The 63,307-nt window shown below is 39.8% G+C and overlaps 1 protein-coding gene across 3 annotated transcripts; it reads right to left on the reverse strand.

Annotated features, from left to right (window-relative positions):
* Window positions 1–44,432: 44,432 nt before the first annotated feature.
* On the reverse strand, window positions 44,433–60,505 carry LOC107870129 (protein phosphatase 1 regulatory inhibitor subunit PPP1R7 homolog; the record flags this gene model as incomplete). Of its 3 annotated transcripts, none has more annotated exon segments than XM_047412402.1 (5): window positions 44,433–44,799; window positions 59,480–59,594; window positions 59,693–59,835; window positions 59,920–60,066; window positions 60,275–60,505. In XM_047412402.1, coding segments are annotated over 5 exon segments (717 nt in total), but the record flags the coding sequence as incomplete, so codon positions are not given.
* Window positions 60,506–63,307: the final 2,802 nt, after the last annotated feature.

Here is a 63,307-nt window from a genome sequence, read left to right on the forward strand (position 1 = left end):
ATTTGGATTGACAAACGGGGAAAATGACGTGATTGGGGCATTTTCGAGCTAAATAGGTCTTCTATAGCCCACGGCTTTGTGGGTGGGCTCGGGTCCGAACATGCTATAGGCTAAATTTTCATGGGGCATGCAAGGGAGTATGGGGATCGTCCCAATGTGGTCTATTCAAATTTTCATGGCCATTTGGGTGGACAAACAAGTGAAACGGCCCGAACGGGGGATTTTTGGGCCAAATAGGTGTGCTATAACCTATAGTTTTGAGTGTGGGCCCAGGGTCTAAGCATGTTGTGGGGCAAAAATTGATCGGAGCATGCCAGGGAGGTTGGGGATTATCCCAGTGTGGTCCGTTTAATTTTTGTAGCCAGTTGGGTGGATAAATGGGCAAAACGGCACTAACAGGGCATTTTCGGGACAAATCAGTGTGCTATAGCCTACGGTTTTAGGGGTGGGCCTGAGGTCCGGGCGTTCTATGGGCTAAAAATTGACCAGGGCATGCCAGGGAGGTTTAGGATCATCCCAGTATGGTCCTTTTAATTTTATGTTGCCATTTGGGTGGACAAATGGGCAAAACGGGGCGAACGGGGCATTTTCAGGCCAAATCAATGTGTTTTAGCCCACGGTTTTGGGGGTGGACCAGGGGTCTGACCGTGCTGTGGCAAAAGAATTGATCGAGCATGCCAGAGAGGTTGGGGATCATCGCAGTATGGTCCATTTAGTTTTTTGCTGCCATTTGTGTGAACCAACGAGCGAAACGACGTGAATGGGCAATTTTTGGGCCAAATCAATGTGCTATAGCCCACAGTTTTAGGGGTGGACCTGGGGTTTAGGCGTGTTGTGGGTCAAAAATTAACTGAAGCATGCCAGGGAGGTTAGGGATCCTCCCAGTATTGTTCGTTTAATTTTCTGTGGCCATTGAGCGGACAAATGGGCAAAATAGTACGAACGCGGTATTTTTATGCCAAATTGGTGTGCTATAGCCCACGGTTTTAGGGGTGGGCCGAAGGTCCGGGCATGTTATGGGCCCAAAATCAATCAAGGCATGCTAGGGTGGTTGGGATTAGTCCTAGTGTGGTCCGTTTAATATTTTGTGGACATTTCGGTTGACAAACGGGAAAAATGACACGAATGGGACATTTTTATGCCGAATCAAAATGCTATTGCCCACGTTTTTATGGGTGGGCCTGAGGTCTGGGCACGCTGTGGGCCTAAATTAATCAAGGCATGCCAGGGAGATTGGGGAATATCCCAGTGTGGTCTGTTTAATTTTTCGTGGCCATTTAGGTAGACAAACAGGTGAAACGACGCAAACGGGGCATTTTTGGACCAAATTGGTGTGCTATAGCCCATGGTTTTAGGGGTGGGCCCAGGGTCCAAGTGTCCTATGGGCCAAAAATTGACCAGGGCTCGCAAAGAGGTTGGGTATCATCCCAGTGTGGTCTGTTTAATTTTTTGTGTCCATTTGGATGGACAAACGGGAGAAACGGCATGAACGGAGCATTTTTGGGCCAAATCGGTGTGCTATTATCAACGATTTTGGGGAAGGCCTGGGTTCAGGGCGTGATGTGGGCCAAAAATCGATCGGGACTTGCCAAGGAACTTTGGGAACATCCCAGTGTGGCCCTTTTAATCTTTTGTGGCTATTTAAGTTGACAAACAGGCGAAACAGCGCGTACGGGGTATTTTTGGGTCAAATTAGTGTGCTATAGATGATGATTTTGGGGGCGGGCCCTAGCTCTGGGCATGCTATGAGCTAAAAATTGACCGAGGTATGCCAGGTAGGTTGGGGATAATCCAGTGTGGTTATTTTAATTTTTCGTGGCCATTTGGGTTGATAAACGGGCAAAATGGCACGATTGAGGCATTTTCAGGCCAAATCGGTGTGCTATCACCCACGGTTTCATGGGTGGGATCGGGGTTCAAAAATTGACCAGGGCGTCCTAGGGAAGTTAGGGATCATCTCAGTGTGGTTTGTTTAATATTTCATGGCCATTTGGGTTGACAAACGGACAAAACTATGCAAACGGGGCATTTTTGTGCCAAATTGGTGAGCAATAAGCCCACGATTTTAGGGGTGGGCCCGAGGTCTGGGCGTGCTGTGAGCCAAAATTCAATTAGGGCATGAAAGGGAGGTTGAGGATCATCCCAGTGTGGTACATTTAATTTTTTATGACCATTTGGGTGGAGAAACGGGCGAAATAGGGCATTTTCAGCAAAATCGATGTGCTATAGCCCATAATTTTTAGGGTGGGCCCGGGGTCTAAGCGTGATGTGGGTCAAAAATTGACCGGAGCAGGCTAGGAAGGTTGGGGATCATCCCAGTATGGTCCGTTTAAATTTTTGTGGCTATTTGGGTGGACAAATAGGCAAAACGGCGTAAACGGGGCATTTTCGGGATAAATCGATATGTTATAGCCCACAGTTTTGGGGTTGGGCCCGAGTTTTGGGCGTGTAGTGGACCGAAAATCAACTGGGGAGTGGCAGGGAGGTTGGGTATCGTCCCAGTGTGGTCCTTTTAAATTTTTATGGCCATTTAGGTGCAGAAATAAGCGCAACGGTGCGAACGGGGCATTTTCGGGCCAAATCAATGTGCTATAGCCCATGGTTTCGAGGGTGGGGTCAGGCGTGCTGTGGGTGAAAAATCAACCGGGGCATTCCAAGGAGATTGGAGATTATTCCAGTATGGTCCGTTTAATTTTTCGTGGCTATTTGGGTAGATAAACGGGCAAAACGATGCAAACAGGGAGTTTATAGGCCAAATCAGTGTGCTATAACCCACGATTTTGGGGGTGGGCTTGGGGTTCGGGTGTGATGTGGGTGAAAAATTCACCGAGGTGTGACAGGGACATTGGGGATCATCCCTGTGTGTTCCGTTTTTCGTGGAAATTTAACTGGACAAATGAGCAAAACATCGTGAATAAGGCATTTTTGGGCCAAATTAGTGCCAGTGTGGTTTATTTAATATTTTTTATATATTTAGGTGGAAAATGGGTGAAACGGTGCGAACGAGACATTTTTGAGTTAAATCAGTGTGCAAAAGCCCACAGTTATGTGGGAGGGCCAGGATTAAGGCGTGTTGTTGGTCGAAAATTGATCGAGGTATGCCAAGGAGGTTGAGGATCGTCCCAGTGCGATATGTTTAATTTTTTGCGACCATTTGGGTGGACAAATGGGCGAAATGGTTCGAACGAGGCATTATTAGGCTAAATCGGTGAGCTATAGCCCATAGTTTCGGGGGTGGACCTAGGGTCCAGGCGTGCTGTGGGCCAAAAATCGACCAAGGCATGCCAGGGAAATTGGAGATTGTCCTAGTGTGGTCCATTTAATTTTTCATGGATATTTGGGTGGACAAATGGGAAAAACGCCACAAATAGGGCATTTTTGGGCCAAATCGGTGTGCTATAGCCCATAGTTTCGAGGGTGGACCTAGGGTCCGGGCGTGCTGTGGGCCAAAAATCGATCAAGGCATGCCAGGGAAATTAGGGATTGTCCTAGTGTGGTCTGTTTAATTTTTCATGGCTATTTGGTTGGACAAATGGGTAAAACGCCACAAATAGGGCATTTTTGGGCCAAATCGGTGTGCTATAGCCCACGATTTTGGGGTTGGGCCCGGTGTCCGAGCATGCTGTGGCCCAAAAATTGATCGGAGCGTGCCAGAGAGGTTGGAGATTGTCCCAGTGTTATCTATTTAAATTTTCATGGCTATTTGGTTGGTCAACCAGGCAAAAAGGCGTGAAAGGCGCTTTTGTGAGCCAAATCAGTGTGCTATTACCAACGAATTTGAGGGTGGGCTCAGGGTCCGAGTATGCTATAGTCTAAAAATCAATCGGGGCATGAAATGGAGTATGGGGATCATCCCAGTGTGGTCTATTCAATTTTTTATGGCCATTTGGGTGGATAAACGAGCAAAACGGCGAAAACGGGGGATTTTTGGGCCAAATCGGTGTGCTATAACCCATAGTTTTTGGGGTGGGCCAAGGGTCTAAGCATGCTATGGGGCAAAAATTGATCGGAGCATGCCAGGGAGGTTGGGGATTATCCCTATGTGGTCCGTTTTAATTTTTTGGCCATTTGGGTGGATAAATGGGCGAAATGGCATGAACGGCGAATTTTCAGGATAAATTGGTGTGCTATAGCCTACGGTTTTGGGGGTGGGCCTGAGGTCCGGGAATGCTGTGGGATAAAAATTGACCGGGGCATGAAAAGGTGGTTTGGGATCATCCCAGTATGGTCCTTTTAATTTTATGTTGCCATTTGGGTGGACAAATGGCCAAAACGAGGCGAATGGGGCATTTTCAGGCCAAATCGATGTGCTTTAGCCCACGGTTTTGGGGGTGGGCCAGGTGTCTGACCGTGCTATGGGCAAAGAACTAATCGGGCATGCTAAGGAGGTTGGGGATTGTCCCAGTATTGTCCATTTAGTTTTATACTGCCATTTGTGTGGACCAACGGGCGAAACGGCGTGAATGGGCAATTTTTCGGCCAAATCAGTGTGCTATAGCCCACAGTTTTGGGGGTGGGCCTGGGGTTCGGGGGTATTGTGGGTTGAAAATTGATTGAAGCATGCCAGGGAGGTTGGGGATCCTCCCAGTATTGTTCGTTTAATTTTTTGTGGCCATTGGGCGGAAAAATGGGCAAAACAATGAGAACGTGGTATTTTTATGCCAAATTGGTGTGCTATAGACTACGATTTTAGGGGTGGGCCGAAGGTCCGGGCGTGCTATGGGCCCAAAATAAATTGGGGTATACCAGGGTGGTTGGGATTAATCCCAGTGTGGTCCGTTTAATATTTCGTGGACATTTGGGTTGACAAACAGGCAAAATGACACGAATGAGACATTTTTGTGCCGAATCAAAATGCTATAGCCCACGTTTTTAGGGGTGGGCCTGAGGTCTGGGCATGCTGTGGGCCAAAAATTAATCGAGGCATGCCAGGGAGATTGAGGAATGTCCCATTGTGGTTCGTTTAATTTTTCATGGCCATTTAGGTAGACAAACAGGCGAAACAGCACGAACGGGCCACTTTTAGACCAAATTGGTGTTCTATAGCCCATGGTTTTGGGGGTGGGCCCAGGGTCCGAGCGTACTACAGGCCAAAAATTGACCAGGGCTTGCCAGGAGGTTAGGGATCATCCCAGTGTGGTCTGTTTCATTTTTTGTGTCCATTTGGGCGGACAAACGGGCGAAACGGCGTGAACGGAGCATTTTTGGGCTAAATCGGTGTGTTATTGTCGGCGATTTTGGGGAAGGCCCGTGTTCTGGGCGTGATGTGGGTCAAAAATTGACTGGGACTTTCCAAGGAACTTTAGGAACGTCCCAGTGTGTCCCTTTTAATCTTTCGTAGCCATTTGGCTGGACAAACGGGCGAAACAGCGCGTACGGGGCATTTTTGGTTCAAATAAGTGTGCAATAGACGATGATTTTGGGGGTGGGCCCTAGGTCTGGGCATACTATGAGCTAAAAATTGACCAGGTTATGCCAGGGAGATTGGGGATGGTCCAGTGTGGTTAGTTTAATTTTTCGTGGCCATTTGGATTGATAAACGGACGAAATGGTGCGATTGAGGCTTTTTTGGGCCAAATCGATGTGGTATAGCCCATGGTTTCGAGGGTGGGGTCAGGCGTGCTATGGGTGAAAAATCAACCGGGGCATTCCAGGGAAGTTGGAGATCATCCCAGTATGGTCCGTTTAATTTTTCGTTGCTATTTAGTTGGACAAAACGGGCAAAATGATGCGAATAGGGAGTTTATAGGCCAAATCGGTGTTCTATAACCCACTGTTTTAGGGGTGGGCCCAGGGTCCGAGCAATATGAGGGATGAAAATAGATTGGGGCATGCAGGGAGGTTGGAAATCATCCAAGTGGGGTCCATTTAAATTTTTGTGGCCATTTGGGTGGGCAAACGGCTGAAACGGCGCGAACGGGGTTTTTTCGGGCCAAATCGGTGAGCTGTAGCCATGATTTTTGGGGTGGGACCGGGTCCAGGTATGGTGTGGGCGAAAAATCAATCGGGGATTTCCAGGGAGGTTGGGGATCATCCCACTGTGGTTCGTTTAAATTTTCTTGGCCATTTGGGTAGAAAAAAGGGTGTAACATCCCGAACGGGGTATTTTTTAGCTTAATGGATGTGTTATAGCCTACAATTTCAGGGGTGGGACCGGGGTTTGGTCATGCTGTAGGCCAAAAATTGATCGAGGCATGCAAGGGAGGTTGGGATCGTCCCAATATGGTCCGTATAAATTTTGTGGCCATTTGGGTGGACAAACGTGCAAAATTGGGTGTGCGGGCGTTCTGTGGGCTAAAAATTGTATGCTATAGCCTATGGTTTCTGGGGTAGGCTAGGGATCCAGGCGTACTGTGGGCTGAAAATTGATAGAACCATGCCAGGGAGGTTTAGGATCATCCCAGTAGGGTCTGTTATATCCTTGTGGCCTTTTGGGTGGACAAACGGGTGAAATGGCGCGAACGAGGCTTTTTTAGGCCAAATGGGTCAGCTATAGCCACGGTTTTAGGGGTAGTCCCAGGGTCTAGGAGTGTGGTTGGCCAAAAATTGATCGTGGCATGCCAGGGAGGTTGGGGATTATCGTAGTATGGTCTGTTTACATTTTTGTGGCCATTTAGTAGGAAAAAAGGAGAAACTGCACGAACGAGACATTTTCAAGCCAAATCGGTGTACTATAGCCCACGATTTTGAGGGTGGACCATGGTTCTGGGCGTGGTGTCGGTCGAGAATCATTTGAGGCATGCCAAAGAGGTTGGGTATCATCCCAGTATGGTCCATTTAAATTTTCGTTGCCATTTGGGTGGACAAATTGGCGAAACGCCGTGAATGGGACATTTTTTGGCCAAATTGGTGTGCTACAGCACACGGCTTTGGGGATGGGCCTAGGGTTCGGGTGTACTTTGGGATAAAAATTGACAAGGGCATGCCAATGAGATTGGGGATCATCCCAGTATAGTTCGTTTTATTTTCGTGGCCATTTGGGTGGACAAAAGGGCAAAACGGTACGAATGAGACATTTTGGGCCAAATCGGTATGCAATAGCCCACAGTTTCGGGGGTGGGCCAGGGGTTCGGACGTCCTATGGGCCAAAAATCAATCGAGGCATGACAGGGAGGTTGGGAATCCTCCCAGTAGGATCCATTTAAATGTTTGTGGCTATTTGGGTGGATAAACGGGTAAAACGATGCGAACGGTTTGGGCCAAATAGGTGTGCTATAGCCCACATTTTTTAGGGTGATCCCAGGATATGGGTTTTTATTGGCTGAAAATTGTCCAGGGCATGGAAAGAAGTTTAGGGATCATCCGCGTTTGGTCCGTTTAAATTTTTGTGGCCATTTAGGTGTACAAACGGGCAAAACGGTGCGAACAGGATATTTTTAGGCCAAATCGGTATGCTATAGCCCACAGTTTCGGGGGTGGGCTTGGGGTCCGAGCGTGCTGTGGGCCAAAAATCGATTGGGGTGTGCTAAGGAGGTGGGGATCATCCCAGTGTGGTTTATTTAAATGTTTTTGGAGATTTGGGTGGACAAACGGGCAAAACAACGTGAACTGGGCACTTTCAGCCCAAACCGATAAACTATAGCCCATGGTTTTGGGGGTACGCCTAGGGTTCGGGCATGCTATGGGATGAAAATAAACTGGGCGTCCCAAGGAGGTTGCGAATCATCCCAGTTTAGTTTGTTTAAATATTTGTAGCCATTTAGGTGGACAAACGTGCGAAATATTGCAAACGAGGCATTTTTGGGCCAAATCGGTGTGCTATAGCCTATGGTTTCTAGGGTGGACCTAGGGTCCGGGCGTGCTGTAGGTCGAAAATCGATCAGGGCATGCCAGAGAGGTTGGGTATTTAACCAGTGTGGTCTACTAAAATTTTTGTGGCCATTTAGGTGGACAAACAGGCAAAACAGCGCGAACGGAGAATTTTTGGGCAATATCAGTATGCTATAGCCCACGATTTCTAGGGTGGGCTCAGAATCCGAACGTGCTGTAGGTGAAGAATTGATCGGACCGTACCAGGGAGGTTTAAGATCATCCAAGTAGGTTTCATCAAAATTTTTGTGGCCATTTGGGTGGACAAATGAGTGAAACAGTGCGAACGGAGCATTTTCGGGCTAAATCGGTGAGCTATAGCCACGGTTTTGGGGGTGGGCCCAGGGTCCGGGCGTGTTGTGGATCAAAAATTGATCGAGGCACCATGGAGGCTGGAGATCATCCTAGTATGGTCCATTTAAATATTTGTGGCCATTTGGGTGGGCAAACGAACGAAACAGTGCAAACGGGGCATTTTTTAGCCAAATAGGTGTGCTATAGCCCACGGTTATGAGGGTGGGCTCGGGGTCCGAGCGTGATGTTGGCCAAGAATCATCTGAGCTGTTCCAGGGAGGTTTGGGATTATCCCAGTGTAGTCTTTTTAAATTTTCATGGCCATTTAGGAGGACAAACGGGCAAAACAACCCGAACGGGGCATTTTTGGGCCAAATTAGTGTGCTATAACCCATGGTTTTCGGGGTGGGCCTGGGATCCGGGTGTGCTGTGGGACAAAATTTAATCGAGATGTGCCATGGAGGTTGGGGATCTTCCCAGTGTGGTCCGTTTAAATTTTATGGCCATTTGGGCCGACAAATGGGAGAAACGGTGCAAACGGGGAGTTTTTGGGTCAAATTTGTGTGTTATAGCCCATGGTTTCAGGGGTGTGCCCTGGGAATGGCATGTTATAGGCTGAAAATCGATTGAGGCATGACAGGACGGTTGGGGATCATTCCAGTGTGGTCCGTTTAAATTTTTGTGGCCATTTGGGTTGAAAAACAGCTGAAAGAGTGCGAACGGCGTATTTTCGGGCCAAATTGACATTATATATAGCCCACGGTTTTAGGGGTGGGCGGCCCAGGGTTCGGGCATGCTATGGATCAAAAATCGATTGTGGCATGCTAGGAATATTAGGGATCATTCCAGTATAGTCCATTTAAATTTTCGTGGCCATTTGGGGTAGACAAATGGGAAAAATAGCGCGAACGGGGCATTTTCGATTCAAATTGGTGTTCTATAGCCCACAGTTTCAAGGGTGGCCCTGGTGTTCGAGTGTGCTGTGGGCTAAAAATCAACCGGGGCGTGCCAGGGAGATTGGCATCATCCTAGTGTGGTCCGTTTAAATTTTCGTGGTTATTTGGATGGACAGACGGGAGAAACAGCACGGATGAAACATTTTCAAGCCAAAATGGTGTGCTATAGCCCACGATTACAGGGGTGGGCTCAGGGTCCGATCATTCTGGTGGCCAAGAATCATCAAGAGCATGCCAGGGAGGTTGGGGATCATCCCAGTGTGGTCTGTTTGAATTTTTGTGGCCATTTGGGAGGACAAACGGGCAAAACGGCCCGAAAAGCGAATTTTTGGGTCAAATTAGTGTTCTATTACCCACGGTTTTGGGAGTTGGCCTGGGTTTCAGGTATGTTGTAGGCCAAAAATTGATCGGGGTATGCCAGAGAGGTTGGAGATCATCCCAGTATGGTCTGTTTAAATTTTTGTGGCCATTTGAGTCGACAAACGGGCAAAATGGTGCCAAGAGGGAGTTTTAAGGTCAAATCGGTGTGCTATAGCCCACGATTTTAGGGGTGTACCCGAGGAATGACGTACTATAGGGCAAAAATCGATAGAGGCATGCCAGAAGGTTGGTGATTATTCCTGTATGGTCCATTTAAATTTTCATGGCCATTTGGGATGACAAACGGCCAAAACAACGCGAACGGCACATCTTTGGGACAAATTGGTGTGCTATAGCCCACGGTTTCTGGGGTGGGCCTGGGGTTCACCGTGTTGTTTGCCAAAAATTGATCGGGGTGTGCCAGGAATATTGGGGATCATCCCAGTGTGGTTCGTTTAAATTTTTATGGCCATTTGGGGTTGGCAAATGGGAAAAACAGCGCAAATGGGGAATTTTCAATTCAAATCAGTGTGTTATAGCCCACGGTTTCATGGGTGGACCCGATGTTCGGGCGTGTTGTAGGCCAAAAATCAATCGGGATGTTCCAGGGAGGTTGGGATCATTTCAGTGTGGTCCGTTTAAATTTTTGTGGCCATTTGGGTGGACAAACGGGGGAAATGGAGCCAACAGGGCTTTTTCGAGCTAAATCAGTGTGCTATAGCCCACAGTTTTAGGAGTGTCACCGGGTTCGAGCATTATATGGGTTAAAAATTGACAGGGGCATGCCAGGAAGGTTGGGGATCATCCAAGTGAGGTCGATTTGAATTTTTGTGGCTATTTAGGTAGACAAACAAGCAAAATGCTCTAAATGGGATATTTTTGAGCCAAATCGGTGTGCTATAGCCTACGTTTTTGGGGGTGGACTTTGGGTCCGGGCATGGTATGGGCCTAAAATTAATTGGGGCATGCTAAAAGATTGGGGATCATTCCAGTGTGGTTTTTTCAAATTTTCGTAGCTATTTGGATGGACAAATGGGCAAAACAGCGTGAATTGAGCATTTTTGGGCCAAATCGGTAAACTATAGCCCACAGTTTTGGGGGTAGGCCAAGGGTCCGGGAGTGATGTGGGCCAAAAATCAACCAGGGCATGCCAGGGAGGTTTGGGATCATCCCAGTATGGTTTGTTTAAATTTTGTGGCTATTTGGGTGGACAAACGTGCAAAATATTGCGAACAGGGCATTTTCATGCCAAATTGATGTCCTATAGCCTACGGTTCTGGGGGTAGGCCCAGGGTCCACGCGTGCTGTGGGTTAAAAATCTACCGAGGTATGCCAGGGAGGTTGGGAATCATTCCTGTGTGGTCCGATTAAATTTTTATGGCATTTGGGTGGACAAACGAGCGAAATGGCACGAACAGGGCATTTTTAGGAAATATTGGTGTGCTATAACACACCGTTTCTAGGGTGGGCCCGAGATCCAGGTGTGTTATAGGTCAAAAATTGACCGAAGCATGCCTGGGAGGTTTGGAATCATCCCAGTAGGGTCTGTTTAAATTTTCCTGGCCATTTGGGTGGACAAAGGGGCAAAACAGTGCGAACAGGGCATTTTAGAGCCGAATAAGTGTGCTATAGCCCACGATTACGAGGGTGGGCTTAGGTTTCGAGCATTCTGTCGGCCAAGAATTGTTTGAGGCATGCCAAAGAAGTTGGGGATCATCCCAGTGTGGTCTGTTTGAATTTTCGTGACCATTTGGGAGGACAAGCCAAGAATTGTTTGAGGCATGCCAAACGGGGCATTTTTAGGCCAAATTAGTGTGCTATAGCCCACGGTTTTAGGGGTGGGCCTGGGGTTCGGGTGTGCTGTGGAATAAAAGTTGATCGAGGCATGCCAGGGAAGTTGGTGATCGTCCCAGTATGGTCCGTTGAAATTCTTATGGCTATTTAGGTTGACAAATGGGAGAAACGGTGCGAACGGGGAGTTTTTGGGCTAAATTGGTGTGTTATAACCCATGGTTTTAGGGTATGCCTTGGGAACGGCTTGTTATAGGCCAAACATTGATCGGGGCATTCCAGGGAGGTTGGGGATCATTCCATTGTGGTCCGTTTAAATTTTTGTGGTCATTTGGGTAGACAAACAGCCGAAAGAGCGCAAACAGCGCACTTTTGGGCCAAATTGACATTCTATAGCCCAAGGTTTTAGGGGTAGGCCAGGGTTTCGAGTGTGCTGTGGGTCAAAAATCAATCGGAGCGTACCAGGAATATTGGGGATCATCCCTGTGTGGTCCGTCTAAATTTTTGTGGCCATTTGGGGTTGATAAACGGGCAAAATGGCACGAACAGGGCATTTTCGACTCAAATCGATGTTCTGTAGCCCACAATTTCATGCGTGGCCTCGGTGTTTGGCGTGCTATGGGCTAAAAATCAATCGGGGTATGCCAGAGAGTTTGGGATCATCCCAGTGTGGTTCGTTTAAATTTTTGTGGCTATTTGGGTGGACAAGCCGGCGAAACAATGTGAACGGAGCATTTTCGAGCTAAATCGGTCTGATATAGCCCACAGTTATGGGGGTGGGCCTGGGTTCCGAGCATGCTGGTGGCCAAGAATCATCCAGGGTGTGCCAGGGAGGTTGGGGATCATCCCAGTATGGTCCATTTAAATTTTTGTTGCCATTTGGGTCGACAAATGGTTAAAATAGTGCAAACGGTGAGTTTTAAGGTCAAATCAATATGCTATAGCACACAGTTTAAGGGGTGTGCCCAGGGAACGACGTGTTATTTGTTGAAAATTGATCAGAGCATGATAGGGAGGTTGGTGATCATTCCAATGTGGTTCTTTTACATTTTTGTGGCCATTTAGGTGGACAAACGGCTGAAACAGCACGAACGGCGCATTTTTATGCCAAATTGGTGTGCTTTAGCCCACGGTTTCAGGGGTGAGCCTGAGGTTCGGGTGTGCTGTGGGCCAAAAATTGATTGGGGCATGCCAGGAATATTGGAGTTCATCCCAGAATGGTCCATTTAAATTTTCATGGCCATTTGGGGTTGACAAACGGGAAAAATAGGGCAAACTGGGCATTTTCAATTCAAATCGGTGTGCTATAGCCCATGGTTTTATGGGTGGGCCCGGTGTTCAGGTGTGCTATAGGCCAAAAATCAATTGGGGCATGCCAGAGAGGTTGGGATCATTCTAGTGTGGTCCGTTTAAATTTTTGTGGCCATTTGGGTGGACAAACGGGTGAAACGGCTCGAACGGGGCTTTTTCGGGCCAAATCAGTGAGCTATAGCCCACAGTTTTGGGGGTGTCACCGGGGTTAGGGCATTCTGTGGGCTAAAAATTGATAGGGGCATGCTCGGAAGGTTGGGAATCATCCCAGTGAGGTCCGTTTCAATTTTCGTGGCCATTTATGTGGACAAATGGGCAAAATGGTGCAAATGGGATATTTTCGAGCCAAATCGGTGTGCTATAGCACACGGTTTTGGGGGTGGGCTTGGGATCCGAGCGTGCTTTGGGCCAAAAATCGAATGGGGCATGCTAAGAGGTTGGGGATCATTCCAGTATAGTCTGTTTAAATTTTTGTCGCCATTTGGGTGGACAAATGGGCAAAACGGCGTGAACTGTGCATTTTTGGGTTAAATCGGTAAACTATAGCCCACAATTTTAGGGGTAGGCCCGGGGTCCAGGAGTGTTGTAGGCCAAAAATCAATCGGGGCATGCCAGGGAGTTCGGATCATTCCAGTGTGGTTCGTTTAAATTTTTGTCGCCATTTGGCTGGACAAACAGGCAAAATATTATGAATGGGGCATTTTCAGGCCTAATTGATGTGCTATAGCCCACGGTTCCAGGGGTAGGCCCAGGGTCCACGCGTGCTGTTGGCTAAAAATCTACTAGGCATGCCAGGGAGGTTGGGAATCATCCCAGTGTGGTCCATTTAAATATTTATGGCATTTGGGTGGACAAAGGGGCGAAATGGCGCGAACGGGGAATTTTTGGGCAATATCGGTGTTCTATAGCACACGATTTCTGGGGTGGGCTCGAGATCTATGCGTGTTGTGGGCTAAAAATCGACTGGATCATGCCAGGGAGGTTTGGGATCATCCCAGTAGAGTCCGTTTAAATTTCGTGGCCATTTGGGTAGACAAACACGCGAAACAGTGCAAATGGGGCATTTTTAGGCTAATTTGGTGAGCTATAGCCATGGTTTTGGGGGTGGGCCCGGGGTCCGGGCCTGGGGTCCGAGCGTGGTGCGTGTCAAAAATTGATCGAGGCATGCCATGGAGGTTGAGGATCGTCCTAGTATGGTTCATTTAAATTTTTTTGGCCATTTGGGTGGATAAACGGGTGAAACAGTGTGAACGAGGCATTTTCGAGCCAAATTCGTATGCTATACCCCATGATTACAGGGGTGGGCTAGGGTTCGGGCGTGCTATTGGCCAAGAATCATCTGGCGCATGCTAAGGAGGTTGGGGATCGTCTTAGTGTGGTCTTTTTAAATTTTCGTGGCCTTTTGGGTAGACAAATGGCGTAATAGCCCGAACGAGGCATTTTCGGGAAAAATTGGTGTGCTATAGCCCACGTTTTTGGGGGTAGGCCCGGCATCTGGGCATGCTGTGAGCTAAAAATCGATCGAGGCATGACAAGGAGATTGGATATCATCCCAATATGGTCCTTTTAAATTTTTGTGGCCAATTGGGTGGACAAACGTGCTAAACGGCTCGAACGGAGAGTTTTTGGGACAAATCGGTGTGCTATAATCCACAGCTTCGGGGGTGTGTCTGGGGACCGACATGCTATGGGTCAAAAATTGATCGGAACATGCTAGGGAGATTGGGGATCTTTCAAGTGTGGTTCGTTTAAATTTTCGTGGACATTTGGATGGGCAAACGAATGAAATGGTGTGAACGTGGCATTTTCGAGCTAAATCAGTGTGCTATAGCCCACAGTTTTAGGGGTGGGCCCAGGGTTGGGCGTGCTGTTGGCCAAAAATCGATCGGGGTGTGCCAGTAAGATTGGGGGTTATCCCAGTATGGTACATTTAAATTTTTGTGGCCATTTGCAAAATGGTGTGAACGGGGTATTTTTGGTCCAAATCGGTGTGTTATAGCCCACGGTTTAGTGGTGGCTCGGGTTTCGGGCGTGCTGTGGGCGAAAAATTTTTTGGGGCATGCCATGGAGGTTGGGGATCATCCTAGTATGGTCCGTTTAATTTTTTGTGGCAATTTGGGTGGACCAATAGGCAAAATGGCGCGATGGGGCATTTTTAGGCTAAATCGGTGTGTTATTACCCACGATTACGGGGGTGGGCCTGGGGTCCAAGCGTGTTGTGGGTATAAAATTGAATGGGTATGCTAGGGAGGTTAAGGATCATCCTAGTGTAGTTTGTTTAAACTTTTATGGCCATTTGGTTGAATAAACGGGCAAATGGCGCAAATGGGGAATTTTTGGGCCAAATCGGTATGCTATAGGCCACGATTTTGAGGGTGAGCCTATGGTTTGGACATGTTGTGGGCCAAAAATAGACCGGAGCATGCCAGGAAGGTTGAGATTGTCCCAGTGTGACCCGTTTAAATTTTTGTGGCAATTTGGATGGACAAACGGGTGAAACAGCGCGAACGGGGCATTTTTGGGCCAAACCGGTGTACCATAGCCCATGGTTTTGGGGGTGGGCTCGAGTTCCGTGCGTACTGTAAGCTAAAAATTGATCGGGGTGTGTCGAGGAGGTTGGGGATCATCCCAGTGTTATCCGTTTAAATTTTTTTGGCTATTTGAGCGGACAAATGGGCGAAACGGCGTGAATGGGGCATTTTCGAGCTAAATCGGTGTGTTATAACCCACGGTTTTGGGGGTGGGCCCGCGGTCCAGGCGTGCTAAATGCCAAAAATCTATCGAGGCATGTAAGGGAAGTTGGAGATCTTTGCAGTTTAGTTCTGTTAAGTTTTCATGGCCATTTGGGTAGACAAAAGGGCGAAATGACGTGAATGGGGCATTTTCAGGTCAAATCGGTGTGCTATAGCCCATGGTTTTGGGGGCGGCCTCCCGGTTCGGCAGTACCATAGGTCAAAAATTAATCGAGGCATGTCAGGGAGTTGAGGATCGTTCCAGTATGGTCCGTTTAAATTTTGGTGACTATTTGGGTGGACAAATGAGCGAAACAGCACGTATGGGACATTTTTCGAGCCAAATTGATGTGCTATAACCCATGATTTCAAGGGTAGGCCCGGGGTCCAGGCATGCTATGGCTATCGATTGAGGCATTCCTGGGAGGTTGGGTATCATCTCAATATGGTCTGTTTAAATTTTCGTGTCCATTTGGGTGGACAAACGGATGAAACGGTGTGAACGGGGTATTTTCAGGCTATATCGATGTGCTATAGCCCACGGTCTCGGGGATGGGCCTGGGCTCTGGGCGTGCTATGGGCCAAAAATTGATCGAGGCATGCCAGGGAAGTTGAGGATCATCCCAATATGGTCTGTTTAAATTTTATTGGCCATTTGGATGGACAATTAGGAGAAACGGTGCGAACGAGGAGTTTTCGGGCCAAATCGGTAAACTATATCCTATGGTTTTGGGGTGGGCCCAGGGTTTGAGCGTTCCATGAGTTGAAAATTGATTGGGTCATGCCAGGGAGGTTGGGGATCATCCCAATGTGGTCCGTTTAAATTTACGTGGCCATTTGGGTGGACAAACGAGTAAAACGGCACGAAGGGGGCATTTTTAGGCTAAATTGATGTGCTATAGCCCACGATGTCGCAGGTGGGGCCGGGATCTGGGTTTTTCGTATGCTGAAATCAACTGGGGTATGCCAGGGAGGTTTGAGATCATCCCAGTATGGTCAGTTTAAATTTTCATGGCCATTTGGGTGGGCAAACGGGCGAAATAATGCGAACGAGGCATTTTCGAGCCAAATTAGTGTGCTATAGCCCATGGTTTTAGGGGTGGAATCGGGATCTAGGCATGTTATAGGCCAAAAATTGATCGGGGTATGTCAGGGAGGTCGGGGATCATCCCGGTGTGGTCTGTTTAAATTTTTATGGCTATTTGGGTGGATAAACGGGCGAAATGGTGCGAACGAAGCATTTTCACAATCACTGGAGGAGCGTTTATGAGATTATGCTGTGAAGCAATATTTGAGGTTCTAAACCAGATCTCTCTCACTAATCGAAGGTGGAAAACCTGGGAGGCCGAGAGAGGTACTGACACTTATGCCATTAGGGCTTTAGAGCGGTTAATAATTATGTGGTTCAAGAAATTGAACAGTTAAGGACTTATATTGGTGCAGCCTCTAGAGCATATTAGTCTGACTTGGAAGATTAGTATAATTGTGAATTGGCAGGTTTCTAAGCCAATGGGCAAGGAAATCAAGGTCAAAACTATTATGGAGATAGATACAGAGATTGCAGTAGGGAGTATGATAGTGACTGGAGACAAAAAGATAACTACAAAGAGAAGTGAGATAGGTATGTTTTGCCGAGTAGCCATGATGCAGAATCGAAAATGGAGGCATTGTTGTCCTAACTAGTGAAGGGTCAATTAATTAGAAACATGCCATAAGGCGATTATGGCAAATATATCAGGTCTAGCCCAGAAGGTTGATTCTCATACGACTACAATCAAGCAGTTATAGACATTGTTTGGGTAGATGTCTGCTACTTTAAATCAGAGAAAGATGGGTACTCTTCTTAGTAACACGGTTTAGAATTCAAAGAATGATTGTCGTTGTCTCATTATTACCACTCAGAGTGGTAATTCTATTATTGATCCCACATTACCTGTTGTAGAAGTGCCGAAGAATAATAGTACTATGGATAATGAGACACTTGCCGTAGAGTCTGACAAGGCAAAAGGTGTTGATGTTAGTGTTGGTAAGTATAAAGGTAAGGGCAAGGTCGATAAGCCCATAGTGAATCAAATTCCCTGACCGCCCACACCTTTTCCTCAAATACTGAAATAGAAGAAGGAGGAAGGTAAGTTCAAGAGATTCATTGAGATGCTAAAAGATCTAAGTTTGAACTTCTCTCTCCTTGAGGCCTTAGGGCAGATGCCTAGATATGCCAAGTTAATGAAAGAATTGGTGACAAAGAAAAGAGTATCTAGTTTTGAGAGGTTGGTGGATGATGTGTAAGCCGATGATAACATATTTGAAGCTTTTAACTCTAAATAATTGTGAGGTCTTGAGAAACTTTAGTTGTTTTTGATTAGTTTATGTTGATTTGGCAGTAAATGTAGAGATAAAGGGGAACCAACAATAAGAGAAGCAAAAAGTTTGAAATCTGAAGCTAATAAAGGACAAACTATGACTGACGACATTCATGATAAGTCGTCACCCCAGTTATAAGGCGTCATAAGCACCGTCATCCTGAACTAGAGAATGGGATTTGAAGAGAAATTGTGACAACATATTGTGATAAGGCATCAGAGTTGTGATAAGGCGTCAGGATCATTGTCAGCCTTAGAAAAAAATTATCAAAATGAAAGACGAGCTGACGACATCCATGACACGTTGTCAAACTCCTGATAGGCCGTCATCATCATCGTCAGCCTTAGACAGCAAAAGCCAAGCTTGAAGAGGAGCTGACGATATCCGTGATGAGCCGTCAGACTCCTGATAAGCTGTCATGGATATCGTCGTCTATTCTGAGAAAAAGCTGCAACTTTTATTTTGTTTTCTTATTTAGGGTTAACTATTTAAAGCCTTGTTTTAGGGTTTCCATAGAATTCATTCTTCTAAAAACATACGATACTTTGATATTTTCTCTCTCTAAGACCAATATTTTGGGAGTTTTGTCTTGTGAATCAGTTCAAGTTATACTTCTTGATTTTCTTCATCATTGTAAGTTAATTTTCTTAATTATTAATTCAGTTTGTGTACTTGTTTATTGCATCGTGAGTGTCTAAACCCCATTAACCTGAATTATGGGATCTAGGGTTAGGTCATGATGAGGTGCTAAATACTCAAGATTCAATAGGTGTTAGGATTTCTTGATAATTCTGAAATTTTAGTTAACGTCTATTGGTTGCAAATAGTAGACACACCTACTTTGATTTTCTTGAGAAAGAAATCAAATACAGTAGGAAGTGAATTATCAACAGGGACTCGAAAATACTTCGTTTAATAATCAGCGTTGTAACAAGGTTGATTAACCTGAGGTAAAATCTGGGCAATGAATAGAAATTTCCTAAGTTTAAGGATTGGGAAATTAGACGCTTAAATAGGTCAACAGACATTTGAGCATATCATCGATAAAGATAGCTTGTTATCCTAACCACCGTGAGAATCTTGAGTCAACTTTAGCATCTGTCATGTACTGTAGCCCTGGTGAACATAATTCTGGTTAGTTCTTAAAATCTTGGTTACAAACATCGAAATCAAAGTGACAAACAATTATTTGTGAAACTTAAATCCCCATTTCAGGAAACGTTAAACTATCAGTGAATTAAATCGCAAACGACTTGAGTTCACACCTTATTCCCTATGGGATTCGACCCCAACCTAGTTGGGTTTTATATTGACAACGATCGCTTATACCCATTCAAAAGTATAATTTGAGCATTATCAGTGGATTACACTATTACAATGCATTCACTTCTAAGTCTGTGGCCCAGAAAAAGAGTGATCTCGGTGCGTTCATAATCCCATGTACTATAGGTACATCTATATTTGCTAAAGCATTATGTGACTTAGGATCCAAAATCAATTTGATGTCGTTGGCTGTATTTAATAAATTGTGCTTAGGCCCTACAGAGCTTACTACTATGTGGTGTTTGATGGCAGAGCACACAGTAAAGTAATTCATGAGCATATCATTTGATATGTTAGTGAAAGTTGACAATTTCGTTTTTCCAACGGACTTTGTCATTTTGGATTATGAGGTTGACTTTGAGATACCCATCATTTTTGTAAGACCGTTCATAGCCACAGAAATAGCAATAGTTCATATGGAAAAGAGAGTGCGCAAGTTCAGTGTTAATAATGAAGAAGTCACTTTCAACATTCGAAGAAATATGAAGTAGCTAACCGACATGAGGTGGTGTCGGTCATTCATTTAATTGATGATCCTATAGGTTACTTCTTTGGTGACTTGATGAATTCTGAGTAGTGAAGATACACACATCATGCCGCAGTGTTAAATTAAGCGTTGCATGGGAGGCAACCCATGGGCTTGTTGGTGAAGTATGAGTAACCAAGTTAGCCATGTCATGTCGCAATATTAAATCAAGTGTTGGGTCGGAGACAACCCACTATTTTAGTGTTCATGATAGTTTTTCATTTTTTATAGGAACATTAGCATGAGGAATGGTTTTGAACATGATAATACAGTTTCTCATTTAGAATATTTGTGGTAACGGGACTTTGTGACCAACTCATGAAGGTCATAAGTCCCACATGGGACAAGAGAGTTGAGCATTAAATGTTAAAAGGAAATTTTGAGAAATTTTGGGGACTTTCTAGACTTGAACATTTCAACACACTTATAAGGTTGTAAATACCACTTATAACTTCATAATAAGTGAAATTTGTGTTAATAAAACAAGTCCAGAGAGCAGGAAAAAGGGCCAAAAAAGTAGCCCACCTACGATGGCCACTTATGGCCCGTAGGTGGTGCCATAAGTGGCATCTTTTTTAGGCCAGTTTTGTTTAAAATTCTGGGCCCACCTTGACCCTACCTATCCTAAACTGACCCCCCAAGCCTATTTAATCCCATTTTGTCAATTTTAACCCCTAAAACTCAAAATTTCCTTCCTTCCTCATAAAATTCAAAATACCCCACCTCCGTACACTTGAGTAAAAGCTAGTAAGTTACTTATTCTCAGTACCAACTTATCCAAAATCACTAACTATGCATTCAAGATTGGGTTTCACTTCACTTTTTCATATTTCACTTCTAGTTCTTCAAAGAAAAGGTAACATTCTTGGCTCTTAATAGTTGTATCTTGCATTAAACTTGAATTAAGTGAGTTGGTATGTTTATCTTCAAGAAAAATATGTAGATTTCAACAAACTTATTAATAGGAGCCTCGAATTACCCTAAATATCTTAATAAGGGGCATTGTTGTTGAATTAAACCTTAAGATCATGCCCTAAACGAAAGTTGAAAATTGAAAAGGTAGAGGAACCCTAAAAGTTTGCATACTAGTTTGCATTGAAAAAGTTATTCTAGTAGTATGTGTGCATATTGGACTTTTTAGGACTGACCATAAGATATGGGAATGTAAAAATTGAAGGAAAATTCAAAGTTTTCAAATTTTGAGTTTTCTTCAAGTTTTCGGTCCCTCACTATCTTTATGACACTAACACTTGGTTTTTTAAGTACACATGGCACCTAAAGCTTCAATGAAGATGGTTGCACCTCTGAGGTAAAGGGATAACTCCTATGAGAGCAGCATCTTGATAGAAGAATAACCAGTTACTCAAACCAGATATGCCCCAACCAGAGTGACTCGGCTAGTGACTAGGGGCCAGAAGTATATAGTAACATCTACTATCATTAGAGACACACTAGGCATACCATTTGTAGATCATTCATAGTAAGGTAGATGTCCTACTTCTACTCGGCTTAGAGCTCAGCCACGAACTTGAAGCCTAGTACCCTAACCAAAGGTAAAGAAAGCTAGGAGGTCACCTCTATATTCTCCCTAGTCTAAGGAGAGAGATGATGAGGATGATAATGGTGATGATAATAAGGAGGGGGTAGAGTCTGAGTCATAGAAATTACACAGGATCCCCAGTCTGAAGAGGGGTCACAGGATGACGATGAGTCTGAGGTAGTAGTTCAGGAGCAATAATTAGCCATACCTTAGTCTGAGGAAGGTACAGACCAAACTTTACATCAGGTACCACCACCAAATAAGAGCCACTAGCTTAGATATATTAGGCTTTCAATCCTACATACATCTTAATCAAGCCTATTAATGAGGTAAACCCGAGATGGTGTATAGAAGGGCTTTAACTACTGTAAGGAAAAGATAATTTTGTGATCAAGATCAGCCATCCCAAAAGGAATATTTATAAGAAGAGATGGATCGAGTTGTTTGGGTTGACTAGAGCACCATTGTTGATGATTGTATTCGACAGGTATCAGTTGGGGTGGATAACTCGACCCCTAGGTTCATACATCCAGAATTAGTACAGGAGTTCTATGCCTCCTACTACGCCATAGTATCCTTGACTAAACCTAGAGGTAGGATAAATATAGAGTAGCCATAGTTAGAGCAGTTGCTTATGAGAGGAGACACAGTTTATATTTTAGCGACGTCCATCCATCAAGTTCTATTTAGCCCAGGTTATGCAGCTCCTGCATCTATAGCTAAGTGTGATCATCATTTAAGATTTAGCACATGACAAACGTGCCATACGAGAGGCTAAGCACAAGCGTGAGAGAGTAGGTTTGGCAAGATGGATTGCCAGTAATATTGTACCTCTCTATGAGAATGCCCCTTGGGTTGAGGGGAAAGGTTTGATTAAGAAGGCGCCGTTGAATTTTGCTGTAATGTTCTGGGGGCTATTAGTGCATTATCGATTATGTCCAACGATAATGGATAACTTGCTTTTTTAGGATGGTAGATTACTTATTGTGAGTATTGCAAACGATTATGATATTGATTTTTTGGCCATCATCAAATATGAGATGCATAAGCAGGTATTTGGTGAGACTACCACACTGTACTTTCCTTACTTTGTATAGTTGCTATGTGATGAGGTCAGTGTGCTAGATATTTTAGGTGTTGATATGAGAGTAGAGGCGTTGGGCGTGGCCTGAAATAGTATGATCAAGGATTCGACTTACCCGATCCTAGCACAGAGATCCCATACGCCTCTATTAGTAATTTGGCCTAGTCTGAGGGCCCATCAATCCCTACAGATCCTATTTCTATAGATGGATTTCATGTGGTTTTTAGTATATATTTTGAGATGAAGGAGCAGAGAGAGGACCCCGAGATGAGTACACAAGGCAAGGGGACCCCATCCACATCCACTTCAGTTCTAACTTCCTGTTTGCATCCAATTAGGATATTTGTATCTTCTTCTCACCCTTCCACTATAGTTGCTGCTACAGGTATGGTTCTTGTATTGCATAAGTTTTTGTAGAGCTTTTTTGCAACAGTTTATTGAAAAATAATCAAAAGGATGTACACATCTATTATAGATTATGAAATATATGTTTGATTAGTTCAAACATACCTTACATATATTTGTTCTGAAATACATCACATTAAACCATGACTAGTAATAAATAAAGTTATTTAACTATAATTATACTCCTTCGGGGGTAGTGGTATGGACTACGTACATTTTACCCTCCCCAGACCCCACTATGTGGGAATATACTAGGTTTGTTGTTGTTGTTGTTGTTGTTGTTGTATTTAACTATAATTAGATTTTAATTAATAAGTTTGATTATAATATAAAAATAGATAACAATTAATTTGTTCATCGATAAAAAAAGGTAACAAGAAACTTAATAAATACAATACAGTACAAAAATATTTTTAATAGATGACTCATCTGTTGCAACTGATGGGTCATCTATTGCAATAAATCAAATCAGTCTTGCTAGTGGAGTAGCGGTTTGATTTCTTTCAACAGATGAATTATTTGTTGCAATAAATGAGTTATCTATTGAAAAGAATCAAAATAGTCTTGTAGTGGTTTGATTTCTTCCAACAGATTACCCATCTATTGAAAAAGATGGTCATCCATTGAAATAAATCAAACCAGTAGCAAGTCCTATTTTATTTATTCCAATGGATAACCTAAATATTGCAATACATGGTTCATATATTAGAAGAAATCAAACTAGTATCAAGACCTATTTTTATTTCTTCCAACATATGTCTCATTTTGCAACCATTGGTCATCCATTGGAATAAATAAAATTACTAACAAGACCTATTTTGATTTCTTCCAATGGATGACTCATTTGTTGGAAGAAATCAAACCACTAGCAAGACTTATTTTGATTTCTTCCAATAGATGACTCATCTATTATAATAGATGCCTATATTTGCTTGACAATTTCAAACAGATGAGTCAGTTGTTGTAATAGGTTAGTTATCTATTAAAATATATATCTATATTTATTTGACTAATTTGATATAAAATGTTTAGTATTAAACCATGATTAGTAACAAATAATTTAATTTAACTATGATTGGCTTTAAATTTATAAGTTCAATTATAATCTCAATGAATTACATAGTAATTACATGATCAACTAAGTGTATTTATCCTAAATAGAGTAATCAATTGATTAATTTGGTTTGAAATGCTTCATATTAAATCATGATTAGTGATAAACAAACTGATTTAACTATAATTAGTTTTAAATTTATAAGTTCAATTACAATCTCATTGAGTTACATAGTAAATACATGATTAACTAAGTCTATTTGTCCTAAATAGAGTGATCAATTGACTAATTTGATGTGAAATGTTTCATATTAAACCATGATTAGTAATAAACAAATAGATTTAACTATAACTATCTTTTAAGATCACTTACAATTACAATAATTACATAGTAATTACGTGATCAACTAAGTGTATTCGTCCTAAATAGAGTGATAAATTAACTAATTTAATGTGAAATACTTTATATTAAACCATGAATAATAATAAATAAATTGATTTTACTATAATTAGCTTACAATTTATAAGTTCAATTACAATCTTAGTGAATTACATAGTAATTACATGATAAACTAAGTGTATGAACTATTGTAATATATTAGAACCTGTTGCAGAAGTTGTCTATATTAGTTTGACAATTTCCAATAGATGGGTAATTTGTTTCAACAGGTTAGTCATATGTTGCAATAGATGTCTATATCTATTTTATAATTACCAATAGATAGGTCATCTATTGAAATAGGTTAGTCACCTATTGTAAGATTTCTATAACTATTTGATAATTTCCAATAGATGGGTCATGTGTTGTAGCAGTTAGTCATCAATTGCAATAGATGTCTATATTTTGTTGATAATTTCCAATAGATGGGTCATATGTTGCAATAAGTTAGTCATCTATAGATACAGATGTCTATATTTTTTTTTGATAATTTCCAATAGATGAGTCATTTGTTTCATTACATTAGATGTCTATATTTGTTGGATAATTTCTAATAGATGAGTCATCTATTACAATAGGTTAGTAATCTATTGATTGCCATAAATATCTATATCTGCTTGATTTTTTACAATAGATAAGATATTCATTGCAACAGATAATGCATCTATTGCAACATATGAATTATCTATTTGATTATTTCCAACAAATAAGTCATCTATTGCAACAGATAATGCGTCTATTGTAATTATTGAACTTAGTAATCTATTTTTAGTAATAATTGATAAGTTTTGAAAATCTAAGAATAAACATAATTCATGAAACAATAAATGGACATAAATTAAAATACTAAACTATTATCATCACCAATTATAAATATAATTAACTAAAATACTAAAAATAAAACATTGTCGTTACAAATATTGTTACACGTCCAGATAGACAAATTACAACCCACATCAGGGCTGCTAAATTTTACATGCTACCCCAATAACTCAAACCTCTTACATCCTTGCCATTGTATTATCATTCAATAAGGTCCTTGGAGGTGTCATGCAGTGCCAGTTTTCAAATTCTTAATAAATTCAAGAGAGTATGACCCACACGTGGCACCAGTCTTATTTATGGATAGGTCCTATTTCAAAATCCATTGTTATTGAGCAACTTTTCTGGCAAGTAATTCATTATGCCATGTTGCTTAAACAGTTATGGGAACAACTTCAACAAGGATCCATGCAAATCAAAAATTTTCACTCGTCAAAACCCAGTATGTTACATTCATAAACATTTATGACTCTCTAATTTATGATGATCTCAGCAGTCACAAAATGTTTATTTTTCAAGATCATCTCTGTAAGAATCTTCTTTTCCCTAGTCCAATCCATGGTACCTAGATATGGCTCTTCTCTCTAAAATAGTTAATTTTGTTCTCATCCAGTTCAAACTTAAAATGTATCTCCTTCATTTTTCTGCCATCAAGAGTTGTCGCTTCTTTGTTGAGTTTGTTGTACCTACTTAAGAAGTTATCATATAAGTTGAGTTATGTGATACTATACCCAAGATCATACTAATTAGTGAATTTAATGTATTGATTTGCTTTCAGACACTTATCCTATTTCTATTCCTTCATATAGAACGGCTTCGGCTAAGTTAAGAGAACTCAAGGAACAAGTTAAGGATCTTCTAGACAAAGGGTTTCTTTGTCCTAGAGTTTTTCTATTAGGTGCGCTAGTGTTGTTTGTGTGCAATAAGGTTGGTTCTCTTCGTATGTGCATCGACTACAGGCTGTTGAATAAAGTAATCTTTATTGGTTAAGAACAAATATCCTCTTTCTAGAATAGATGATCTGTTTGACCAGTTACAAGGTGCCAAGTTCTTTTCCAAGATAGATCTTTGATCTGGGTACCATCAATTGAAGATAAGGTAGGTGGATATCCCTAAGATGGATTTTCGCACTCGGTGTGGGCATTATGAATCTTTGGTGATGTCATTTAGATTGATAAATGCCCCAGCAGCATTTATGGATTTGATAAACAAGGTGTTTCGACAGTATTTAGACCTCTTCATCATTGTGTTTATTAATGATATTCTGGTGTATTCAAAAGGTGAGGTGGATCATGTTAATCACCTCTATGTGGAGTTACAGACCTTAAAGGAACAATGGTTATATGTTAAGTTCTCTAAGTACTAGTTTTGGTTGAATGCTGTGACTTTCTTAGGTCATATCATTTCTAGTAAAGGGATCATGGTGAATCCGCAGAAGGTGGTTGTGGTGAAGAAGTGACCTAGACCTACGACTCCATCTGATATTTGAAGCTTCTTGGGTTTAGCCAGGTATTATAAGAGGTTTGTGGAGAATTTTTTTTGATAGTTGTTCCATTGACTAAGTTGACTCAAAAGAAGGTTATCTTCTTGGCCGGATGCGTGTGAGGTGAGTTTTGTGAGGTTAAAGGATAAGTTGACTTCGGCTCCAGTTCTGACCTTGCTGGAAGGCAATAATGGGTTTGTGGTTTATTATGATGCATCTCGGGTTGGTCTTAGTTGTGTGTTGATGCAGCATGGGAAGGTAATAGACTATGCTTCTAGGTAGTTAAAGTTTCATGAGAGAAACTATCCTACTCATGATTTGGAGCTAGTGGCCAATGTTTTTGCTTTGCAAAAATGGCGGCATTATTTGTATAGTGTTCACTTGGATATCTTTTCTGATCACAAGAGTTTACGGTATGTGTTCTCACAGAAAGAGCTTAATCTCAGGTAGAGAAAATGGCTTGAGCTTTTCAAAGACTATGATATGAGTCTTTACTACCTCCCAGGTAAAGCTAACGTGGTTATTGATACTCTTAGCAAGTCTTCCATGGGTATTTTGGCTCATGTGGAATAAGGAAAGTGAGAATTAGTGAAGGATATTCACTGTTTTGCAATTCTTGGGATTCTTCTGTTGGACTCCAAGGATGGTGGTGTGGTGAAAGAAGTGGTTAGATCGTCTCTTGGTGTGGAAATTAAGGAGAAGAGAAGTAAGAGTTGGATTTTTCCTGGATAAAAATCAAAAGTGGTGTTTGTGGTCAAAAGGTGGTGGATTTTAAGATTAGCAGTGATGGTATTTTGTGGTACCAAGGAAAGTTGTGTGTTCCAGATATAGATGATTTGTGGCAAAAGATCTTGGCTGAGGCGCACGAGTCATGCTATGTTGTTCATCCTGGTTCTACTAAGATGTATTGTGATCTCAAGGATATCTATTAGTGGAGTGGCATAAAGTGGGATGTGGTTCACTTTGTATCCAAATGCATAGTGTGTCAACAAGTTAAGGTTAAGCACATGAGGCCTGGTGGGTTGTATCAAGAAATTGAGTTGCCTGAATTGAAGTGGGAGGAGATAAATATGGATTTTGTTATCATTCTTCCTCAGTGTCGAAACTAATTTGATTCAATTTGGGTCATCGTGGATAGGATGAGAAAGTCTGCGCATTTCTTGCCTGTGTAGACTAACTTTTTAGTGGAGGATAATGCAATGCTTTATCTTTAAGAGATTGTGAAACCGCATGGCATGCCTATTTCAATTATTTCCAATCGTGGTACGTAGTTTATGTCCCACTTCTAGTGGTCTTTCCATAAAGGGTTAGTGACTAAGGTGAGTCTGAGTACTACTTTTCATCCCCATTCAGATGGGCAGGCGGAGAGAACTATTTAGACATTGAAAGATATTCTTTGAGCCTATGTGATTGATTATGGTGGCACTTGGGTGGAGTATCTACCTTTAGTAGAGTTTGCTTACAACAACAGCTACCAAAAGATTATTGTATGGCTTCTTTTGAGGCGTTGTATAGTACGAGATATAGATCTCCTATTGGTTGGTTTGACCTCGATGAGGCTGACTTATTTGGTCTAAATTTGGTTTGTCAGGCTATGGAAAAGTTAAAGGTGATTTTGGATAGGCTCAAAGCTGCTCAAAGTTGCCAAAATTCCTATGCGGATGATAGGCATAGAGACTTAGAGTTTGCAGTTAAGGATAAAGTTTTCCTTAAGGTTTCTCATATGAAGGGAGTAGTGCAGTTTGGCAAAAAGGGAAAGATCAGTCCTCGATATATTGGTCCTTATGAGATTTTGCAAAAAGCAGACAATGTTGCTATGAGTTAGAGTTGCCATCTAGCTTGAGTTTGGTTTATCTAGTATGCCATGTTTCTATGTTGAGAAAGTGTGTTGGTGATCTGTCTTCGATTATTGCTTTGGAGGGGTTGGATATCTCAGATTCTCTATCTTATGAAGAGGTTTCGATTGAGATATTAGATAGGCAGGTTTGTAGGTTGCAGACTAAGGATGTGGCTTTGGTTAAGGTTTTATGGTGGAACCTAAAGGTGGAAGAGGCCACGTGGGAAGCAGAGGAGGACAATAAGTCCAAATATCATCTCTTGTTTTCTGCTTCTGATATTCGTGTGCAAGGTATGTGTTCTTGAACACATCTTTATTTTCTGAGTTTATTAAAGGAAGAGTTGCATCTTTGTTTTCTGTTTTGTAAAGGTAAGAGTAGAGACATCAAAAGGTAAGATTGATGTTTGATAATGCAAATGACTCTATGTGTAGATAATGAAAATGACTCTCTGTGTGGTTACCCCTACCTTATCTATCATTCAGGAATGAATGTTCCTAGTAGAGAAGACTAAAGCATCCCAGTGACCCTTAGAAAATTTCCTGAAATCTCGTTCTACAAACCTAATACAATTCATAGTACGAGCTGCATGCGGGGGTACAAGTGGTGAATTCCTATCGTAAGCTGACCAGTGTTAGTTGGTGGATGGTTTTGGTCACTATAATGGATACGACTTAGGGGTGAGTGTAATATGGTTAGGTACGAGTCGTATAGGTGACACATAAAGTGAACAGTATTTAATCCTCCTGGTGTTGCATTCTTTCAGGGTTATAGATCATGGGTACGGATTATTTATTGAGGTTATGATTTAGGCGATAAGTCGTATACTGGACAGTGTCTGATCCAAGGTTGAGGTTTGGTTATGATCGGGTGGGTATCAACCGTAAGGTAGGTTATGACTCGTAAGGGGGTTAGTCATGACTCTGTGTTGGGTTTTTATGGGATTTAAGTGGGGGTATTCTGGACATTTCCCTACTTACCCTAATAAGGACCCACGACTTCTAATAAACTTAGGAGGTTGTTTACCCTATTATCTTATTCTTAAACACTTACAAACTCTTCTTAAACATATCATAATTCTTTCAAGAACTTTTGGGACAAGGATCTAGGGTTTCAATTAAGGGATTACTTTGGGGCTAGTCTTGGTGAATTCTTTCCATCAATCTTCTTGGTTTGTGGCATGATTCTCTTCCCTAATTGTAATTTCAATTAAAATCATGGTTACATGATTGATTTCATGGTTTTTCTCTTGCATGATTATGGCTTTCAACTATTGATTTGGGGGTTTCAATATTAAATGCTTGGTTATTAATTCCTATGGTTTTAATTATGTTTTCTATGCATTAACGGTGGTTTTGGACAATTGAACTGCATGGTAATGGTTTAATGGTAATGGAATTTGGTTTTCGTTATATTATGCCCCCAAGGTGTTTGAAAAAATGCTTATAAGGTATGTTCATTGCATTGGCTTATTTTAATGGAACTCTTGCTTGTTTTCGGCTTATATATGAAACCTTAAATATTTTTAAATGGTTTACAAAGGCTTAAGTCTAATTGGTTATGCTTGTGGAGAACATGGAAGTCTCTCAAGAGGTTTAATATGGCTAGTGATAGGGCACTTGAATGTCCCGTTAATCTAAATGGTTTGGCTATGGATAATGATTGAAAGTATGCTGGCATGATGATAACACTGGTTTATTGAATAGACTTCGTTAATAAATAGATAATTCAATTGTTTGTTAATGTTTTAAACTAGGCATTAATAGCGAAGAGTGTAAGCTAAGCCGTGGAAGGTGGCGGTCCCGGGGGATCAAAACCCGAAACTCATATTTGTCGATATAAAGGGTCTTCAATGGCCATGTGTGAGTGCCACATTTATATTTAAGGGATGCACTAGTCATCCCAGGGATATTGCCTGGTGCGGCTACACACACTGAGACCCTTTCAACAGGCAGAGCTGAACCCATATAGCCTATGGGTGGTAGGACGGCTAAGATGCACAACCCTGGTAAAGGTTTTAAATGGTTTGTTAAACCCGATCCCTTTTCCCAGCACTTATATATATATATATATGGTTGTTTGCATTGGATGGTTTTCACTTGGATTTGATAACTAGCATTACTTTGTCCTTATCCCAAGTTTTATGCTAGTGTTCACCCACTAACCCATCTACTGGCGGTTGTATACTGATGTTATGCAGGAACTGGACGTTCGACTCCTCCTTCATAGTACTTGATTCAGGGATAGCTAATTGGACTAAAGTGGCGATATTCCATCCTTTCAGAAGGAATTATTTCATGTTGGACATTCTTAGACACTTTACTTTCTTTTTGGATATTAGCTTTGGCCATGGTTGGGGGCATGTCCCAATAGAATATTTGTATTTTTTTGGATAGAGGCTTTGTGGTACTTCTGGGGGTTGGTATGGACGGGATCGGTATTAGTTTCGACCTTGGCATTAGAATAAGCTGGGAGGCTAGCATCATCGGACATAATTTCTCACTTCTCCGTCGTGTTACATTTTGGGTTTGATTATCATATTATGTTTGATACTTTCTAAATGGTTTGGTATGGACTGGATGGTTGTTTTGGTATGGTTAGACTTGGTTGGGCCGGTCATGGTTGTGACCCTATCCCAGAGTCTTCATGAGAGAATTACGTAATCTTGTTATGTACTCAAAATTCAGCTCATCCAAGGTTGTACACAGTGGTTAGGTTAGGTTAGGTTAAGGGGGAGGTCCTCGGTCCTGGTTGGACTTAGGATGCCCATTACGACAAGACCCCGGTTCAGGCTGTGTCAGAACGCTAGCATGTAACTCAAGGATAAGTGACAAAATAACATTATCAATCAACAACAGGTCAATATATCACATTTTATCACATTCATACACTTTTCCATACATTTAGGAACCTCTCATGTCACACAAAGGAACAAGTCTTATCAACATGCTTCAAGCGCTCATTCATCATTCAGAAGGTGGAAGACTACAAACCTCCACACTGATAGCTTCAACCATTCCCAATAGACAAAGGAATTTAACCCTATTCACATTATCATTAGACATGGGACTCTAACCATGCACACACATTCAATAGTCAAGGACTTTAACCACCCACGTTTATCCAAACAAGGGACTTCAACCACACAACACTCATCTTGGCAAGGGACTCCAACCTCTTGCTATTCATTCACAAGGTATTCTAACCTCATGTCTCACTTGGACTTTAACGATTAGACCTCAAGAGATCTCTTCAAGCAAGGTACTTTAACCTCTAGCAATATCATTGGGCAAGGGACTTTAATCTCGAGCCATTCATAAGGCAAGGGGCTTCAACCTCAAGCCATCATATGAGGCAAGGGACTTTGACCTTAATCAATCACAGCTATAATTAGCTAACATTTGGGACTTTAACCCTTTGCCCATGCATCAAGCTGTATACCCAACAGTCCACTCCAAATAGAGACTACCCTTTACACGATTGAATTACATATGACTCGTATGAATGGGGTACGATCAAGGGAAGGTCATGTCATGTAAAAAATAATATAACATGCTTTCCAAGGTACGAGAAGGAGAGGGAAAAGTGGATATGACCCATATCCATGGGTACGACTCAAGCTCCCAGTCGTACCCAACTTAGAGACACAAAAATGAAGTTATTCTTTAATGGTTCAAGACCTAGGTGTTTCAATTCTCCCACACATGGTTCATTAGTCCGCGAATGAAGGGTAAGGCAAGTATAAACACAAGTTAACGCATAACATGCATCAAACCGACCCATATACAAGTTAGAAACAAGTACACAACAAGGATATAACACAACATATATCATAATCATTATCAATCAACCATTTCATTTCATTGGTCTTGGGACTCAAACTCATTACTTATAAAACACTTACTCAAACCCATTACTTATCAAACACTTACTCATTTCACAACTTTGGGACTTCAACCCATCAACTTTCAAAGATATAAAGTAACTCAAAGCATTGGGGACTGTAACCCATTCTCTATCAAAGATATGGATCAATTCAAGGTACTAGGGACTTAAACCCATCACAACAAGACACACATAGTTTCAAGCATTAGGGACTCGACCCACAGTCTAAAAAGGCACAAATGAATTCAAACTTGGGGACTTTATCCCATTATCAAAACAAGACATAACTCAATTTCAAACATTTGGGACCAATCCATTGTATATCAAGACATAAATTAAAGAAAGGAGATTAACACATACCTCCATCATAAGATTTTTGGAATGGGAAACAAATGTAGGTACTTGGACTTCATGTCCTCTTCCGCCTCCTAAGTAGCTTCCTCAAACTTTTGGTTTCTCCATAGAACATTCACCGAAGCCACTTCTTTTGTTCACAACTGGCGAACTTGCTGATCCAAGATCTTCACCGGGACCTCCTCATAGGACAAAGAGTCCTAGATACCAACATCTTCTGAGGGAATAACCAAGGAAGGATCACCCAAACATTTCCTCAACATAGAGACATGAAAAATCAGGTGAATAAAGTCCATACTAGAAGGCAACTCTAACTCGTTGGAAACATTGCCAACCCTCTTCACAATCAAGTAGGTCCCAACATAGCATGGACTAAGCTTCCCCTTTTTGCCAAGCCACATCACTCCTTTCATGGGAGATACTTTCAAGAATATCGAATCGCCAACACAAAACTCTAAGTCCCTATGCCTCACATCTGCATAGGACTTTTGGCAACTTTGAGAGGTTTTCAATCTATCCCGAATCACCTTTACCTTCTCTAAGGATTGGTGATCTAAATTGAGGCTAAGCATCTTACCCTCACCAACTTTGTACCACACAATAGAAGATCGACATCTCCTTCCATGCAATGTCTCAAAAGGCGCCATGCCAGTACTAGAGTGGTAACTATTATTATAGGAGAACTCAATCAAAGGTAAGTGGTCATACTAACTACCACCATAATCAATCACACAAGCCAAAAACATATCCTCCAATATTTAGATAGTTCTCTTCGCTTGCCTATCCATTTTCGGGTGGAATGCGGTACTAAGGCACACCTTAGTTCCCAAACCTCTTTGGAACAACTTCCAAAAGCAGGATGAAAATGAAGGACAACGATCCGAGATAACAGACAATGGAGCACTGTGCAACTTCATGATCTCCGTAAGATACAACTTAGCATAATCTTTCACCGATAAATTAGTTCTCATGGGCAAGAAATGGGCGAACTTGGTCATGCAATCCACAATGACCCAAATAGAATCACATTGATTTCAGGATCTAGAAAGACCAATAACGAAGTTCATATTGATTACCCACCACTTCCACTCGGGCAACATAATTTCTTTGTACAAACAACCGGGCCTCAAGTGCTCAACTTTCACTTGCTAACACACCATACACTTGGCCACATAGCTAGCCATATCACGTTTCATATTACTCTACTAATAGAACTCACTAAGGTCATAATACATTTTGGTGGAACCAGGATGAACAATATAACGGGCTCCATGAGCCTCGGCCATAACCCTTTCTCGCAATCCATCAACGTTGGGATTTCATAGCCTACCTTGGTATCTCAAGATATCATCACCACCAATCATAAAGTTTGTGGATTTATGTTGACCCCTATTACTCTTGATCTTCATCAAGTCAGGGTCCAATACTTGCTTCTCTTTTATCTCAACAACAAAAGACGACTAAGATACCAGAAGCACAAATACACCACCATTCTCAGAGTTCAAAAGTCAAACTCCAAAACTAACCAAACGATGAATTTCCTTTACTAATTCCCTCTTGTCCTCATCTATATGGGCCAAACTTCCCATGGACACATGTCTAAGAGAATCGATGACTACATTTGCCTTATTGATATGGTAATGAAAATTTATATCACAGTCTTTAAGTAGCTCAAGCCACCTTCTTTGCCAGACATTCAACTCTTTTTAAGTAAATATATATTAGAGGCTCATATGATCAGAAAAGATGTCGACATGAACACCATAGAGATAATGTCTCCAAATCTTTAATGCAAAGACCATGGCTAATAACTCTAAGTCATGGGTAGGGTAGTTCTTTTTATGGACTTTTAATTGCCTAGAATTATAGGCCACCACCCTACCATGTTGCATCAACATACAATCAAGACCGATATGAGAAGCATCACAATAGACCACAAAACCATCAATACCCTCGAGCAAGGTTAAAATTGGAGTCGAAGTCAATTTATCTTTAAACTTTTCAAAACTACCCTCACTCGTATTGGACCATGAGAACTTGACCTTCTTTTGGGTCAACTTGGTTAATGGGGCAGCTATAGTGGAAAAACTCTGCACGAACCTTCTATAATAATCGTCTAGATCCAAGAAGCTCCAAATATTGGTTAGAGTCATAGGTCGAGACTACTTTTTAATCGCCGCACCCTTTTGGGGATCCACCATGATCCCTTCACTAGAGATGACATAAATAAGAAAAGTTATGGCTTTCAACCAAAATTCACACTTGGAGAACTTGGCATACAAATGACCATCCTTCAAAGTTTGTAACACGGCTTGGAGGTGATCTACATGGTCCGCCTCACTCTTAGAATACACTAACATTTCATCCATGAAGAAAATGACGAACGTGTCCAAGAACGGATGGAAAACCCTATTTATCAAATCCATGAATGTCGTCGGGGCATTGGTCAACCCAAACGACATGACAAGAAACTCATAGTGACCATACCGGGTTCTAAAAGCAGTCTTAGGGATATTTACATCCTTAATCTTCAGCTGACAATAACCCGAGCTAAGATAAAGCTTATAGAAACACTTCCCAACCTGAAGTTGATCAAACAAATTACCGATCCTAGAAAGAGGATATTTATTCATTACGGTCACTTTGTTCAACTGACGATAATCAATGCACATATGAAAAAAACCATCCTTCTTGCGCACGAACAATACGGGAGCACCCACATAGACATACTAGGGTAGATAAAACCTTTATCTAAGAGGTCTTTCAATTGCTCCTTAAGCTCTTTTAGCTCTGGCGAAGCCATTCTATAAGGAGGGATGGAAATCAAATGAGTGTTCGAAATGAAATCAATCCCAAAATAAATTTCTCTATTGGGAGGAACACCGGAAAGATCATTGGGAAACTCATTTGCCATGAGAATGGATTCTAGAGAAGGCTCTTCCAAGTTAGAATGCTTAACTTAGACCAAGTGATATGAACACCCCTTCGCAATTAACTTCCAAGATTTAAGATAAGAAATGAATCTTCCCTTAGGAACTAGAGAACCACCTTCCCATAAAATGATCGACTCATTAGGGAATTTGAATATGACCCTATGGGTCTGACAATCTAAGGAAGCATAGAAAGAGTGCAATCAATTCATCCCTAAAATGACATCAAAATTAACTATGTCTAACTCTGTCAAGTCTACAAGAGTATCTCTATCACCAACTGATATCACACACCCCCAATAGATCCTTCTAATAATTACCGGGTCTCTGACCAAGGTAAAAATAGAGAAAATAACCAATAGACTCTTGGGACCATCAAGTGCACATCCATATTAGGGTCACATAAGAAAGAGTAGACCCTGGATCAAGCAAACAATACACATCATTGGAGAAAAGTCTCAACATACCCGTGAAAACATTGGGAGACACCTCAGAATCCTAGCAAGTAGCGAATACATACAAGCGGTTTTGGACAGCACTGGTGCCAAAAATAGAAGCAGAGGCAGACATAGAACCCTTTGGTGTGGGAGAGGGTAAAGTAGAAATAGGGGCCCTATTGGCCCAAAAAGCTTTTAGATATAAGCACTCACGCTGCATATGCCCAATTTGACCATAATAAAAACATTAATTTCTCCCCTTCTCACACTGACCATGATGACTCTGACCACAGAATCTGCAAGAAGGGCGGGGTGGAGCTGACTCACAGCACCACTAGTTTGGAATTGGGTACCCTGTGCTCGAAACTCGCCACTAAACTAAGACTGACAACCACCTGATGACTTCAAATAAGGAGAGTGTACAATAGCTGAGAAGAACGAACCCAAAATCCCTTACTTCTTTCATGGATACTTGCCACCACTTTGCTTGGAAGGCTTAAATTTCCTTCATTTCTTCTCACTAAGCTCAACTTGCTTCTTTTTCTCATCCTCAACTTTGTGCATATACACAATCAATCTAGATATATCCATGTTCTCAATCAACAAAGTTGCCTTGCTTTCGAGAACTAACTCACGGGACAATCCCAAGACAAACTTGTGCATCCTATCCCTCATGCTAGCAACCATCTAAGGAGCATACCTTGACAATTGATTGAATTTCAAGGCATACTCTTGAACGGACATCCTTCCTTGCTTTAAGTTCATAAACTTCTCCGCATTTGCATTCCTCAACTCTTGAGGAAAGAAGCGGTCTAAGAAAGCCATGGATAAATCCACCCTTGAAGCTGGACTAGCATTAAAGTTTCTAGATAACTCCCACTCTTTATACCATTGGTACGCTACATCTTTCAACTGGTAGGAAGAAAGCTCGACACCCTCAATTTCTGAAGCATATATGATTCAAAAAATCTTCTCTATTTTATCTACGAAACCTTAAGGATCTTTCTCAACCTTTAACTAGCAAACATAGGAGGGATCAACCTTATAAATTGTCCAACTCTTATGGACTCAAAAGAAATTATAGTCAGAGTACTGTGCTCTGATTGAGGGCATACCAATTGAATCAAGAGGTTGATGAAGTGACGGAACTCCACATTAGTAGCATTCCCTTGAGAGGAATGGGAGGAGAGTCTGGAACCCCACAAAGATGGACAGATGCCATAGCTCTAACCTAGGTATGAATACCAGAAGTTAGATGAGCTTTGTCTATAGGACCCCCATTCAAAACCAAAGAGTTGTCCTGAGTTTTAGATCTTTTGAGGGATGATATAAAAGATAGCAAATGAAATTAGAGAGATCTAAGACCTTAGACTTTATAGTGTAAGATTTAAACACAAGAAAGGGAAATATTCCTAAGATGTCTCATAGACCCTCTTTTATAAGTGTGGCACACTTCGCACCCATTAAGAAGACTCTACTTGACACGAAATTGTGAACACTCAACTAACCATGAACCTAGGATCTGATACAAACTTGATACGACCCAAACCCCGAGGGCCATGTCGTATGGCCACCCCTAGCTCACATGAATCAAAGGTCACCCCAATAACCCAACTAAACATCTCATCATACAATAGGAGTTGAGGAAACTCCAACTCACAAGTCAAGATTGCGGAAATAATATCATAAGTCAATATTAGACACATAATGTCTAACTCATACCAAATTTCACAGTTGTTCACAATATCTCTATACAAAACCGAAGTCAATAAATGTATATATCAAGAAAAGCCCCTGACAAAATCCAAACCAAGTCTTAATGAGACCAAGTCTAAACATAAAATACCAAGAGGTCCATGTCTTCCAAAGTAAGGAAGCTCACCACTTCAAGTCAATGTATGAACTTCTCAATCACCTAATCATTGCGTGGGAAGAGAAGAAGATGCGTCGGACCCTATGTCGCATAGGGACATAGCACTCGAAGAAGGTTAATGGTAGGAACGCAAGAATGTAACTCAAGGATAAGTGAAAAAATAACATCATCAGCCAACAACAAGTTAATATATCACATTTATACACTTTTCCATACATATAGGAATATCACATGCCATACAAAGGAACAAGTCTTATCAACATGCTTCAAGAGCTCATTCATCATTCATGAGGTGGAGGAATACCACCCTCCATACTTATAGCTTCAACCATTCCCAATAGACAAAAGGCTTTAACCCTATTCATATTATCATTATACATGGGACTCTAACCATGCACATACATTCAATAGTTAAGGACTTTAACTAGCCAAATTCATCTAAACAAGGTACATTAACCACACAACATCCATCTAGGCAAGGGACTCTAACCTAATACCTATTCATTGACAAGGGACTCTAACCTCATGTCTCACTTGGACTCTAACCATAAGTTATTTACTTCGATGAGGCACTTTGACTTCAAGAGATCTCTTTAAGCAAGGGACTTTAACCTCGAGCAATATCATTGGTCAAGGGACTTCAACCTTAAGCCATTCATAAGGCAATGGACTTCAACCTCAAGCTATTTATAAGGCAAGGTACTTCAACCTCAAGCCATCACATAAGGCAAGGGACTTTGACCTCAAGATATTACAACTATCATTAGCTGAAATTTGGGACTTTAATTCTTTGCCCATGCATCAACATAAATTCAATACAACATTTAAGGACTTGAACCATTTTAGCTAATTCAGCACTATACATGACCACATGGTCCTTATGGGAGCCTTCAATTCTCTACCATTTCAATAGGCCAATGCCTTCACTTAATTCAACATACAATTATATTTATGGTCATCAAGACCCTTACAACAAATCATATTTCAATAAAAATATTATACTATATTCTCACCTCACTTGGGTTCAACACACAATTTAAGTTCATCTTTATATCTAGGGACTTTTCCCTCTCATTAGTCATCAACCAACAAAATTATCAATTGTACCACACATGGTTCATAATTTATTTAACATATCACTTATAAAGCATTCATGCTTATTGGGTTATTGCCCTAGTTCAATACATCACCAATATATGACTAGATAATTACTTAGATATTTTCACAAACACCTTGGGTGCACACCTTCAACAAGGCTATTTTCATGGTAGATATTATCAATATTAGGGTTACTCAAGACCCTCATGTTAAACCACATACAACAAGCACCCACCTATGATCATCATCAATATCACATATAAATATTAGTCTAAGAAAGATTTAACATTATACAACATTAGGCAACAAAACTCTTTTCATTTGATTTCAAAACCACCATGAACACTTACTAATCCAAGTGTGAAATACATAGGTTTCGAGATATTTAAAAAGGGTAAGATATACATTCCCTAAACAATATGAGACACCAACAATATTGGTTCTTTCTTGCTACTACATGAGCTCCCTCCAAATCCTGGCCACCAATCTTGCTTCAAGAAGCTTTTAGAGTATTTTGGAGTGCTTGAGTCTTGTAAATAAGGGATTAGAAGGCTACAATGCCATATATAGTGAAGGGGATTAGGGTTTTAGGCAAGGTAAATGACCACAAATCCCTTAGTTAAAATTTGAAAAGTGAACTCGCCCAGGGGTACGATTCTCCTAAACGATTCCCTTAGTAATCGTACCCTAGGGTACGAGTAGTACCCTAACTCATATCCTAGGCTTCTCCTAAGGAAAATATACTGTTGTGGGTATGAGTGGGAACCCTTGATTCATAACTAAAGGGTACGACTCACCCCCTAGTCGTATACATAAATTGTATAGTCAATAGTCCACTCCAAATGGAGACTACCCTCTATACGATTGATTTGCATATGACTCGTATGCATGGGGTACGTTCAAGGGAAGGTCATGTCGTATAGAACCCAGTATGCTAACCTAACATGTTGTCCAAGGTACGAAAGGGGGAGGGGAGAGTAGATACAACCCATGTCCATGGGTATGGCTCAAGATCCTAGTCGTACCTAACTCAAAGACACAAAAATAAAGTTGTTCTTTAATGGTTCAAGACCTAGGTGTTTCATTAAGCCTAAATTACCATGATTTTTCATTGATTTTATGTTAATCTTTTACTTAATGCTCATTTGTGTAGGAAAAGTTGAAAAGGGAAGATGAGCAAGTCATTTAAGTCAAAAAAAGGTTAAATGTGAAATAAAAGAGTCAAATGCAATAAATTAAGCCTAAGAATCGAACCTTAGTTACCGCTATCACGACCAGTCAATAAGTCAATCGAAGAGCGATCACGATTTGACTATCGCGATTGCAGGAGTCACGAACGCAGTGAAGACGTGGCAATCGCGGTAGAGCAGAAAATTTTCAAGGTCATTTTTGTAATATTTGAAAAATGTGGAATTGGGGCTCAAATAAGGGTTTTAAGCTCATTTTTCACCATCTGGATCCTATCTTTCATCTTTACTTTTTATCTCATCTCTTGGGAGCTTGGAGCAAAATTTTATACTAACCTTAATCTAAGATTACATTAGAGTAAATCCTAAGTGAAGGATTAGCAAATTTCCATTGAAGATTCATTGAAATTTAAAGTGTGGTTTGAATTATCTTTATTTTTCATGAATCAAATTGATAGAGATTTTGATATGTTTTTGTCTATTATCTTTATGAGTTGCTAGTTCTTCCTCTTGGGTTTATGTTTGATAGGGTGCAAGTATGTATGGGTTGTGATTATTAGCTTTAATTCTTAGTTAATGTGGTTGGGTTTCACAAATGTTTGATCATAAAATAGAATTTGTTGGTGAAAGCCTCAATTTTTCTAAACCCCACATCATCCTTGAAAGAGGGATGTGGGTAGTCTAGATCCTACATCATCCTTGAAAGAGAGATGTAGGTGACATGAGCATTTGTGAACAATAAGATAGATAATAGTTATTCCCTTTATATTGTCTTAGAAATAAGGATAAATTGTGGAATTGTTATATCTTAGGCGTCATCCTAGAAAATGGATGCCCAATTAAGGCTTTTTGATGATTGGTTAATCACACCCACGAGGTATTCGAAAGAATTTGTAGGTGATAGTTTGATGCTTTGTTGAAAGACTAGTAATGAAATTCCTAACCTAGCCTACCCAAGCATGACTTAGCTAAGATTTGAAGTTGATTTTTATGTACCCACATACTAGTTGCCTTTAGTAAAACATAGCCCCAAGATCCATTCCTAATTGATTATACTCTAATTATTCTTAGTCTCGAATTAGTCTTTTGGAAGCTCAAGATTTGTCTTATACTTTTGAAAATATTCAAAATCCCCCAAAATATTTGTATAATATATTTGAATTTAGCAAGTAACTTTAATTTCGAACTTATTTATTCTCCACTCACATTGTTCCTGATGGATTCGACCCCGACTCAAAGTTGGGTAATTATATTGACAATGATAGTCTTGCACTTAAATTGACGTGTAAGTTGAGTGTTATCATTTGCCTCCTTCTCTTTCTTCATAAGCTTTGTAGAAATGATGTGACTATTCTCTTCAGCCATTTTTTATCTTGATTTTCTCTTTTCATTATATTTTTTCTTCTTCTTCCAAATATATTCAGCTTATTCATATCTCATTTTTGTTATTTTGATTTTTCTTCGAACTTTTAAGTTAGATTTTTTTTCTTTTGCTAATATCTCAATAAAATAAACAACTTCATGGCAACTCTTAATGCTTCTTTCATGGCATATAGGACGAATTATTCAATGACAAAGACAAGAAACAATCATAGATGAACAATATATCAGATCTAGATTGGATTTACATGTTTGAGGTCTCTGTTACAAATATGAGGTCTAGATTAGAATGATTTCATGGATTTATGAATATTTTTTTCTCTTTTTGTTGTGATGATTTTGATATTGAAATAGAGATTTAGTAATATATATAAGAAGATTTGTTCTTGTGTAAATGTATATAGTTCATGTTTATACACATTTATACAATGTTGATATATTGTTTAAACATTATATATTTATGTGTGTACTTTGTATAATTATGTATATTATTGTACAATTGTACATACAACATTATATATCATTATACAATAACATACAGATTTATAAAAAGTATATAAATTTGTATATTAGATTGTGTAAACACGTTTATGCAATAAGATGAACTGCACTCTCTATTTTTAGACTAAAGCTAAAAAAGGAAAATAAAACAGAATGATTTTACAAATCAAGACAAAGAAGGCTTTTTGAATTATTTAACACGAATAATGGTTAAGCATGAAACATGTAAATCAGCCGGTGGATCAACAAACTTATCAAAGAAGTTAATTCTACTAAAACCAACTGATGCATAAGGTAAAGTAATCTTGTGACTTCTCACTTTCTTGAGGAGATGGTGTCAAAAATTTGACTGGGACAAACTGAAATCAAAGAATCATAAGTTGATGTTGTAGGCATTGCTTTGCTTTTCAATTTTGGGCTATAAAATTGAATGTAAATTTTGAGTTATTATTTTGCAGTGTAAGTTAATTATATGTATATTTTTGAAATTTTCTCAAAAGAAAAAAACAATAAAGTATAGAGGATGATTGAGACCCTTTTAATGTTTTTTTAGGAGAGTAGGCCAAGGAATCGGCCCTAGATTAAGATTTGAGAAAGAGATTGACAGAAAAGACGAAAAACAGAGAATGAAAAGGGAAAATATAGAAACATAAATACATAACAAAAGTCAATGGATAAACTATGCAAATATTGGTGTTGCCAATTATTTCATTTTCTTTTTTGGTTTACGAATTATTTACATTTGGTTTCATGTTTTTGTTTTTTGAATAGAAAAAAAAAATTAAAAAAACATTTGCTCTTCTATCTTATGAAAGAATAAAAATAAATGTACAATAATTAATTATAATTAGATTAATATAATTAAGCATTAAACCCTATCAAACATATAAAATTGAAAATTTTCTTCAAAAAATATTTTATTTGTCATTTCATTAATATATTTTAAAATATTATGTTATGATTGAAAAATTCATCTTGGCCACACCGGGTGAAGCGTGGGTTTTGCTAGTTATATGATAAATCAAAATTACTTTCTTTTCACCGTATGTAAAATTTATAAATAAATAAATTTTAAAAAAAAATTACCACAACTCCTGTTGTTGAACCACACGTCATGTTCATCTTTTCTGCCTTCCTCTCATTGACAAATTATTATTTAATAGAGAAAAAAACTTCAATTTCTCTAGTTTCATTGAACTAGAACTGTAGAAAGAATGAAGTTCCAAGCTAATTCTCATAGATCTGACAGCCCGGTACTTTATTAGAGATTGGAGTTTACCTTACAGGAACATACACAACTTTGTGATTTTCAAAAACCATTTAACAAGTTGCATTCTAATTACAATGGACCTTATTAGATTCTTGACAAGTTTGGCCCAGCAGTTTACAAACTCCTCTAATACCCATGATCCTATATCCAAATACTCATGATTCTTGGCAAAGGAACAGCGAAAAAGTTAAAAATAAGGTTCTACTCAAATTCTACCATGGGGATCTTGAAGCTCTATCATCTTCCTTCTTTTGATCCTTGTAGTGAAGCCCCATGTTTGAGTTGGGGGTGTACTTGATATGTAGTAACGAGTAATAAGTGGTACAAGTATTTTAATTTAAAGGATCTGGTGTATAATATTTGAGCATCGGAGCTGATTTAGAGTTGAAGGGAGCTCATTATCAGTTGCAAGTCTACCACTGCTTCAAAGGGCAGTCTAATTTTGAAAACTACAGAAAAGAAACTTGTCAAATTGTTGATCACTTGATTGTTGTTGAAGTGTGACCATCTCATCTAAAAATTTAAGCCGTTAGAGAGGACCCACTTTTATTATTTAATTTTTTTATAGATAAAACACGTGAAAATTCTTTTTAATAATGGATGACGGTGAGATTCAATCTTAGGACATCTGTGTGCTCTGATATCATGGTAAAGTGTGTGACCATCTCATCTAAAAGTTTAAGCTGTTAGAGAGAGCACCCTTTTATTATGTAATTATATTCTCAACAATTTCGCTGAGGATTAATGAGAAAAATTATGAAGTTCCTTTGCAGAGCCAAACTGAATGTTCGACCTAAAGAACTAACTTCGTGCACTAAATCCTCTAAACAATTTTTAAAAAAAAAATTGCTCACAATTTACTAAATTGCGAAACAAATCTCAAATTGTCAATATAATCACTTGATTTTCTTGGGGATTAATGAGGAAAATTATCGAGTTCCTTCGCAGGCCCACACTAAAGTTCGGCCTGAAGAACTAACTTCGTGCACTGAATCCTCTTAACCACTTAAAAAAATCTAAAATTGCTCAGAATTTACTAAATTGCGAGACAAGTTACCTCCACTCTTTAGCATAAGGTGCTCAATACTGTGCAAAGCTGGACACAAGCACCAAAATTATGCACATTGAGAATATTAGATTTCCATCAATGTTTCTTTCTGGAGAATAGTTTCTTATAGTTTTACCTAAATCCTGGATTACTAAGAGCTTATCTCGCAATCCTAATTAACAATGTATGTAGAATCTCTCAAAAACTGTAAAAAACATGTAACTTTTAAAAAAAAAAATTAAAATTAAAATTAAAATTTGTTTTGACCGTAAAACACCAATTTACACATTTTACGGTTATATTTTCACTGTTGATACGATTGTAAGGTGCTATCAGTTCACGATGCAGAACACCAAAAAGCAAATATTCTTACTCCTTTGTAGCCCGAGGACAAACAAAATAAGTATCTTCAGAGACAAAAAAACAATGAGCAAATGTCATTGCATGATCACTAATTAGGTAGAAGCTACATGCATTTTCATCTTTTCAGGACTTGAGCTCCTGAAATGATGGAGGAGCTGGATATATCATGCCATAACAGGTTTTACAGCATCTCATCAGGTGGATCTCATAGAAGAAAATTTAAAACTGAGAAAAGCAGATTATTCATGTGGATCAGCATCAACCATGCCTATGCGTAGACTTCAGAATCAATCTGCTCAATATTTGGGAATATGTGTCTCAAAGTACTTGTGTAGTTCGGAGATTGCGCCTGCAACCATAATACGACACATTAGGAAGTTATCAGAGAACTAAGCCTTTACCTTTGTGACGTAAAAGATCTAACTAATCAAAAAAAATTGAGAAATCTCCGGCAAGCATTAAATTTAAGTTCAACCTTACATCTGACGTGCCAAAAATAATACCAAACACATTCCAAATATACCTTGATTCTGGAAAAAAAGTACAAAAAAGTATCTAATCTCTAGACAAGTGAAGTTGCTCCAGTGGCCAGAGCATTCCATTTCAACCAGGAGGTCGAGTTCAATTCACCACTCTCTGTAAACCCATCTTTCTAGGATTCTTTTACAAGGTAAGAACCAGTAGCTCATCTTGTGTAGTCCAGGATTGATTCATAAATTCATAGACACAAGGCGAAGTCTCACATTCGCCTGAATTTGGCCATCTACCAGAATGCAAAAGCACTAGGAGCCCAAGTCCATCATGCCGCTGAAATTTCCAAACGAATAGAAGTTTGGCATACAACTCAAATATAAAGCCAACTCACAGACAATGAATCCACCCTTTCTATCCTGTTGTTCACCCTGCAATTAAAGATAGATCCCTTCCAGCCATCAAAAGTTCAGTCTCACCTTGTTTGACTATAACCTTACAAAATGTTTCTTTCTGAAATCTTGTGCCTCAAACTCATCAAGCAGGCATCCCAGTGCTGCTTCCATAATTTTGGCTGCCATGCCCAGGATCCATATCTTTGGACTTTTTCCAGTGCTTAGGGCTTGCACCCTATGTTCAGATTTTATATAATCTTTCATGCTCTCCTGAACGTGTAGAGCTTTCATAACCTATCTTTTATCAGCTTGGAGTTTGACATGCCCTTACAAATTCTTAGGTTCCAACACCCACAACTTCTTAGGGTTTAGAGTATACTTGCCAAATCTCCATTGTTTATATCTTCCAACGTGTTCCTTTTTTAAGTATTGTGCTTCTATACTTCGATGTAATAATCAAAGCTTTGTATGTTAATTGATTAAGAAAAGTCAACTCAAGGGGATTTAACACTTTCTCAACATCTTGGGGTTTCAAGGGAGAATAATATCTCCTCTGTGCTTTCAGGTGATTAAAGTAGTTATATCATTCAACCAGGATGTCTCTAATTCAAAGAGCAATCAGCACCGATTGGTGTGTTCGTGTGTATTCATGACTTGAATATTGTCTCATCTTTCAGCATCCTGTTTATGAGATAAATCTAGAAGTTGAAAACACATTTAGGGACGTGAGCTGAATAGATAAATTGTTGGAAATCTAAAAGGAACTACACAGATAATTCACTAAGCATGAAATTATACAGAGCAGAAGACAGAGATCTGCAGGACATTAACCAACCATGGATTCTGCACAATTCAATGATGCGCTTTGATACAGCAAGTTCAAGAATTAATAGATTGGCTTATGAAGTGATGTACAGGCAATATAAGGTGCCATTTGTTTTTTGAACAGTAGGATGTCTGAATCTGAAAATATATATGAATATTAGATGTATATAGATTTGGACACTGAACAATTAACATGATTTGTTTTCTCAACATCTGTATAAAAACAAACAGCATCATACCCAGTATAGTCCCACAAGTGGGATAAGGAGACAGTAGCGTGTACGCAGACCTTACCTCTACCTTGACAGGCAGAGAGGTTGTTTCCGGTAGATCCTCGGCTCAAAGAAAGCAAAAACACAACACTTATGAAGACATAAGCAGTCGCAACAACAGGATAGTAAGAACACTGAGGCATGGAAGACAACTAGTAATAGAAACTAAGAACAAGAAATACGGAAATAGTAAAATAATAAAAATATCAAAAATAGTACTAATACAATCAGACTCTGTAACGTCCCCTCGTTATAACAACATTTCATTATAACGGCCAGATTTTCTCCGAAATAGATTTTTCACGTTACATTTTACTAGAGCAACATTCTATCGATAACAGCAATGGCGTTTATTAGTGGTACACTTTTCGTAAAATTATCTCTATAACAACATACTCAAATAAAATCTTTATGTAACATTAGTATTTTATAAAAAACTTATATATGTATGGTATAAAATAAAATATTAAAATATTTGTGGTAATCATTAAGCTAAGCAAATTGTAATCTTTTTTAAGTTCTTCAATCGTTGTACTTTAGGACAACATAACTTTAATGCCTAAAGATTCCGTAATATCATGACGAATCACTTGGAGGTAGAGATTCGCACAATTACAAGGTAAAACGAATAAAACGTTACAAATGGATACTATATCTTATATGAAGTTTGACACATCACTTCCAATACTTGAAACGCACACTGATGAAGAGATTATAACACAACTCATTGGAGTGGAATATTTGTGTCTTGTAGTTTCTTGTTTGTGGTGTTTTGGTTTTGTTGGTGATTTTGGATAAATAATTTATAGTATTAATTTATGGGTGTCTTATTTCTTGTTTGTTGTGTGTTTTTATGTTTTTTGTTTGTTATATTAGTGTTTGTCCCAAGTCGGGGGTCTATCGGAAACAGCATCTCTACTTCATCTGAGGTAGTGGTATGGACTGCGTACACTATACTCTCCCCAGACCCCCGCTTTGTGGGAATACACTAGGTATGGTGTTGTTACATCAAGCTTGAAATATTTGAACTTTTCATTAATTTTAAATGCATACGATCCTTAGATTTCTGGACCCTGCACATCGCGGGAGCTTTAGTGCTCCAGGCTGCCCTTTTTTTATGATCCTTAGATTTTAATTCTTCGTCGGTACGATATATCTTGTTATGAATTTTTCCAGTAATGCATTAGTCCGTTCAATAGTGAAATATGAAAATCGATTGAGATTTTAAATTTAACAATTATTTTATTTTCGTTTATAACATAAAAAGTACAAAAAAATAGTTTTCATATTTTTATTTGCAACAATTAAATAAGATTTAAATATCAAATGTCCCTATTTATGTGTAACACCACCTCTATGTAGTAGTCAACTTTTTCGGACAAACACTGCCACTATAGAGAGGTTTGATTGTGCTACTTGGACAGACAAGACGCGAAACTATAAACTATTTTTCCATTCAAATCCTTGACCTCCACACCCTCCTATCTAGGTTTATTTCCTTGGTAAGCTGAAGGTTTTCCATGTCCTTTCAGATCACCTCTCCCAAATATTCTTTGATCTACCTTTACCTCTCCTCGGGCCCTCCAGCGTCAACACACCTCCTGATTAGGGCGTCTGTGCATCTCTTCTTGACATGCCCGAACCATCTCAGCCTCTCCTCCCAAATCTTGTCCGCCACAAAGGTCACTCCACCTTGACCCAAATATCTTTATTTTTAACCATCTCTCTTATTAAGGCCACCACATCCATCGCGAACATTTTCATTTCTATAACTTTCATCATCTTATGAAGATGTGCGTTCTTGACTAGCCAACACTGCTCCATACAACAAATACAGTCTAACAATTACTCTGTAGAACATACCGTTAAGTCTTAGTGGAACCTTCTTAATACAAAATACACCATACATTAGCTCCCACTTCAACAACCCTACAACAATGCGACACGTAACATCCTCGTCAATCTCCCCATTGCCTTGGATAATAACCCCTGGTACTTGAACTCCCTTTCACGGAGATGAGAATCCAACCTCATTTCCAAGTATACTACACGAGGCACCTCACTAAACTAGCAAACTCCGTGTACTCTATGCCAACCTAAAACCTTTACTCAAGGGATTGTCTCCACGCCTCCAGCTTCTTGTTGACTCTACTGCACATCTCGTTAATCAGAACAATGTCATCAGCAAATAAAATGCACCAACGCACCTCCCCTTGAATGTGTCATGTCAAAACAACAATCATCAAAGCAAATAAAAAGAGCAAAAGGTCTATCTCTGAAGGGGAGCCTTGAAGTAATTGGTAAAGTTGTTGTCATGTAATCAGGTGGTCACAGATTGAAGCCTTGAAAAGCCTCTGACAGAAATGCAAGTTAAGGTTACGTACATTACACCCTTGTGGTGGAGCCCTTCCTCGGACCCTGCGCATAACGGGAGCTTTAGTTCACCGAATTGCACTTAGTCTATGTCTGATGCAACCCAATCGAGACTAGAAAATGACCGAAGCCTCCTCCTATTATTCTTGCATGTGTCTTAGCAACAAACATGCCTTAATTGCCATGATTGAAACATCTCTAGTCTCCGAACATCTCCATAGAACCTCTTAAAACTTTATCGTATGCCTTTTCCAAGTGGAAAAAGAGACAAATTTACCCTTCTACTTTGAAAAATTGGCTAAATATACCTTTTGTCATACTTTGGGTCAAATTTATCCTCGTCATACTTTGAGGCCAAATTCACCCGTTTACTTTGAAAAATTGTCTAAATATATCCTTGGTCATATTTTGGGGTCAAATTTACCCCCGATGTCATATCGGGGTCAAATTTACCCTAGGTAAAAAACTTTTCACATGTACCATTTCTTTAATAGAAAAGTTCAAATCAACGGTAAATGTCCCATTTTTTAAAAAGATATAGCACACACTAATCTAATCTGTCTGACCCGACATGAGCCACAAAAAAGAAAAATAAATATACCCCCTTCAGTTCTATTGGTCAAATTTTTCCAACAAGATTAAGCCACTGGATATTTATCCGTGCATAGCTCATGAAAAATTGATCTGTATCAATGCAAAAACAAAGAAATATAGCCCTCTCTCAGTTCATAGATCTACATGACTGCGTCAATGCAGAGCTCATGAAAAATGGCACCTGACGGTCAAATGCAATAGATTAGGAGGCCCACTGAATATTTCTCTGGATGATTGAGTTAAGAAGTCTCCCTATGTGCCATCTCCATTCATGTCTTCATATGCAATTTAGTTCTGTACAAATTTTTCATCATTTTATTTGCTCAAAAAACTTATTCACTGATTTTAGAATCTCAATGCACATAGAATTGCATACCAAAATTTGAAATTTGAATATAACTAAACCGGAGTAGAGTTTGAAATAGAAATTTTAACTAGATATATGCTTCTACATTATCCTATTCCATTTTACTTTTTTCTCATTTGTAAACAACCTACCACCATTGCACGTTGAAAGAGAAATATTTTTATTCGTTGGAAAAATTAGACCAACAGAACTAAGGGAGGAATATTTTTGTTTGGGTATTTTTGTGGGTCGAATCAAGCGAATTAGATTAGGGTGTGATTTATTTTTAAACAATGGTCAATTTAACGTTGATTTGGGCTTTTCTGTTAAAGGAAAGGTACAAGTGAAAAGTTTCTTAACAATGAGGGTAATACAACAACAACAACAACAAACCCAGTGTATTCCCACCAAGTGGGGTCTGGGGAGGGTAGAGTGTACGCAGTCCATACCACTACCTCCAGAGAAGTAGAGAGGTTGTTTCCGATAGACCCCCGGCTCAAGATAAAGAAAAGTAGACCACAGCGTAATTAAATAAGAAGCAAGATGGATGGCATAACATGACAAGGAATAAGACACATAAAATTTGGCTCCAAAGTATGATATCGAGGGTAAATTTGGCCCCAAGGGGTATATTTAGTCAATTTATCGCAGTAGTCCTTTTTCCTGTCCATATACTGCTCCACCAATCTCCCCACAAGGTAGATGGCGTTCTTAGTCAACTGACCTGGCACGAAACCAAATTGATATTTAGAAATAAACACATTCCTCCTCAACCTCTCCCAAACTTTCATAGTGTAACTTAGCAACTTGATACCCTTATAGTTATTGCAATTTCGAATATATCACTCTTGTTCTTGTACTACGGAATCATAGTACTCCACCTCCACTCCTCAAGCATCTTCATCGTCCTAAATATGACATCAAACAACCCAGTCAACCAATCCAAACCCGTTTTGCCCACGTTTTTCCAAAATTTTGTTGAAATCTCGTCTAGCTTAGTAGTTCTACCCCATCTTATGCATGGTCTTCTTTACTTCTTCTCCCATAATACTCCTACAATATCCAAAATTTTGACAACTCTTAAGAGTGCTCTAAATCCCCCAACACAATACTCTTGTTCTCATTTTCATTCAATAAGTTGTGGAAGTATGTCCGTCATCAACGTATGATAAGTCCCTCCGCCACCAATACATTACCCTCCTCATCCTTGATGTACGACACTTGATTGACGGCAGGTTTTCCTCTCTTGCGCCTTGACAAACCTATACAACTTCTTGTCCCCATCTTTGGCCCCTGGCTCTTTATACAAGCGTTCAAATGTTGCCATCTTCGGCGCTATAACTGCCAACTTTGCCTCGTTCTTTGCCACCTTATACCGCTATTTATTTTCCCTCTTCTGCTCCTCGTCTGACCTCCTACTAGCTTCAAGTACACCGCCTTATTTGTTTACACCTCCTCCCAATTCCACCACCAGTCCCCTGGATAAACATTTCAAGACCCCTAACACCTCTTTAGTTGTTTCTCTTATGCAATTCATTATCCACGACCCTACTACTCGCATCCCCACTCCCTCTCCAAGCCCCCACCATCTCCAACTTCTCCCCAGCTACTGAGATATGCCCTTAATCAAGGCACCGCACTTGATCTTTGGTTGACCATACATACCTATCTTTTTCCTCTCCTTTTTAATCTCCAAGTCCATCACCAAGACTATCACACTTCCTCTCCCAGGATAACCTTTCAATCTTACCCTTATCATACTTCCTCAAGAGTAGGTAGTCAATCTGAATCTTGGCCACCGCACTCTAGAAGGTAACAGCTCCCCTCCCTCTTCTGAAAACTCGTGTTAGCTATCACAAAACCATAAGCTCACGCGAACTCTAACAACGAAGTTTCGCCTTCATTTCTTTCTCCAAAACAAAAACCATCATGTACGTAATCGTATTCCCTAGTTGTGGTCCCCATGTGATCATTGAAATCTCTACCCACCTAGCAGTAGCTTCTCGATGAGCGAGATAACTCGAACAACCATGTCCAGATCATCCCCAGCGCATCTTTTTTATCTCATCATTCAAGCCCGTTTGAAGCGTGTACGCACCGCAACGTTCAATGTAAGCCCTCTATTAAGTGCAAACGAATGAGCCCTAAAAGTACCTTTTATCATATAGGGCCTAAAGTCTACCCTTCATGACAACAGAGGTTCAAGAAGAAGGAATAAAGATCTAGATTAAGAGCAATGGTTATTAACTTGACGAGAATACAATTTGAGCTTCAACTATCTAATAATGTATATGCTACTTTACCATAAGCAGTGGGAGTACTGGGAGTCCAAGAAAATCTTTTTTTGAATGGTAACATTTTCTATATATATGCATAGACATCAGAAGAAAAGATTGTATTGGATGGAAACCAAAATATAGAGAAAAGGAATTTCTTGTTCTACTTACAAGGAACCGAATACATCTAAAATTGTCATAAGATCAACTGTGTTTTCAAATTTACAACAAAAAATAAATTCCTTAATTTTCTGCAAGGTGCCACTTGTGTCTTCAAAACATCTTGAGTTCCTCACCTTTCATATCATCCAACAAATGCTTGATTTGATAATTTTTCATCATTATTTTATTTGTATCGTTTCCCCCCTTTGTTCTAGCATGTCGAAACTTCAATTTCAGAAGTTCTAGGAATTACGCATCTAATTATCTCTGAGATTGATGAACAGATTGCATAGTTGGCTAGTCATTCTGCAATATGAAAACAGAAGATTGATTGTCGTTGCATCCTTCCCACAGAACTAGCATCTTGAAGAAAGTTGTATTCCCCTATTTCTAAAATTATCCTAAGCCAAAACAACCTCTCAAACTACAAATAACAGCAACATACCCACCGTAATCCCACAAATGGGGTCTGGGGAGGGTATGTAGACATAATAGACCTTACCCCTACCTTGTGCAGATATAGGTTGTTTTGATAGACCTTCGACAAAAGAAAAGCATAAACACAGTAGATATGGAACATACACAATAACAAGAAGATAGTAAGCAAACCGAAGCAGAAGAAACAAAAAGTAGTAATAGGAAACTAAGAATATGAAATAGGAAAATAATAAAATACTAAAAATAACAAAAAATACTACTGGTAAGGAAAAATAAAATGTGTAACTACCTATTACTAGACTTCCATCAAATCCTCAACCTCCAACCCTCATATCAAGGGTCGTGTCCTCGATGGATTAAAGACTCGTCACGTCCTGCTTAATCACCTCTCCACAATACTTCTCCCTTACCTATACCGCTCCCAGACCCTCCAACATTAGTCTCTTACACCTCCTAACTGGAGCATTTGTGCCTCTTCTTTTCATTTACCAAACCATCTCACCGTCACCTCCCGCATCCTGTCCACCACGGAGCCACTCCCACCTTATCCTGAATATCTCCATTTCTCCATTTCTGAACATATCTCTCTCCTAGTAAGCCCACACATCCATCTCAACATCCAAGCTTCTAATTAACAATAAAGTAAAACATGCCACTTTATATGGCACCTTAACTTAATTAATATGTTTCCAACGCCAAAAGGTTGAGTTAAGATCCTACTTGATTCAAATCTTTATAAGTTGAACCTACATTGCTCGGACTCGGTGCAGGTGTCCGATACGGGTACGGATCTAGAGGTCGGATCCTTCACGGACTCAATTTAAAGATTCGGGGATATGAATCTAGGGATGAATACGGGTGTAGGAATTCGGTGAAAAATAATTTAAACATTTAAAAATAGAGATACTATGTGGAAAACTTGAGAGAAAATATTGTTCAAGAAGAAAATTCTTAAAGGAGATAAAAAGAAAAGCAATAACATAGAAATTTATATATACAAGGTATTCTATTTTCTTCAATTTCACCTTAACTTTTGTTTTGATTACAGAATTTCTTAAATCTGTCCAAACTTTCCAAGTGATTTTGGTCAACGTACCCAAAATTAGTTAACCAGATCGGGTACGGATCCCACACCCACACCCATGTCGCGTCGACATGGTTGCGGCACCATAAGTGAAGAGTCCAAGAAACTTCGAGTTGAACTACCGTGTATAAATTCAACTACTGTGATGTAGCCACTTAAGTATATCTACATCCTCCTGCAACCCATTACACTGTTCTAGAGTTTTAAAGAATTCTATTATCCTTGCTTTGCCTTCAAGAAATTTCTTCCTTTTCTTTCTTCAAACTCCATGAACAAGTTCTCTTTTTCGGTGATCTTTTCTTCATTCGAACATCTTTTTTTGTAGTATATCATCCAGTGCAATGATTTAATTTAGGATAACAGTTTTATCCCTCTCTAAGTTGTAAATAATTGATTAGGCTCCATTCTCTCAATTTGCTTTTTAGAGCTACGAGCTTCCTTACAAGAATTTAGTCCGGTCTGCCTTAATGTAAAGGAAGACCACCCCTGCTTTACTTTATCACTAAAACCTTTTGTCTCCAACAACCAATTTTTTGAAATAAGATTTGGTTAGGTCCCAGTTACCACAATTTAAAACTAGGAAAGAGTGGTCAGAACTGATTTTGGATAGAATTTCTTGCTTAATATTTCTGAACATATCATCCAAATCCTCAAACAAGGAACCTATCAATTCTCGATAATATTTCCTAATTATTACCTCTTTCTAGCTGTGTAATTGCCCCATTCCAGTTGTGGATCAACCAGCTTCATGTCATCAATAAAGTTTGAGAATTTTGTCATTTGTCTGGTGCTTGTAGTGCAGTTCCTCTTTTTGGAGGGAAATCAAACTGTGTAATCACCATTCACCACCTAATACCCAACGTTTATTGAATCTAACCCGTGTGTAAACAGCCTCTCTGCCTCCAAAAGGTACAGGTAAGGTGTGTGATACGAGCCAAATGGCCATCTATGCTTTTGAAGAAATCATTGGAGGCCAATGAATAAAGACTCAAGACTTGGTCACCTCGCGGACACAAGAACATGCATGGAGGACCCATTTTGAGCATGACATAAAGCAAACCCGTGTGAGGAAGATTGCGTGGGGGCTTACCTTTGATGCCAACCCGAGAACACGACTGTTGAAGCATGACCCCACGGTTTTGGAGCACTGAAGAAGCACCCTTCATTAAGGGTATTTTGGAGACTACAATTGTTGGAAAGACACTCCATGGCCGCCCCTTTTATTAAGAGTATTGTGGTCATTTTTGTTATGTAATAAGTTAGGATATAAATACACTTATTAGCCTTACTTTAGGGGTTGTTGAATGATATTGAAAGAATTAGTCTCCTCTAGAGAGAGAGAGTGAAACCGAAACTAAGGTGACACATAGTGTGGATTCACTTGTATTGCATTTTTGCTTAGAAACACGGGTGCTTGAGGAGAGTGAGTTCCCTCTTGTGCCTACATAAGAGCTTGGTGTTGATTATACGGGTTGTAGGGGTCTTGACATTTGATACACGTCTTGGTTCTAAGGTTCTTGTATAATTTTATGTCAAGTTACTATCCATCCTTTATTTATTGCATTGTTGTTATGTTTTGTATCTTGTCTTCCTTATCTCGTTTCTTTGTGTTGCTGCCTCATTTATTGTTATCTTATTTCCAGCTTTGTTCTTGTGTTTTGTGGCTGTTTTTAGTGTTCCGTACTCGTAGTCGTATCATTTGGTATCAGTGCAAGGATTGATTTCGTTCCTACAGAATCAATCTTGGGCTTGTTAACTCGAAAATCACAAAAAAAAAAAGTGTTGAAAAAACGAAAATCCAAAAAGAAACATTTTGTCCCGTTTTTGGTCTTTGGCCAAAATTTTGAACTTAAATTAAGGAAATTTTTATGTGTTTTGATTGTTTCTAGTATTAGACCCTTCTTCACCAACACGAATTGAGTCTAAATCCGTATTTTTAGCCATTTTTGAGTTGTTCTTGGAATTTGAAGGTTGCAGTTTTTTGAGGATTGGTGGCTTGAAAATGTGTTCTTGATGTTATTGTTGAAGATGTGGGTTTGAAAACGTGTTGTTGTTGTTGTGGAGTTCAACGTGAGCTAAAAGAAACAAAAATCATTCAATTTGGAGCTCATTTGGTTTGGTTTCCATTCTTGAATGTTCTTGTTGTTCTTCATGTTGTGTTGAAGAAGAATCCTCAAAGGAGGTAGTTTGATCTAAAAATCAAGTGAAAGAAAGAGTGGTCTTTGTTTGTCTTGGAAACATTTCTAAGACAACAACAAAGAAGAAAGTAGATAATAGGTCGTTTAAAAAGCCTTATTCTTAAAAGGAGAAAGGGCATTTTTCAAGGGCGATAAAAGAAGAAACGAGACAAACCTTCAAAAAGGTTGTCTTGCCAAAAAGGTGCAAGAAAGTCAAAGCCTCTTGAATTTTGAAAAAGGGCACCAAAGTCTTGTTTGGCCTACTATAGCCGAAAATCCGTTCTTCCAAATTGGAGATTGAACAATTCAAGTTGAGAAACAAAAAATTTCAAATTTCAACAACTCCTGACGCCCAATCCAAGGTTGCCACGTGGTTGCCACGTCACCACCCTCCAAAATGACCTAAGGCTCAAAATTTTGAATTTCTTTGTTTCTTTTTCCTGTTCCTTTAGTTTCATTTATTGATTCTAGTACTAATTGACAAGCTAGTAATCACCTACTAGGTTGTAAGTTAGTTTTGAGTTCATTTTGTTCATGTTTGCATTTCTCGTGTGCTTTTACCTTTTTGATTCGTTGTAATCCTTGGCTCAAGTCCGAACCAGATTTCATTTGAGTCTTTCAAACGAAAATCCACTCCGGACAAGAGTAGAACTCACCCCTCCACGTCTCACGGAGTACAAGCCAACTTACAACACTTGTGAGACCAAATGTGAGGTATCCAAAGAGAGGAGAGTGCGGTGAGGATACTTTTGAGCTAACTAGTTTGTTGTTTTTTTTGGTTGCTTTCTTAGGTATCATGGGTGATACTTTCAAGGCCACTAGTGAAGATTTCAAACGGAACCTTGAAAAACTACGCCAGATCCACACTTAGACCACCAAATCCAATTCCTCTTGTCCAAGCACCACTTAATCGGAAACTCCCTTGTGATGAGAGCTCCCCAAAGGAGAAAGTGGGCTGCCATGACACACTCCAAGGTGAAGGCCGAAACTCATGTGAGCCACAAGGTAAAAATGCTATCTCCTACCCTCCTATAAACTTAGAATGTTGTAATGTGGCTAGTAGTAACCAAGTGGATGTAGTTGGTGGATTGCCTAGAGGAGAATGGCATGAGTCTTCCCTTTGTGATACCCTTGATATTGCTAGGTTGTATGAAGATCCAATTCTTGTTGTAAGAAAGCAAGCACTTGTTGATCCTATAGATGATAAAATTGATTCTTCTCATAAGAATGAATTGAGTCCACCTAGTGCTAGCACTTGTAACTTGAATAAGGTCCCAATGCCAAGTGATGAGAGTATTCACACACTAGTTGACCCCTGTGAAAACCAAGGTGAGTCTAAGTTGGTACGTGAGTTGCCAACAACTAGTGAGGGTGTGCAAAATGATCAATCGGGTGAAGATGACCTTGATTTGCTTGAAAGTTTGGGAAACCCGAATTGTAATTGTTCTTGTGAAGATGGATTTGATTGTGATCCCTTTGCTACCCGTGGTGGTTTGTATCTATGTGGAGATTACTCTTGTGAAAGAGAAGGTGGTGCGTGTTTAGAAATTCCATCTACTTCTTCTCTATGTATTTCTTATGTTGGGCATACTCCTAGTGGAGATCTTGAAACTAGTAGTAAGTGCATGCATGAGAACCCTATATTTGAAGATGACTTGTGGAACACCTTTCTCAACCCTTTTTTGGCTCATGATATTTCCAATGATGATAAAGAAGGTATGCCTAATTTTGAGGATGGCACCGTAGGGGCAAGTGAGAAGGGCCGAGACCTAAGTCCTTGGCTACTTCTCCAATTTGACCCCGGTAATCTCTTGGGATGTGGAGCTTGTTATACATCCAAATTGTTGTTTGGTCTACACGACAAGCAAGGCTTGAAAGAGGATGTTGGTATCCTTCCCTATAATGGAAAGTCTTTCTTGGGGGGAACCTACATTGTGCAAGGGAAAGAACTCCAACCAAGATGAAGGGTTAAAGATGGGGAGTCATGAAAGGCTCCAAGAGGTTCACCATTGTGTGTTTCCATTCTTGACCAAGGTTTTATCACTTGTAGGTCAAGAAGAGAGTCTTCTCTTGAAACTACTTTGGATCAACCCCATTTGTGTGATACCCTTCTTATATATGTATGAAGACATGGTGGCTTCCATATACAACTCCTTCGTGAATTTTTCAATAGATTTCTAATGTTTAACACGAAGGATCCTTGGCTATATTTCAAGTGTGTACCAACTTGGCATGATGATGTTATTTGTTGCACTAACCCTAACCCTCATGCCATGAGGATGTTGTGCTTGTTTGTCCTTTCCTTAATTTTGCAAGGTATGGATTCGAGGTCAAATCCTTTTCAAGAGGGGGAGGATGATACGAGCCAAATGGCCATCTATGCTTTTGAAGACATCATTGGAAGCCAACACATAAAGACTCAAGACTTAGTCACCTCGCGGACACAAGAACATGCATGGAGGACTCATTTTGAGCATGACAAAAAGCAAACCCACGTGTGGAAGATTGCATGGGGGCTTACCTTTGATGCCAATCCAAGAACACAAGTGTTGAAGCATGACCCCACGGTTTTGGAGCATTGAAGAAGCACCCTTCAATAAGGGTCTTTGATCATATTTTGATGAAACCATAGAGATGCATTAATTTCCCCTTCTATCTCCTCTTCATGTGACCGTGTGTTTAAAGGCTCCACTTCCTCAACAAGCCGGATGTCCGGTTTTGCTGCCAGGATCAACTGTATGTCTCCTTTGTCCCCTAGACTATCAACTCATACTCCCTTACCATATTAGTCACGGCATCTTCGAAAACATCAGCTTCTTCACATGTTGCTATCTATTTTGAGTCTTGAACGTGCATTTCTTCTTCCTCTTCTTCTTGGTTATAGTGTGTTTACCAGAACATCATTGTTGAAATATTTGCCTCAATTTCATCAATGATTGAGTTGATTTTCATTGAGATGGACGAGATAAGCTGGGTGTGTAAGACGACCTGAACCTCATTAAATAATATTGGGCCTGAAGAGGAAGAAGCAGTCCCACTTATTGATTAGAGTTTTGGACCGGCCAACGACCCAGCTCTTCTAAAATTAGTGATCCCTAGTAGTTAGCTCGTGCATCATCATCCCCTTCATCCGGCTCTAAATTGAAAATAGGTTGAAATATTTCAGATCCCACATGTGTGTCCCCACTCTATATCACAGTTTTATCACCTATCAAGCAATACAAACCCTAGAACAAGAGAAAAAGTTTGTAAAGAATCTTATGAAAGAACAAAATCACTAGTTGAAAGAGTGACAAAGATCCATTTTGAGAGGAGGGATGCATAAACCAGAAAGCCCCATAAAGAAGTTCTAGACGAAGGAAGAGAGAATCTAAGGATCTGGAGAAGAAACTTCAAGTTCGAGTACAAGCAAATATACAACAATAACAACATACCCAGTAAAATCGCGCAAGTGAGGTCCGGGGAGGGTAAAGTGAACACAAACCTCACCACTACCTCAAGGAGGTAGAGAGACTAAGTACAAGCAAATATACAACCAAAAAAAAAAAAAGGAGCAAGACAATTGATGTCAGTTAATACTATAAGGATGTGCTAAGGTTTAAAGACAGACACTTACACAGGGATTTCGCTCAAGGTAAATGGTTGTTAGCTTCTCTCTAGCACCAGCAATAGCTTCTGCCAGTCCTTCAAGTGATGCTATATTGTTGTCATTAAGCCACAAATCTTCTAATCTGCAATACGAACCAAAAAGTGAACATGAAGATGATGACAATTCCTAGCATAAAACGAGTAATTCACACATTTGGAATTGCCAGGACAGCTTTCATACTTTGTCAAGTTCTCGATGTCATTAATTTCTGTAAGCCTATTTGCTGATACATCTAAGACCCGCAGGTTTACCAAGGTAGACAAACCTTCCATTTTCGCAATACCATTATGGCTCAAGTATAATTCTTCAAGGGCAACACATCCCTGCAGATTGAAAACAACACAACAGCTCACTCTTAAAACGAAATCGTCTACAATGAACAAAGCACAACTATTGGGCATAAGGACCTGAAATCCATTCATGGAAGTTAAACGGTTGCTCTGCAGGCTGATCTTTTTAATGCATTTCAAACCGCACAAATTAACTGTTCGAATACGATTGCGACCGAGCCATAGCTCTTGTAGGTTTTTCATATTTTCCGGAAGCTCCATAACCTGTATCAAGAAACAAAGCACTTCAAAGGTATCTAATGAGCCAGAGAAGCTACATAGTATACTCACATTTACAAATATATTTGACTTCAGGCAGATTTTTTTTTAATTGTCCTGCCGCTATTGTAAAACTTTTAGGATTAAAAATTACAAGTGTAGACGGTTGATAACTATATAATTTCTTTTGAAGTCACCTTTAAGAGAAACTAACCCGTAATCTATTGGACCCAAGTTCGAGTATTTGCAGCTCGTGGAAGTGCTCTATCTCCTCCATCTTGGTGACATCATTTTTAGACACATATAGTTCTCTAAGTGTACTGGAGACCTTGGACAATCCATTAAGTGATGATATCTCATTGAAAGAAACATCAAGTACCAGAAGCTTCTTGAATATCGCAACATCGGGAATTTTCTTCAGCTTATTGTCCCTAAGCACTAGCTCCTGAAGAAGACAGTTCGAGAGGCATGATTTCAGATAACTTTAAAAGGCCTATTGTAGTCGCATCTACGACCAGACTATCGTACAAGAAGTAAAACAGGGAAAAGTTGAAGTCTGGAAATAAGCTGTTGTCACTCAACATTCTATTTAATCTTTGATTAGCTCAAAGATATAAAAACGAAAAATAAAAGGATGAAAAACTGCTAAGTTGTTGCGTTACAGACTAGAGTTCAACTTGCAGAGGTGGAATCTGTCAAGCTTCTCTGACTAACCAACACATAATATCACTAAAAAGGCTAAAGAGAAAATTTTTTCCTACTCCTAAGAAATAGAAACTTTTTCCCTCAAGGATTTTATGTACATATTACCAAGTTGATACAGAAGAAGGGACAGAACTTAGCAGCAAACTATATAATCCAATACTACGGGGGTGTTTGGTCATGAGAATTCACTTTTTTCCAGAAAACTATTTCACTTTAGTGAAAATTGTAGTGTTTGGCCATAAGAATTCCAAATACAATCCCAAATTGTATTTGGAAAAGTGAAAACAAGTGAAACTTGTTTTCACTTTTTTCACTCACTTATCTCATAAAAAGTAAAAAACAACTCCAATTTATATTCATGGCCAAACACAACTTCAAACTCCAACTTCAACTCTAATTCCAACTCCAATTTCAAAAAGTTGTAGTTTTCATGGCCAAACACCTACTACATATTATCTACTGGCAAGTATAAAAAGTCCAAATACTTATCCATCATATCTAAAATGTTGCTATAACACCAAAAGCATAATTTTTAATGCATTTATTTTTTACTCTAGAAATCTGTAAGTTCTTCCCATCAAAGCATGCACTGTTCCTTTCCAGCCATAAGGTCCACATTATGCAATTGGAAATAGCTCTCCATATTGGCTTAATCTCTTTTTAACCTCTTGTGATTGTCACACTTCCAAAAGCTACTAATTTTCTCTGGTAACACCAAAGATATGCCCATCATGCTAAAGAAAGTTCCCAACATTGTCCTGAAAATCTGCAATGCAAGAAAAGATGTCCACCTGTTTCCTCCTTTGAATTGCAGAAATAGCATCTGATGCACAAGGAAAAACCTCTTCTTTGTAACTTGCTCTGTGTTTTGGCTGCTGGCAACCAAAAAACTATGCTTTTGCAGGTGCTCCGGTTTTCCAAATCATCATCCATAGCCAGTTAGGAATTCCCTGATAAACTGTTGCAACAACATTTTGTAGCAGCTATTGACTGAGAATACATTATCCCTACTGTTAACCCAAACTAGCCTGTATGCTTTGTCTTGTTCCATTGAACATGAATTCAGTTGTTGAAGTAGTTGGCAAAAACTATCTATTTCCCAACCATTTTAGATTTCTTCTAAGAGTAGCAGAAACTAAGGTCATTTTTTAAAGCAAAATTAGACTGGAGAAGAGCAGAAAACGACCTTTGTATAAGAGATCCAATGCCCACTTGTGAGATTATACTGGGTATGTTGTTGTTGTTGTTGTTACTGTTGTTGTATTCAACTCTCTGCCCACATTCCCTCCCATCTGCTGAATTGGAGTGTGAAATAAGGTGGAAAAAAAAAAAGACACCACTCAACATACATAAAATTCTGAGATGCACCCAGCAAAGCCCCTCCAACCATGATGGTGCAACTACAACATATCACTTAGAGAGAGAAAATGCTCTGGGACACATTAATCGAGGCTAGAAAAGACCTTTTCTTTTCCAGCTAAAACCTGGGCTTTCCAGCGTCCTTTTTGGAGAATTCAAATTTAGAGCAACATGGGGGAGAACAGAGTCTACTTTGTAGCTTGATTCAAGTCATATGATATCATCAGAACCAAAATGAGGGTGGATGTATGGTTTGGCTGAGTGAAAAGGAGCAGGAATCTGATGCGTACAACTACATTTAGCAAGAAAACCATGGACTGTTTATGATTTGCATTGCAGGAAGGATCAAAAGACAAAGAGGGTGTTTGAATTGACTTATTTTTAGGTGCTTTTGGCTTTTAATCACCTTTTTATTTTTGGAGATGTTTGACAAAGACAAAAAGTGCTACCTATTTTTGGCTTTTGGCTTTTAAGTCACTTTAAAAAAGCCCATTCAAACATCCTATTAGGAAAGCACATGAGAAGATGGAATCTTAAGGAACAACAACTTTATTCTTCTATTCGGGATAAACAAGTTTGGCAGATTCTTTAGCATTGTGACATTACAAGGAGAAAACATATCAGTCATTATTATCCCAGAAGTTACAATTGATGTTGGGGTGGAGGGATATTGCTATTTAGATTGCTAGCTTTCTTTCCACCTTCTCAATGACTCCCATCAATATAATTATAACCGACGCCTAAAGACTCACCCTAATAAGTAGTTGTAGGGAGCTAAATGCACCCCAATGATACAGAGGACTTTATTGAAGGATGGCTAACACTGATAGTATAGCAAGGATAGAGAGGTTATAACAACCAATAAGCTAATAAAGAAGGATCACATGAAGTACAAGCTTTACAATGGCCACTCTGAATGGGAGGTCAAGTCCTTAAGAAAAGTAAATGACACCTCAATAAGGAGGGGGGTAAACAAGAAGGGGGCGAGTGGTAAATCATTCACCAAATAAATTCACACAGGTGTTTATAGGAATTGGAGAGAAAATGGAGGTAGTTCTTCCACAGGACAGCAAATGCCCACAGAAGAGCCAACTCCATCAACAAACTGAGAGTTAGAGGTGAAGTCATTACAGAATCCGAAGAGATCAAAAAGGAAATAGTGGACTACTATGAGAGGCTATAC

The sequence above is a fragment of the Capsicum annuum genome, chromosome 5 (genome assembly GCF_002878395.1).
Source record: "Capsicum annuum cultivar UCD-10X-F1 chromosome 5, UCD10Xv1.1, whole genome shotgun sequence".
NCBI lineage: Eukaryota > Viridiplantae > Streptophyta > Magnoliopsida > Solanales > Solanaceae > Capsicum > Capsicum annuum.